Raw genomic sequence first — 72,089 nt, 5'->3', positions numbered from 1 at the left:
GCCCTCCTGTGTTTCTGTCTCTCTGTGTCTCCCTGTGTCTCCCTGTCTCGTCTCCCTGGCCCCCTGTCTCTGTGTCTCTCCCTGTGTCTCCTGTCTCCCCTGTGTCTCCCTTGTCTGTGTCTCCCGTGTCTCCCCCTTGTCTCTGTGTCTCTCCCATGTCCCCTGTCTCTCCCTGTGTCTCCTGTCTGTCTCCCTGTCTCCTTCTCTCCTGTGTCTCCCTGTCTGTGTCTCCCTGTGTCCCCTGTCTGTGTCTCTCCTGTGTCTCCCTGTCTGTGTTCCCCCTGTGTCTCCCTGTCTGTGTCTCCCTGTCTCCTGTGTGTCTCCCTGTGTCCTGTCTCTGTGTCTCTCCCTGTGTTTCCCTGTCTCTGTGTCTCTCCCTGTGTCTCCCTGTCTCTGTGTCTCCCTCCCTGTGTCTCCTTGTCTCTGTGTCTCTCCTGTGCCCTGTCTCTGTGTCTCTCCCGTGTCCCTGTCTCTCGTTCTCCCCTGGTCCCCTGTCTCTGTGTCTCTTCCCCGTGTCTCCTGTCTCTGTGTCTCCCCAGTCTGTCTCCCTGTCTCCCTGTCTCTGTGTGTCTCTCCCCTGTGTCTCCCTGTCTCTGTGTCTCCCCTGTGTCTCCCTGTCTCTGTGTCTCTCCCTGTGCTTCCCCTGTCTCTGTGTCTCTCCCTGTGTCTCCCTGTCTCTGTGTCTCCCTGTGTCTCCCTGTCTCTGTGTCTCCCCTGTCTCCCTGTCTCTGTGTCTCTCCCTGTGTCTCCCTGTCTCTGTGTGTCTCTCCTGTGTCTCCTGTCCTGTGTCTCCTAGTCTCCTGTCTCTGTGTCTCCCTGTGTCTCTGTCTCTGTCTCCCTTTCCTGTCTCTCCCTGTGTCCTCCTGTCTCTGTGTTCCTCCCTGTGTCTCCCCTGTCTCTGTGTCTCTCCCTTGTCTCTCCCTGTCTCTGTGTGTCTCTCCCTGTGTTTCCCTGTCTCTGTGTCTCTCCTCTGTGTCTCCCTGTCTCTGTGTGTCCCTGTGTCCCTGTCTCTGTGTCTCCTGGGTCTCTCTCTTTTCTCTTGTCTCTGTGTCTCTCGTTCCTGTCTCTCCGTTGTCTTTCCGGTTCTTGTCTCTGTTTCTGTGTTCCTTCTCCCTGTGTCCCTGTCTCTGTCTCTTCCTGTGTGTCCCTTGTCTCTGTGTCTCTCCCTGTGTGTCCTTGTCTCTGTGGTCTCCCCTGGCTCCTCTTGTGTCTCTTCCGGTGTCTGTTCCCATGTCTCCCCTGTGTGTCCTTGTCTCTGTGTCTCCCTGGTTCCTGTCTCTGTGTCTTTCCTGTGTTTCTTGTCTGTTTCTTCCCTGGTTCCTTGTTCTGTGTCCTCCCTGTGTGTCCTTGTCTCTGTGTTCCTCCCTGTGTCTCCTGTCTCTGTGTCTCCCTGGTCTCCTTGTCTCTGTTCTCCCTGTGTCTTGTCTCTGTGTCTCCCCTGTGTCCCTTGTCTTGTGTTCCTCCCTGGGTCTCTCCCTGTGTTTCCTTGTCTCTGTGTCTCTCCCTGGTCTCCCTGTTCCTGTGTGTTCCCAGTGGTCCCTGTCTCTGTGTCTCTCCCAGGTTCTCCCTGTGTCTCCCTGTCTGTGTTTCTCCCGGTTTCCCTGTCTGGTCTCCATGTGTCTCTTGTCTCTGTGTCTCCCCGGTGTCCTTGTCTCTGGGTCTCCCCTGGTCTCCCTGGTCTCTGGTTCTTCGTGTGTCCCTTGTCTCTGTCCCCCTGTGGTCCTGGTCTCTGTTCTCCCCTGGTCTCCCTGTCTCTGTGTCTCTTCGTGTGTGTCCCTTGTCTGCCTCCATGTGTTCTTGTCTCTGTGTCTCCCTGTGTCTCTCCCTGTGTCTCCCTGTCTCTGTGTTCCCTTCGTGTGTCCCTTGTCTCTGTGTCTCTCCCTGTGTGTCCTTGTCTCTGTGTCTCCCTGTGTGTCCTGTTCTGTGTTCTCCCTGTGTCTCCTCCTGTGTCTCCTGTGTCTCTCCCCTGTGTCTCCCTGTCTCTGTCTCTTCTGTGTCCCTTGTCTCTGTTCTCCCGTCTCCTTGTCTCTCTGGTTCTTCGTGTGTCCTGTTCTGTGTCTCTCCCTGTTCCCCTGTCTCTGTGTCCCTTCGTGTGTGTCCCTGTCTCTGTGTTCTCCCTGTGTCTCCCTGTCTCTGTGTTCTCCCTGTGTCCCTGTCTCTGTTCTCCCTGTGTGTCTCCTGTTCTTCCTGTGTCTCCCTTGTCTCTGTGCTCCTCCTGTGTCCTTGTCTCTGTGTCTCCCTGTGTTCCCCTTGTCTCTGTGTCTACAGGCCCTGTCGTAAGCTCCCCAATTGAGGGTAACCAACTGAACTGGGGCCCGTTAGGTCTGGGCCCTGATCTAGTCTGATGGCCTGGCCCATGATCTGGGCCCATTAGTCTGTCTAGCCCATAGGCCTGAGCCCATAGGTCTTAGCCCATTAAATCTTAGGTCTAGGCCCATGGGTTTTAGCCCATTAGGTCTAGGGCCCATTAGATCTGGGGCCCATTAGTACTAGCCCATTAGGTCTAGGGCCCATTAGATCTGGGGCCCATTAGTACTGGGGCCCATTTAACACATCACAACCTTGAACATAAAAGTCAGGCAGGTGTTTATTCAATTAGTGGAGCTGACAAATAAAAGGCCTCGTTCTACTTTTTTTTTTAATATCGTAAATACTGTACTCGTGTGTTTGGGATCTTCTAATTTATTGTTTTAACTTAAGTGTTTTAATTTGTTTTGGTGTTTTTTAATTTAGGTGTTTTAATTTGCTTGTTTTTTATTGTTTTATTTATTTTTTTATTTAGGTGTTTTGATTTGTCTGTTTTTCCGTGTTTTTCATTTTTTTTCATTTTTATTTTTATCTTTAACTCAGGTGTTTTAATTTTTTTTTTATTTATTTTTTTTGTTAAATCTTAAGTGTTTTAATTTGTCTGTTTTTTTCGTGTGTTTTGTTCAATCTTAGGTGTTTTAATTTGTCTGTTTTCGTGTGTTTTATTGTTTTTATTATGTTTTTCTTATACACGGTGTTTTAATTTAGGACTGTGGGGCCTTAAAGCAGCCAGTCCTTTACTTAATGCTTAGACTAGGCAAGAGTGTGGGTGAGGTAGGGTGTGGGTGAGGGTGGGATGTGGGTGTGTGGATGGGATGTGTGGATGGGGTGTGGGTGTGTGGATGGGATGTGTGGATGGGGGAAGTGGGTGTGTGGATGGGGCTTGTCAGGACTGGTAACCCTTTGATTATCACGATGAAAGACAAAAGGTATTGACTCTTACAAAACAGGTAGGAGATATGACGTCATCGAGGATAAACTCTTGTAAACAGACTCGTGAAGGAAGGAAGGAAAGAAGGAAGGAAGGAAAGGAAGGTTATCTTGGGATTGTTCATTCTTCTTCCTTCTCATAAAACACATCCAGTGTCTGAATAATAGTGATTACTGCTTTCCGTAAGGCGTCTCTCTCTCTCTCTCTCTCTCTCTCTCTCTCTCTCTCTCTCTCTCTCTCTCTCTCTCTCTCTCTCTCTCACACTTAACCTTCCGTGAGACATCTTCAATCCCTCTTCTGGTGACCTCTGGCAACCCGCCCAGGTCAGACCAGGTCCAGAGATAGACAGAGACGAGAACAGACGAAGACAATTGAACCAGGCAGAAGAGAGAAACAGACAAGGTAAACAAGGAAACAGAGACAGACAGACGAACAAACGGACGGACGTTATCATTAAGGAAAAAAGAGAACAAAATGAAGAATATTGTTTATTTTCTTATCTATTTATATCTGTCTGTCTGTCTGTGTCTCTGTATATCTGTCTGTCTATATCTGTATTTCTGTTTGTCTATCTGTCTATTATTCAATCTATGTATGTATTGTATTGAGCTGTACACGGGATGGCACTACATAAGAATGGAGGAAACTAAAGCCAGCCATACTAGGTAGTCCCATTTACACCCTAACCCCTATTGCTCATATATCCACCTTACCTATGTGTTTGAACCTATCCAGAGTAGTCGAGTTAATGATGATATTTGGTAACTTGTTCCACTCATCCACTACTCTATTTCCAAAGTAATGTTTACTAAAGGGTGGGGAGGGGAGTGTTCAGTGTGCAGCCCTTCAGGACAAGGCCATGTCCCCGTCAGGTAGACACGAAAAACTAGGATATGTATGACCAAGTCCTTCAACAGCTTCCACTCTGTGTTTTTGTGTTTCTCGACTGAACTAAAGAGTACAGACCGACCTGGTGTTCCCTCTCATACCTGGGGTCAGATATCTGTACCTAGCCGCACTGGGGATTAGCTAGTCTAACCTAACCTAACCTTACCTAACCTGGCTTGACCTGACCTAACCTGACTTGGCCTGTCCTAACCTAAGCTATCCCAATCTAACCTAACCTAACCTTACCTAACCTGGCTTGACCTGACCTAACCTGACCTGGCCTGTCCTAACCTAAGCTATCCCAATCTAAGCTAACCTAACCTGTCCTGACCTAACCTGGCTTGACCTGACCTAACCTGACCTGGCCTGACCTAAACTAAGCTAACCTAATCTAGCTTAACCTAACCTACGCCCATCATGGTAGAGTCTGAGTGCAGTTTGGGTACCGTGTTTGTGAGGCAGAGCTAAAGTGAGCCAATTAGATGTGATATTACGACTCCACTTACAAGAGGAAAGGTCAACGTTTGACCTTTTGTGGATGTGGGGTCTCTCTCTCTCTCTCTCTCTCTCTCTCTCTCTCTCTCTCTCTCTCTGCCATCTCATATATCGTGTTCCAGCATGTACTAGTCCTGTCTCTAACATGTTCTGGACACGTCTTAAACACTGACGAGAGAACAACAAGTGAACAAGAGAACGAGTGAACAGGAAGAGACAAGAGAACCGGAAGTGAACAAGATAACAACTAAAGAAGATAACATTGAACAAGTGTTAAGAAACATGAACGGACAGGAAGGCAGCGAGAACTGACCCGGGATGAGTCTTGTTGTTGTGGTGGTGGTGGTAGTTGTTGTAGTTGTTGATGTGGTGGTGGTGGTGGTGGTTGTTGTTGGTGGTGGTGGTGGTGGTAGTTGTTGTTGTTGATGGTGGTGGTGGTGGTGGTGTTGATGGTGATGGTTGTCGATGGTGGTTGTTGTTGTTGTTGTGGTGGTGGTGGTGGTGGTGTCGATGGTTGTTGTTTTGGTGGTGGTGGTGGTGGTAGTTGTTGATGGTGGTGGTGGTGGTTGTCGATGGTGGTTGTTGTTGTTGGTGTTGATGGTGGTGGTGGTTGTCGATGGTTGTTGTTGTTGTTGTTGTTGTTATTGTTGGTGGTGGTGGTTGTTTGTTGGTGGTGATGGTGGTTTGTTGTTATTGGTGGTGATGGTTGTCGATGGTGGTTGTTGTTGTTGTTGTTGGTGGTGGTGGTTGTTGTTGTTGGTGGTGGTGGTTGTTGATGGTGGTTGTTGTTGTTGTGGTGGTGGTGGTGGTTGTCGATGGTGGTTGTTGTTGTTGTTGGTGGTGGTGGTGGTGGTTTGTCGATGGTGGTTGTGTGGTGGTGGTGGTGGTTGTCGATGGTGGTTGTTGTTGTTGGTGGTGGTGGTGGTTGTCGATGGTGGTTTTTGTTGTTGTTGTTGGTGTGGTGGTGGTGGTGGTGGTGGTTGTCGATGGGTGTTTGTTTGTTGTTGTTGTTGTTGGTGGTGGTGGTTTGTCGATGGTGGTTGTTGTTGTTGTTGTTGTTGTTGTTGGTGGTGGTTTGTCGATGGTGGTTTGTTGTTGTTGTTGGTGGTGGTGGTGGTTGTCGATGGTGGTTTGTTGTTGGTGGTGGTGGTGGTTGTCGATGGTGGTTGTTGTTGTTGTTGGTGGTGGTGGTGGTGGTGGTGGTGGTTGTCGATGGTGGTTGTTGTTGTTGTTGGTGGTGGTGGTGGTTGTCGATGGTGGTTGTTGTTTGTGGTGGTGGTGGTGGTTTGTCGATGGTGGTTGTTGTTGTTGGTGGTGGTGGTTGTTGTTGTTGGTGGTGGTTGTCGATGGTGGTTGTTGTTGGTGGTGGTGGTTGTCGATGGTGGTTGTTGTTGTTGTCGTTGTTGTTGGTGGTGGTGGTGGTTGTCGATGGTGGTTGTTGTTGTTGTTGGTGGTGGTGGTGGTGGTTGTCGATGGTGGTTGTTGTTGTTGTTGTTGGTGGTGGTGGTGGTTGTCGATGGTGGTTGTTGTTGTTGTTGGTGGTGGTGGTGGTGGTTGTCGATGGTGGTTGTTGTTGTTGTTGGTGGTGGTGGTGGTGGTTGTCGATGGTGGTTTTGTTGTTGTTGTTGGTGTGGTGGTGGTGGTGGTGGTTGTCGATGGTGGTTGTTGTTGTTGTTGTTGGTGGTGGTGGTGGTTGTCGATGGTGGTTGTTGTTGTTGTTGTTGGTGGTGGTGGTGGTTGTCGATGGTGGTTGTTGTTGTTGTTGGTGGAGGTAGTGGTGGTTGTCGATGGTGGTTGTTGTTTTGTTGTTGGTGGTGGTGGTGGTGGTGGTTGCTGCGTACAGAAAAACAGAATGTAATTAAGAAGATGAAGAAGTAACTAAAGAAGAAGAAGGGAAGAATAAAGAGACATGGGTGGAGGGGTAATAAAGAGGGAAGGAGGAAGTGAATGGGTGAGGGGAATAATAGCCGAGAGATAGTGATAAGGAAGAGGCGGTGAGCGTCAGCAGATTGTGAGAGGGAGGAGAGGGAGGGAGGAGGGGAGAGGGGAGGAGAGGGTGAGAGGGGGAGGGGGAGAGGAGGAGAGGGTGAGAGGAGGGGGAGAGAGAGGGCGAAGAAGAGAAGCAGAGGAGTACGGATACTCTCCTCTCTCTCTCTCTCTCTCTCACAGAACCAAGTTATACCACGCCTCTTACGCCCCTCTTACCCTGAACCCCCACCGGCCAATCAGAGATGAGATCCAATTGATTCTTTTCTTATTTCCGGTTTGTTTCTTTCTTTCTCTTCTTTATTGTATCGTTCGTAATTAATCATTGTGTTTTATCATATTTTCTTCTTAACTAATTATTGGTTTATTAATTATTATTGTGTTCTGTTTTTTTTTCTTATTCTTTATTAGTTTTCCTTAATTAATTAGTTTATTCTAGAACAACAATAATAATAATAATAATAATAACAACAATAATAATAATAATAATAATAATAATAATAATAATAATAATAATAATAATATAATACCTCGCTCCTTCATCCCTCCTTCCTTCCTTCATCATTCCTTCCTTCCTCCCTCCCTATCCTTCCTTCCCTTTCCTCCCTCCTCCTTCCTTCCCTCTCCTTCCTTCCTTCCTTCCCTCCTTCCTTCCTTCCTTCCTTCCTTCCTTCCTCCCTCCTCCTCCTTCCTTTCTTCCTTCCTCCCTCCCTCCTTCCTTCCTCCTTCCTTCCTTCCTCCCTCCCTCCTTCCTTCTTCCTTCCTCCTTCCTTCCTTCCTTCCTTCCTCCTTCCTTCCTTCCCTCCTCCTTCCTTCCCTCCTTCCTTCCTTCCTTCCTTCTCCCTCCTTCTTTCCTTCCCTCCTCCTTCCTTCCCTCCTTCCTTCCTTCCTTCCTTCCTTCCTCCTTCCTTCCCTCCTCCCTTCCTTCCCTTCCTTCCTTCCTTCTTCCTTCCCTCCTTCCTTCCTTCCCTCCCTCCTTCCTTCCCTCCTTCCTTCCTTCCTTCCTTCCTTCCCTCCTTCCTTCCTTCCCTCCCTCCTTCCTTCCCTCCTTCCTTCCTTCCTTCCTCCTTCCTTCCTTCCTTCCTTCTTCCTTCCTCCTCCTTCCTTCCCTCCTTCCTTCCTTCCTTCCTTCCTTCCTCCTCCTTCCTTCCCTCCTTCCTTCCTTCCTTCCTTCCTTCCCTTCCTTCCTCCTTCCTCCCTCCTCCCTCCTTCTTCCCTCCTTCCTTCCTTCCTCCTCCTCCTTCCTTCCTCCTCCCTCCTTCCTTCCCTCCTTCCTTCCTTCCTCCCTCCTCCTTCCTTCCTTCCTCCCTTCCTTCCTCTTAAAATTAATTATAAATCCCAAACAGGACATGTTTTTCTTTGTTTGTTTGAGCAGTCAATACAGTCACTGAGCGGAAGTAAACACGATACGTACACAGAGGTGAGTGGATGACTGGGGAGGTGAGGTGGATGACTGATAGAGGTGAGGTGGATGACTGGAGGAGGAGGTGAGGTGGATGACTGGTGGAGGAGGTGAGGTGGATGACTGGTGGAGGTGAGGTGGATGACTGGTGGAGGTGGGGTGGATGACTGGTGGAGGAGGTGGAGGGGATGACTGGTGGAGGAGGTGGGATGACTGGTGGAGGTGAGGTGGATGACTGGAGGAGGAGGTGAGGTGGATGACTGGAGGAGGTGAGGTGGATGACTGGAGGAGGAGGAGGTGGATGACTGGTGGAGGAGGTGGGGGTGGATGACTGGTGGAGGTGAGGTGGATGACTGTGGTGGTGAGGTGGATGACTGGTGGAGGAGGTGGGGTGGATGACTGGTGGAGTGAGGTGGATGACTGGTGGTGGTGGTGGATGACTGGTGGAGGAGGTGAGGTGGATGACTGGTGGAGGAGGTGGGATGACTGGTGGGGGGTGAGGGTGGATGACTGGAGGAGGAGGTGAGGTGGATGACTGGAGGAGGTGAGGTGGATGACTGGAGGGAGGAGGTGGGGTGGATGACTGGTGGAGGGGTGAGGTGGATGACTGGTGGAGGTGAGGTGGATGACTGGTGGTGGTGGTGGATGACTGGTGGAGGAGGAGGTGAGGTGGATGACTGGTGGAGGAGGTGGGGTGGATGACTGGTGGAGGTGAAGGGTGGATGACTGGAGGAGGAGGTGAGGTGGATGACTGGAGGTGGTGGGGTGGATGACTGGAGGAGGAGGTGAGGTGGATGACTGGTGGAGGAGGTGAGGTGGATGACTGGTGGAGGGAGGTAGGGTGGATGACTGATGGAGGAGGTGAGGTGGATGACTGGTGGAGGAGGTGAGGTGGATGACTGGTGGAGGATGTAAGGTGGATGACTGGTGGAGGTGAGGTGGATGACTGATGGAGGAGGTGAGGTGGATGACTGGTGGGTGGGGTGGATGATGACTGGGTGGAGGTGGGGTGGATGACTGATGGGGTGAGGTGGATGACTGATAGAGGTGAGGTGGATGACTGGTGGAGGAGGAAGAAGAGTTGGGTGAAGACTAAACCTCGGAGCTGATGGGGAGTGGGAGGAAGGAGGAGGAGGAGGGTGGGAGGGAGGAGGGAGGAGGAGGGAGGGGGTGGGAGGAAGGGAGGAGGGAGGAGGGGGGTGGGAGGAAGGAAGGGAGGAGGAGGGGGGGTGGGAGGAAGGGAGGAGGAGGAGGGGGTGGGAGGAAGAGGAGGGTGGGGTGGGAGGGAAGGGAGGAGGAGGAGGGTGGGAGGAAGAAGGAGGAGGAGGGGGTGAGGAGGAAGAAGGAGGAGGAGGAGGAGGGTGGGAGGAAGAAGGAGGAGGAGGGTGGGAGGAAGAGAAGGAGGAGGAGGGTAGGAGGAAGAAGGGAGGAGGGGGTGTAGGAGGAAGGAAGAGGTGGAGAACGAGAAGAGGAGGGAGGGGTATTAGGGAGGGAGTGACAGGAGGGTTGATGGACAATGACAACAAGGAATATAAGAGAACGAATGAGAGAGAGAGAGAGAGAGAATGAGAGAGAGAGAGAGAGAGAGAGAGACTGGTGATGGACAACCTCCACTCCCAAATATTGTTTTGAAGAGCGGTTCTCTGAGGGGAGGGAAGAGGTCTCTAGAAAGGAAGGGAAGGGGAGTCTCAGGGGGAGGGAAGAGGTCTCTAGAGGAAAGGGAAGGGAAGGGGATCTCATGGGGGAGGGGGCAGATGCAGGTTGTGGTCCAATATTTCGGTGTTTTTTCTTCTTCTCAACATTGTAAACTAATAAACTTCCTGCTGAGTCAACTTGGTAAACTGATCAATTCTACAATAAACTAAACTAATAAATTCTTGCTGTAAACTAATAAATTCTTCCTGTAAACTATAATAAACTTACATAGAACTGAGTTTATGTGTGTGTGTGTGTGTGTGTGTGTGTGTGTGTGTGTACGTGTGTGTGTGTGTGTGTACATTAGATACGCACAAGGAGCGTAAACCTGATAACCTCCCCGAAGGTCAGAGGTGAGGCCGGGAGGTAGTGTAGGTCAAGAGGCCGTCTGCACCCATCTCTTACCAGACTTACCCTGACCTCAAGACGTGTATGTAGGTCACGCGTTATTATTATTGTTATTATTGTTATTGTTATTATTATTATTATTATTATTATTATTATTATTATTGTTATTATTATTATTATTGTTATTATTATTATTATTATTATTATTATTATTATTATTATTATTATTATTATTGTTATTGTTATTATTGGTGTTGTTGTTGTTGTTGTTGTTATTATTGTTGTTATTGCTGTTGTTATTATTATTATTATTATTATTATTGTTATTGTTATTATTGGTGTTGTTGTTGTTGTTGTTATTATTGTTATTATTGTTATTATTGGTGTTGCGTTTTTTGTTGTTGTTGTTGTTGTTGGTTGGTCGACTACAGAGGCGGAAATAATAGGGAATTTATATTCTTTGCACACACACACACACACACACACACACACACACACACACACACACACACACACACACACACACACACACACACACACACACAGACAGACGAACAGACAGAAACAAGAAGACAGACACAAACACACACAGACAGAAACAAGAAGACAGACACACACAGACACACACACACAGACAGAAACACGAAGACAGACACACACACACAGACAGAAACAAGAAGACAGACACACAGACACACACACACAGACAGACAGAAACAAGAAGACAGACACACACAGACAGAAACAGAAGACACACACACACACACAGACAGAAACAAGAAGACACACACACACAGACAGACGACAGACAGAAACAAGAAGACAGACACACACACACAGACAGACAGACAGAAACAAGAAGACACACACACACACAGACGACAGAAACAAGAAGACGAACACACACAGACAGACAGACAGACAGAAACAAGAAGACACACACACACACACAGACAGACAGACGACAGAAACAAGAAGACAGACACACACACACACACACACACAGACAGACAGAAACAAAGAAGACAGACAGAAACAAGAAGACAGACACACACAGACAGACAGACAGACAGAAACAAGAAGACAACACACACACACACACACAGACAGACAGAAACAAGAAGACAGACACAGACACACACAGACAGACAGACAGAAACAAGAAGACAGACACACACACACACACACACGAACAGACAGAAACAAGAAGACGACAGAAACAAGAAGACAGACACACACAGACAGACAGACAGACAAACAAGAAGACAAACACAGACACACACAGACAGACAGACAGACAGAAACAAGAAGACAGACACACACACACACACACACACAGACAGACAGACAGAAACAAGAAGACAGACACACACACACACACACACACACAGACGAACAGACAGAAACAAGAAGACAGACACAGACACACACAGACAGACAGACAGACAGAAACAGAAGAAACACACACACACACACACACACAGACAGACAGACAGAAACAAGAAGACAGACACACACACACACACACACACACAGACAGACGACAGAAACAAGAAGACAGACACACACACACACACACACACACAGACAGACAGAAACAAGAAGACAGACACAGACACACACAGACAGACAGACAGACAAACAAGAAGAAACACACACACACACACACACACAGACAGACAGACAGAAACAAGAGCACACACACACACAGACAGACAGACAGAAACAAGAAGACACACACACACACACACAGACAGACGAACCAGAAACAAGAAAGACACACACACACACACACAGACAGACAGACAGAAACAAGAAGACAAACACACACACACACACAGACAGACAGACAAGAAACAAGAAGACAGACACACACACACACACACACAGACAGACAAAACAAGAAGACACACACACACACACACACACACAGACAGACAGACAGAAACAAGAAGACACACACACACACACAGACAGACAGACAGAAACAAGAAGACAGACACACACACACACACACAGACAGACAGACAGAAACAAGAAGACACACACACACACACACACAGACCAGACAGAAACAAAAGACAGACACACACACACACACACACACACGAACAGACAGACAGAAACAAGAAGACACACACACACACACACACACACAGACAGACAGCAGAAACAAGAAGACAGACACACACACACACACACACAGAGACAGACAGACAGAAACAAGAGAACACACACACACACACACACACACAGACAGACAGACAGAAACAAGAAGACACACACACACACACACACACAGACAGACAGACAGAAACAAGAGACACACACACACACACACACAGACAGACAGACAGAAACAAGAAGACAGACACACACACACACACACACACACACCAAGTAAACTTTATACAAAAAACACCATTCGCTTTACCTCAATTTTATCTTCTTTTTACATTCACTTTTTTCTGGCATTTATTTTGTATTTACTATTTCAACTTTCACTATTTTCTCTCTGCGTCTGTCTGTGTGTCCGTCCATGAAGGAGTTTATTATTATTTTCTCTCTCTCTCTTTCTCTCTTTCTCTTTTTTCTTTTCTCTCTCTCTCTCTCTCTCTCTCTCTCTCTCTCTCTCTCTCTCTGTTACATCACATAAACCCCTGTATCAAAACACGTGAGAGATACACTTTGTTACGTTACAGAGTGAATCACCCTCGTTACAGCCATTACAGTATCGTGCTAAGTGGGACAACTAGGCACGTCCGTTCACAGCGCCTTAGTGGTGCGTTGTAGAGGCGTCGTGTACTACCATCTGGGGGTAACTGGTCTCTCTCTCTCTCTCTCTCTCTCTCTCTCTCGGATAGTGTGTCTGTGTCTTTGTGTGTGTGTGTTTGTCTGTGTGTCTGTTTTTATCTCTCTCTCTCTCTCTCTCTCTTTTTTGTGGCCCCATCTAATATAGCCAGTTCAAGTTCAGGTCCTGTGTGTGTGTGTGTGTGTGTGTGTGTGTTGTGTGTGTGTGTGTGTGTGTGCGTGTGTGTGTGTGTGTGTGTGTGTGTTATCTGAGAGTATGATGCGGCATCGTCCTCTGTGGCGTATAAGTAGGTCATGTGTGTGTGTGTGTGTGTGTGTGTGTATATTTGTGTTGTCTTGTGTGCGTGTGTGTATCTCTTTTTCTCTGTATGTAATGTGTGAGTATGTGGGTGTAGTAAATATTAACGCCACACACACACACACACACACACACGACCTACATACGCCGGACAGACAAACAGACCCGTACAAGCCAGACTCTTCTTACTGCTGTCAACACATATGACTTATAACATCCGTGTGTTAGTCAGAGTTATGCCCGACCAAGGTATGTGTGTGTGCGTGTGTGTGTGTGTGTGTGTGTGTGTGTGTGTGTGTGTGTGTGATGCATTAAGAGATAGTGTTATCTTATTTATCTCTCATGTCAATAAGGAAATAACACGTTTCTCATTACTGTTGGTGTAGAGAGAGAGAGAGAGAGAGAGAACCTTGAGAGACACTTGACCTCGACCGCTACATTACATTACTCTGCTCCTGCCTTGTTATGCCCCCCACCCTGCTGTTACTGTTGCATTCTTCCTGCTTTTATCTGCTGTTTGTTCCCTGCTTTAATAAGACACCCTCCTCCTATATCAACTTTAGGACATCCTTCACGACTATAGATTCCTGGACATCCTGTTCCTCACACGCACACACACACACACACACACACACACACATACACACACACACACACACACACACTCACACACACACTGACCCTTTCGACTCTCACTGACCATCACCACGGCCTCATCTGCAAATTTGGTAAAAAGCTTCTACACCATCCCCGACACCGGCCCCTACTACCACCTGAGATCCCCTGTCCGAGAATTGCTGTTCGACACCACAACCGCATCCAGCCCATACGTGCACGAACTGATCGCTATAAGAACAGCCCAGTCCCAACCATTGTAAAAATTATCAATAACATGTAATAAATCAGTGTATTCACTCCCAGTAAACACTGCTCCCTACACTGTCACTATGTTGAAATGAACTGTAGTTTGAGCTGATCCCCATCTAAGTTACTATATGTCTTATTTGTGTCACTTATGTCACTTGTATATTATTTGTAATTCGTAACCCATTCCCCAAATATGTAACTGTATATTTTCAGCCTTCTGGCTGCCAAGCTCTTTCAATAAACCGTTAATTATTATTATTATTATTATTATTATTACGCTATGTGAGAGATAGAGGTGGGAGAAGAGACCTGTGTAGGAGAGCTAGAGAAAGAGAAGGCAGGAGGAAGGTGGAGGGAGAGAAGGAAGATGGGACGGGGAAGAGAGAATGACAGAAGAGATGAAAATTTTGACGGAGGAACAAATTCAATATACACTTTGATCACCCTTCTCTTCCTCACGGTACCGACACAGCGACACACGGGCCTCCGCTTACACTGAACAAAACTCAATTTCATCTATACACGTTAAAACCCCTCCCAGCACCATGTTACTCTTCAGGTAAGCTGGGAACTGCGTCAGGTATGTTATGAATAAATTAGCCTCACTGTGATAAGCTCTTTAGTATTTAGATCATGTTTTAGAATAGTCAAAAAATTCTGTGGAAAGAAATTAGTGTTTTGTTTTGGTTCATGCTAAGCTAGTCAACGAGCCAAGAGAAAAACGAGTCTACTGTATGTCTAATTTTTTTATATCCGGTTAAAATAATTATTCAAGGTTTATTTCAACAGATAACTTATTGTTTTAAAGATATTTCTGTATAATTAAATGTAGTTAAGGTTACCATTACCGTGGGCTTATAAAACGAGTCTATTGTTCGCCGATATTAAACTAGCCAGCGAGCTTACGGAGAAGGAAGAAATGGCAGCAAAAACCGAGTCTATAAATTATATAAATGGTTTGTTATTATCTGTCCATATAGGGCTATCCCGGGTTCATAGAGATAGATAGATAGAGAGTGTGAAAAAGAAATAGAGAGGCAGAGAAAGTGAGATAGAGAGAACAAAAAATAACCCATATTGTTGTGTGGTTCGCGGGAGGGAAAACTTTTTAGTATATATTTTTATTTTTTTATTTGGTGGAGAGAGAAAACGATAGAAGGTAAAATAAAAAAAATAAAAAGATTTCAGAATGGCAGCAATTTCCTCCCCTTTTAGTCGACCACACAACAGCTGAGAGGAAAGAGAACTAACCCTATCCTTTTATCAGCCTATATAGAGGGAGGGAGAAGCTTGTTTTTATATATTGAGTTCATAGTCGCCATTTCATTTATCATTTTTTTTTTTCTGTTTTAGTATTTGTTTACCATTTGACACTGACGAGTTTTATGTGATTATATGTTATTGTTTTTGTTGTTGTTAAGTTTTAGGTTAAATAAGGTTAAAATATATATACTGTACTTGTTGATTTATTATATATTAGTGTTACCAACCTTTCCTTTCCTCGTTAATAGAAGCCAAGTCAATTATCTTATTGTGAGTGAGGTGATGTTTAGGTAAATCTGCCACGGTTATTATCCCTGCCTGGCTTTATCCGTGTCCCTGTCTGGCTTTATCCGTGTCCCTGCCTGGCTTTATCCGTGTCCCTGCCTGGCTTTATCCGTGTCCCTGCCTGGCTTTGTGATGTCTCGTTCTGGCTATTTTCGTGTCCTTACCACCCTTTCTCTTGCTCCTCCCTACACGCACACACACACACACACACACACACTATCGTACAGTTGGTAACAGGAGGACACTAATGAAATCAAACTTTTATTTTTGTTCATTCGCTGGAGAATTGGAGTGTCCCTTTGTGTGTGTGTGTGTGTGTGGGGCTCTCAATTAGCTGCCCAATATATGGTAAAAGCGAGGTGGATATTATAGTTTCAGTCGTGTGTGTGTGTGTGTGTGTGTGTATGTGTGTGTGATCCTCTGTAGCGAAGAAACAAGACATAACATAATTTAGTTTACTTTAATATTACGTTACAAACCATTATTATTATTATCATACGTTTGGCAACCCAGCGAAGAAGATATCGTACCGTATATCAACACAAACATCGTAACCCTCCCCCTTCCCCTGCTCTTGACCCCCCCCCTTCCCCCTGCTCTTGAGTCCTTAATTACTCGTACGCCTGGCAGCACGGGAGTGGAAAGGATGAAGGGAGGTTATCGTACGAATAACAACGCGTCCAGTAATCCTTTGCAATCCTCTTTTAGTTCAGTTTGCAACATTACGTAGCCGTCATGCAGAGCTGCCGAGGGTAAATGGGTCAGGCATATTTTATAGGTGAGGATGGAGGATTTAGGAGAGAGAGAGAGAGATAGAATGTAAACTAAAAAGACAAATAATTTAGGTCAGAGAAAGAGGTAAGAGTGGAGGGATGAGAGGGAGAGGTGAGGAGAGTGGGATGAGGTGAGGTGAAGTGAGAGGGGAGAGGCAGAATTCAGTTTGAACAGCGAGCCTTAATTTACATGTTTATTAATCCGATGATGGTAATAATAATCCAATATTCTGTATCTCTCTTTATCTGTCTCTCTCTTTCTCTATGTTTGTATATCTTTCTCTCTATCTCTTTCCTTATCTGTTTGTATCTCTCTCTCTCTCTCTCTCTCTCTCTCTCTCTCTCAGAGGTATATACAACACGAGTGCTAATTTAAAGACGACGCCTGATGGTCCATTGATCAATACACTACACCCTTATTGCTGTTACCTGTGTGTGTGTGTGTGTGTGTGTGTGTGTGTGTGTGTGTGTGTGTGTGTGTGTGTGTGTGTGTGAACCCCCTGACCTGGCTTCGTAACAGATATCGTTAGCATGTCAAAGGGCACCGTGGCCACGTTTTTCACTCACCCAAATTATAGGTGAGAGAGTGGCTTTTAATGTGGTTGCTGGCGTGAGTAATGAAGTGCCTAGGACTCTATTAGGCCCCTGATCTAATGGGCCCCAGTTCTAATAAGTTTACGTTCTAGTGGGGCCCAGTACTCATGGGCCTCAGTTCTCATAGACCCAAGTTCTAATGTGGCCCAATATTACAGGTTTCAGTTCTAATGGGCCACAGTTCTCTCTCTCTCTCTCTCTCTCTCTCTCTCTCTCTCTCTCTCTCTCTCTCTCTCTCTCTCTCTCTCTCTCTCTCTCTCTCGTATCAGTCATCGATGTGTGGTGACTGAGGAAGGTCCTTGAAGCCTTCACTTGACTGTGTTCTGCAGAAACTATCGACCAACACACACACACAGGGGGACAAACAGAGAGAAAGAGAGAAAGTGAGAGAAAGTGAATGAGAGATAGAGAGAGTAATAAGATCTTAATGTGTTTAATAGAGGTCATGTCTCCCCCTTCACCCCCTTTCCGTACTCCCCCCTCCTCCTTCTGACCTCCCCCCCTTCCTCCTCTTGTCCTCCCTTACCCATTTTCCATTCCCCCTATTACCTACCTACCTACCCTTATCGTTTTTCCTCCCCTTCTTCTTCCCCATTACTCTCTTACCTCCCCCGTCTCCTCACACCCTCCTTCCACCTCCAAACTCCCAAAGACACTTAAGGATAATCATTCTTCCCTGTACGATACTTTTTTTTTACCGTACGATAATTATTTTTTTTGGGGGGTACGATATTTTGTTGACGTATGATAATTCTTTCTCGTACGATAATTTATATAGACTCGATGAAACGTGACGTTATTTACGGTAATAAAGTAAAACAAGAGACGACTTAGAGGGAACATTGTTGTCAGGTTGGCAGAGCACGGTGGAGGGAGGAAGGCGGTGCGTGAAGGGAAGGCAGGGAAGGCAGGGAAGGGAGGGAGGGAGGGAGACAGACAGCCGGGTGGTCGGAGACAGAAGTGAACGAAGACTGACAGCCTTAAAGACACAGCGAAACACGCCAAGACAGTCAGTATAAAGATGTATCCTGACACACACACACACACAGTATTGGAACCTTTTAAGAAGACTTCCTCGTGTTGTTATAGAGTATTGGAACCTTTGTGAAGAATATTGTTTGTTGTTCTTATTTAGGACGAAATGATTGGCAGCAGTGTTGGAACATTTTGAGATATCCAATTAGGGGGAATTAAGACTACAGTACACAGATTGTGGTTAGGTTAGGACTAGGTGATGGTTGATTAACTTAGCTTAGGTTTGGTTAGGTTCCGAGTCTGGGTACGAATCCGGAAATTGCAGAGTCCTTCCCTCTTCTCTAACCCTCTTCTGTCACCCCCTCCTCTCTTCCTCTTCCCTCCCTCTCACCCCTCCTCAGTTTCCCCCTCTCGATCTTCCCCCCTCTCCCCTCCCCCACCTCGCCAGCTGAGCACAAAGAAACCCTCACTCAAACTGCAGTGCATAAAATATTACAGTTGGATTCTTGGCCTTAAAGTGTTACGTTCTCGTGTTGATGAGTTCCCGTCACGCAACCACCTCGTCACGTCACCACACCTCGTCACGCCACCACACCTCGTCACGTCACCACACCTCGTCACGCCACCACACCTCGTCACGCCACCACACCTCGTCACGCCACCACACCTCGTCACGTCACCACACCTCGTCACGTCACCACACCTCATTAGCAATGTCGAGGTAGGGAACGAACTTGCAAACAGCGATCACAAAGAAATTAGATTCCAGTTAGATTTTCAGGGCAGACATAAGGAAAATTCCACTAAAGTACCAGATTTCAGAAGGACAAACTTTGACAGTTTAAAGAGGCAGCTGAGAGAGAGGGTGTCGCGCTTGGCCGTGAACCTGACAGATGACACCGACCTGATAACGAGATCTGAGATTGCCGAGTTCCACGACAATTTAAATAGTGAGTTACTTAATACACAAAGGCAGAACATACCATACAATAAACTCAGATCAGACAACAATGACCCTAAATGGATAAATAATTATTTAAAGAACATCATTGGCCAAAGGAAGGCTATAGGTAGAAGGATAAATCGTGGCGAAATTTACCTCCGGGATTATTATAGGGTATTGGCGAGTAGGGTTAAAACCGAGATAAGGAAAGCCAAGAGGAATAATGAGGTAAGGATAGCAAGGGAGGCGAAGACAAACCCCAAAGGATTATACCGAAAATTTAAACATGATACCTGGGGCACCGACTCTATTCAGAGTAGCGAAGAAAACAAATTAAGCGAGATAGTAGTGACTAGTAACGATGTTAGTAAGCAAATAGACAAACTAAGCCTAATAAGTCACCTGGTCCCGATGAGATATTTGCCAGAGTATTAAAGGAATGTAAGGAAGAGCTTAGTATGCCCTTAGCAAAGTTGTTTAACATGTCCTTAAAAACAGGTGTAGTACCAGAATCCTGGAGGATAGCGAATGTAATACCGATTTTCAAGAAGGGGGATAGATCACTATCCTCTAACTACCGCCCAATCAGTCTAACATCAATAGTAGGCAAATTACTGGAAGCAATCATTTCAAACTCTATTCGAAATCACCTGGAGAAGCACCGATTGATCAATGATTCCCAGCATGGCTTCACAAGCGGACGTTCATGTCTAACTAATCTATTAACATTCTTTTCATCAGTTTTCGAATCGGTGGACGAGGGGCACAATTATGATGTGGTATATCTCGACTTTAGCAAAGCCTTCGACAGAGTCCCCCACGAAAGACTAATTAGAAAGGTAGAAGCACATGGCATCAAAGGTAATATCCTTAAATGGATTAGGGCATGGTTACAGGACAGGAAACAGCGAGTGAGCATTAACGGCACTAAGTCCCATTGGAGCAACGTCACAGTGGAGTTCCCCAAGGCTCAGTACTTGGACCATTATTATTTATTATATACATAAACGACATAGATATCGGCAGACAGCAACATAAGTAAATTTGCTGATGACACTAAAATAGGACGTGTTATTAAATCTGACGAGACTCAGCAAAACTACAGGAAGATCTAAACAAATTTTTCGAATGGTCTGAAAAATGGCAGATGAAATTCAACGTGGACAAATGTAAAGTACTCAGTATAGGAGATGTAAACAGGGAAACCAGATAACCAGATGATGATAGAAATCCGACTGCGAGATTTAGGAGTAATGATAAGTAGGAACCTTAAGCCAAGTAAACAATGTGTTTTTGCTCGTAACAAGGCTAATAAAGTACTTGGGTTCATACAAAGGAGTGTTAGTTACAAGACTAGCGAGGTCATCCTAAAACTATCTTGCTCTTGTGAGACCACACCTGGATTACGCAGTTCAGTTCTGGTCACCGTATTACAGAATGGATATAGAATCCTTGGAAAGAATTCAGAGGAGAATGACAAGACTAATCCCGGGCATTAGGAACCTTGAGTATAGAGACAGGTTAAAGCATCTTAATTTGCACTCCTCGAGACGTAGAGCGAGGGCGACCTGATAGAGGTGTATAAGTGGAAGTCAGGGCTAAACAAAGGGGACATTACAAAAGTACTCAAACTATCCAACCAGGAGCGAACTCGTAACAATGGTTTTAAATTAGACAAATTAAGATTTAGGCGTGAAATAGGTAAACACTGGTTTGGAAACAGAGTAGTGGATGAATGGAACAAGTTACCAAGTATCATCATTAACTCGAATACGCTGAATAGCTTGAAATATAGGTTGGATGAGTATATGAGCAATAGGGGTTGGGTGTAAACGGGACTGCCCAGTATGGGCCAATAGGCCCGCTGCAGTTTCCTCCATTCTTATGTTCTTATGTTCTTACCTCGTCACGAAGCTACACCTGGTCACGTACCTACACCTGGTCACCTATAGCCACTCAGGTTGTCTTGTTTAAGTGTTTTTTTATTGAAATCGATTCGTGTAAAATGTCCCTTTGTTTTCATTTTTACATTATAACTGAAAATTCATCACCAGTTCTATATATGGCTAAGGAAAAATTTACATTGTACCATTTTGACATTGTAACTTGGAATATACCATCACGTCTACACACACACATTGAATGGCATAAGATTGTTCCATTGTATACCATTTTACATTGTAGCATTTTCACATTGTGTCTTGAGAAGAATTCATCCGGTTTACCAATATTGGCTGAGTGTTGCCAGAGTCTCGACCTAACGCTTCTATTATTGAAGTAAGATTCATGGTGTGTGTGTGTGTGTGTGTGTGTAGGGGGATCCCGAATATAAATGGATTCCTGGTATGTAGAGGTTAGATTAAGTTAGGTTAGATTAAGTTAGGTTAGATTAACTTAGGTTAGATTAACTTAGGTTAGATGAGAGAAAAAAACGGACGGACACTGAGGAAAAAATATTCCTGAAACACAGAGCAGGAAAGATCAAAGGGGGATCCTCATCAACCTTGTGACGTCAACCTCAACAAGCTGGTCCTTCACTCCACCTCTTCCTCGTGACGTCACTTCCTCATCCTGACGTCACTTCCTCCCCCTAACGTCAACTCTCATAACACACGACAACAACAACGACACACAGGACAAAGCCATACACACACACACACACGAGGCCCAGACGATGATGGCACACAAGGCAGGGATGCGACAAGTTGTGCGGGGTGAGAGGAACACTGTAGTTACCCCTCCCAGCCTTCCTCCTCCTGCTGCCTCAAGTACTAAGCCATTGTTTTCCTCGCCGTGTGTGTGTGTGTGTGTGTGTGTGTGTGTGTGTGTGTGTGTGTGTGTGTGTGTGTGTGTGTAGCGTCACCAAGCACAAGTTCCCTTCTACCTTAATGTAGTGTGTATAGTGCATGTATGGTGTATGTATTATGTATGATGGAAGTATATGTATGGTGTATGTATAATGTGTGTATAAGTATATGTATGGTGTATGTATAATGTGTGTATAAGTATATGTATGGTGTATGTATAATGTGTGTATAAGTATATGTATGGTGTATGTATAATGTGTATAAGTAATATGTATGGTGTATGTATAATGTGTGTATCAGTATATGTATGGTGTATGTATAATGTGTGTATAAGTATATGTATGGTGTATGTATAATGTGTGTATAAGTATATGTATGGTGTATGTATAATGTGTGTATAAGTATATGTATGGTGTATGTGTAATGTGTGTATAAGTATATGTATGGTGTATGTATAATGTGTGTATAAGTATATGTATGGTGTATGTATAATGTGTGTATAAGTATATGTATGGTGTATGTATAATGTGTGTATAAGTATATGTATGGTGTATGTGTAATGTGTGTATAAGTATATGTATGGTGTATGTATAATGTGTGTATAAGTATATGTATGGTGTATGTATAATGTGTGTATCAGTATATGTATGGTGTATGTATAATGTGTGTATAAGTATATGTATGGTGTATGTATAATGTGTGTATAAGTATATGTATGGTGTATGTATAATGTGTGTATAAGTATATGTATGGTGTATGTATAATGTGTGTATAAGTATATGTATGGTGTATGTATAATGTGTGTATAAGTATATGTATGGTGTATGTATAATGTGTGTGTATAAGTATATGTATGGTGTATGTATAATGTGTGTATAAGTATATGTATGGTGTATGTATAATGTGTGTATAAGTATATGTATGGTGTATGTATAATGTGTGTATCAGTATATGTATGGTGTATGTATAATGTGTATAAGTAATATGTATGGTGTATGTATAATGTGTGTATAAGTATATGTATGGTGTATGTATAATGTGTGTATAAGTATATGTATGGTGTATGTATAATGTGTGTATAAGTATATGTATGGTGTATGTATAATGGGATCAACTGAAGATTAGACACCTCGGCTTATTTCACCTGATGAATAAACACCCTAACAGGACTTGGGGGGGGGATTAGGTTAGGTTAGCCTTAGATTAGGTTAAGTTAGATTCAGGTTAGGGTTGGTTAGGTTAGGTTAGGTTAGGGTTGGTTAGGTTAGGGTTGGTTAGGTTAGGGTTGGTTAGGTTAGGGTTGGTTAGGTTAGGTTAGGTTAGGTTAGGTTAGGTTAGGGTTGGTAGGTTAGGGTTGGTTAGGTTAGGGTTGGTTGGAGTTAGGTTAGGGTTGGTTGGGGTTAGGTTAGGGGTTGGTTAGGTTGGGTTGGGGTTAGTTGGGTTGGTTAGGGTTGGTTAGGTTAGGGTTGGTTAGGTTAGGTTAGGGTTGGTTAGGTTAGGTTAGGGTTGGTTAGGTTAGGGTTGGTTAGGTTAGGTTAGGGTTGGTTAATCTAAAAGTTTAATATGCTAAAGGTGTTTAATCTTCAGGTGACCCGTATAATGTAATGGCATCTCTTTTAGCCAGTCAGCCTTAAGAAACTCGTAATCCATGACTTAACCCGAATACTATAAATTAAGAAGGAGTTTTACAGCAGCTTGGAACTAAACTCAGGGTCACATTGTAGAGAGATCGCTTTAGTGTATAGTTCAGGGTCACATAAGAGTGTTTTTAGTATACAGGGTCATAGTTCAGGGTCATATAAGTGTTTTGTGTACAGGTCATAGTTCAGGGTCACCTAAGACTGACCTTTACGAACGAAAAATCTTTATTATTTTTATTTGACCCGGCGACTGCTGGTAAGAGTAACACGCATTGTGATTGGTTAAGACAATAACCAATGATTTCTTCCGGGTTTAACTTTCGCTTATTTCTGATTAGTCGACCGTGATGATTATTTCCTCACCTCTGTAACGATAAAACTCCTTCCTCACTGATAAACAATATAAAATACTAAAGAAATATTAAATACGATATATCATTTATCTTATTAAGTGTTCATAAAAGTTATATTATCAGCGTAAAGAAATGATAACGTATTTGTTTACTTGACTGTGATAACGTGACCAATGGCGTTCTTGAACAAGGTGGTCATGTTTATAGGCGGGATATTTTAATTTTTGTTTTTAAATGAGAGTTTCGTTATGACTCCAATATTATACACGTTGGGTTTTATTGAATTACGTCGAGGTTCATGATTGAATTTTAAAATTGGGTTCTTTGACGGGACGTGGTAAGCCGAATTGGTAACCTGCCTCTTTTTATTTCGTTATATTTTATTGTGTTGGTGTGCGGTTGGCGGTGACCTCTGGTGACCTCAGGGACCTCTGTGTGACCCCTCTTAACCTCCGGAAGCTGTGTGACCTCTCTTGACCTTAGGGAGCTGTATGAACTCTCTTGACCTCCAGGATTTTATGATTTTCATACGTCAGAATAGTTTTGGTACCTTTGGAGGCCATAGGAGTATCACATTGCCTTTGGAGGGAGAGAGGAGAGGAGGTGTGTCTACCTTCCTTTAAAAATTCCAGAAGATCCAGTGGTCTTTAAAAACACTATAACACACACACAACACCACAGCCCTCCCCCCCTCCCTCTCACCCCATCCACCCTCCTCACCCCACCCCCCTCCTCCCCTCACCCCCCACACCACCTTTCCGACCAATCACTTACGGTAAAAATAAAACACCACCATCACAGGTATCCCCCTCCCCCTCCTGTGTACACAATCTACACCAAGAATCCAGTTTACCTGAGCGTCTGAAGGGGACCTTCTGAACACCTGGTGGTGATTGTTTGCTTCCATCTTCTCACCTGATACCTGGCGAGTTTTACCTTCGGTGTGTGTGTGAACGGCAACATCAGGGGGGGTGGGGGAGGGGGAGGGGGGGGTTGGAAGTGAGAGGAAGAGAAACAGGAGGAGAGGGGTGGGAGGAAGAGTGAAAGGAGGAGGAGGAGGAGGAAGGGAACTGATAGAAAATGGGAAAAGAGGAAGAGAGGGGAAAGGGCAAAAGGAGGAAGAGAAGATATGGAAGGAAAGGTGTGGAAGGAGATGGAAGAGGGAGGAGGAAAATGAAGAGAAGGGAGAAAACGAGGAGGAGGAGGAAATATAGGAAGATAAGAGCTAATGGTCCAGTAAACAATATATAAACTCACTTTACGGACCCTAAGCATCATATCAATAATCATCAAGCTAATGTTTATTCACCATTTATACAACAACAAATAAAAAAACAATATCCACCGTATAATAAATTCATGCATTACGTTCGGATAAAGCTGGGATCTGAGTGGCTCAATTTAGCACGGTCGTCCAATCACAGCTATGCAATTCCGTGACGTCAGAACGCCTGGAGGTTTGTGTTGTCCAATCACATCGTTAATACAGATCGGTTACATACTTATGCAGGTGTTTCCAATGTTATGGTAAACTCGTTAATACTAACTGCAAATGGGACTGACAGCGTTATTATCCATCCAGATCATTTATGTATGTATGTATGTATGTATACTGTATATGTATTGTATAATATGTATATTGTTTAGATAGCGCGAGAGAGATTGAGGACATACGAGTTTGTTATGTGTTACTGAGCGTCTGTTAGAACTGGGACCTATTAGAACTGGGACCTATTAACACTGGGACCTATTAGAACTGGGACCTATTAACACTGGGACCTATTAGAACTGGGACCTATTAACACTGGGACCTGTTAGAACTGGGACCTATTAACACTGGGACCTATTAACACTGGGACCTATTAGAACTGGGACCTATTAGAACTGGTACCTATTAACACTGGGACCTATTAGAACTGGGACCTATTAGAACTGGGGACCTATTAGGAACTGGGACCCTATTAACACTGGGACCTATTAACACTGGGACCTATTAGAACTGGGACCTATTAGAACTGGTACCTATTAACACTGGGACCTATTAGAACTGGGACCTATTAGAACTGGTACCTATTAACACTGGGACCTATTAACACTGGGACCTATTAGAACTGGGACCTATTAACACTGGGACCTATTAGAACTGGGACCTATTAACACTGGGACCTATTAGAACTTGGACCTATTAACACTGGGACCTATTAGAACTGGGACCTATTAACACTGGGACCTATTAACACTGGGACCTATTAGCACTGGGACCTATTAGAACTGGGACCTATTAACACTGGGACTTATTAGGACCAACCCCATAACACTGGGACCCATAGGAACTGGGACCTATTAACACCAAATCTATTAGAACTGGGACCCCTTACACCACAGCTCACCAGACTGGGGACCAATAAAAGACTGGTCTCCACACAACACAAGTTGGCGCTGGACACATAATATGCTCCAGCATGAACTCCCCCCCCTCACACACACATCCTGCCTACACACACACACACCCCCCCCTCCCCCCACACACACACACCCCCACATTCCACTGCCACACCACACACGCCTTCACCTCCCCCACATACCTTCACCCCCTCCCCCTCCCACATACCCCTCACCCCCCCACACACACACCCTCACCCCCACACACACCCCCCACACACATGCTGGCCCCTTCCCCCACACACCCTCACCCCCCACACACAGGCACCCCTTCACCCCCACACACACCCCTCTTCACCCCACACACATACACCTTTCACCCCCACACATACACCCTCACCCCCACACACACACCCCTTCCCCCACACACCCTTCACCCCCCCCACACACATTCCCCTTCTCACCCCCCACACACCCCTTCACCCCCCACACACACCCCTTCACCCCCCACATGAGCCCCCTTCACCCCACACACACACACCCCTTCCCCACACACACCCCTTCATACCCCCACACACACCTCCCCCTTCACCCCCAAGCACCCCCTTCACTCCCCACACACCCCCTTCACCCCCCACACACACACTCCTTCCCCCACACACATTCTCACCCCACACACACACCTCTTCACCCCACACACACCCCCTTCACCCCCACACACCCCCTTCACCCCACACACACCCCTTCACCCCCCACATACACATAACACTTTATTGATCATTGAACAGAGTTTTATAAGTCTCCTTGTGATGTGTTGGTTACACTCGCTTCCAGAGCACGGGGCTGGGTGATAGGGTAGGTTAGGTAGGTTAGGGTAGGTTAGGATAGGTTAGGTAGGGTAGGGTAGAGCAGGGTAGGGTAGGTTAGGTAGGTTAGGGCAGGGACAGGTTAGGGGTAGGGGTAGAGCAGGTAGGTAGGTTGTGTAGGTTAGGTAGGTTAGGGGTAGGGTAGGGGTAGGGATAGGTGTAGGGGTAGGTAGAGCAGGGTAGGGTAAAGTAGGTAGGTAGGGTAGGGTAGGGCAGGTAGGTAGGTAGGGTAGGATAGGTTAGGTAGGGTAGGTAGGGTTAGGTTAGGTAGGGTAGGGTAGGGTAGGGTTAGGTCAGGTAGGGTAGGGTAGGATAGGGTAGGGTAGGGTAGGGTTAGGTCAGGTAGGGTAACAGACAATAGTAATATATTAAATAATTCAGTTAAGTGATATGTTAAGTATTTACCAGTACCAACACACCTAACTTAATCTAACCTAACACAATCTGACCTAAAACAACCTAACCTAACACAGTTTAAACTAATCTAACCTAACAAATTACACTAACCAAACAGACTTAACACAACCTAACCTAACCTAACCTAACCTAACCTAGCCAAACCTAACCTAACCCACCATCCGTAATGATGGCTTGATCACTAGTACACGCCATCAGCTCCCTAGGTTAAGTCAGTCATTAAACACAAGAACAAAACAAGATCCAAACAGCCACTTACCTTAGCCATACAAGCAGACAGTCTTCAAAACACGGCAAACAAAACACTAATAATAATAAATAATAAATAATAATAATAATAAATCCGTCTCCTTGTCACCGTTTTTTTTCTTCAGCAAATCCGGATTCGAGTTTGTTGACAAATAGCGAGTGTTTCTATACTCCCCTGGGGGATTATGTTCTACGTTCTTCTGTTCTTCACTTGTGTAGAGGCGTACGATGAGGGAGTGAGAGGGATGGTGAGAGTAAATTAACCAGTAATGTCTTGAGTGAGTGGGAGAGTGAGAGTGGGAGAGGGACGTTGTGTGTAGGTCCGCGTCTCGCCACGGCTGGACACAGACTGTTGCTGGTGGTGAAGTGAGAGATGCTTCTCCTGGCTTGCCTCCCTCCCTTCTCCTCTCCTCCTCCGCTTATCTTCTCCTCCCCCCCCCCCAAAACCCTCCACCTTCCTTCTGGCCCTCTTATGTATACACACACACACATACACACTCCACACACACACACACGAGAATGTAATACACTAATACAGTTAACATGCACCACCACACAATAGCACGCACACACACACACACACACACACACACACACACACACACACACACACACACACCCCACACGAGAATGTAATACACACTAATACAAGTTAACGTACACCACCACACACATAATACACACGCACATTAACAGACATACGCAAACACGCTTATTCATACGCTCATACACGCACATGGATACGTGCACAGGATTAAACACTAAACGACACACACACACACACTTAATATATCACACACACATGCACAATATATCCACACACACACACACACACACACACACACACTCAATATATCCACACACACACACACACACAATATATCCACACACACACACACACACACACACACACACACACACACACACACACACACACACACACACACACACTCAATATATCCACACGTCAACCAAATCCTCTTCAATCCCGGGTGTGTTGTTTGTGTACCCAATTGAACACAGTAAACTAGGCAATTAGGGGGTGGGATCGAACCAGGGGACGCCAGGAACAAGAGGGGCGGGGTCGTTAAGTTTCACCCTCCCAGTAGACCATTGGCGTTATGGCCGCGATTTGTGGGTTGATTGTGCTGGTGTGGGGGGTGGGGAGAGGAGTGTGGGGGTGGTGGGGAATGAAGAAATGGAGGGTGAGGGTGGGGGTGAGGGAGTGGGAGGGAGGAGTGAGGGGAGTGGGGAGAAGGGTGAGGGGAGTGGGGAGAAGGGTGAGGGGAGTGGGGAGAAGGGTGAGGGGAGTGGGAAGGAGGGTGAAGAGTAGGTGAGAGGTTGTGGGGGGGGGAAGGTAGGAGGAAGGGTGAGGAAAGAGAGGGGAGGGAATATGAAGAGGATGGGGGAAAGGAGGAGCCTACTGTAACCTACCTCTGTAACCTACCTCTGTAACCTACCTCTGACCTCCACGATGTAGGTTGATGTAAGGAACCCCCAATTGACCTCCAAAACACATGAAGGTCGAGAGGAAGTTTATGTCGTCACTAAACTACGCCACAACTACGAGGGTGACTGTAGTAGTAGTAGTAGTAGTAGTAGTAGTGGCAGTAGTGGCAGTAGTAGTTGTAGTGGTAGTAGTGGTAACAGGTGTTGTTCTCACGGTGTCTCTGAGGGAGAACTTATGATGGGAAGCTGTGAGAACTTCATCCTTCCCTTGTGTCGTAACTCAGGTATAAAAGGTTCCTACAGTATATCTCTACGTAGGAGGGGGGAGAGTGTGGGGTTAGGTTAGGTTAGGTTTTCCTTTATGAGAACCAATGGCGAAGCTGATTATAGTAAATAAGACAAACTAACCTTTTCCCTTATTGGTCGTTAGTTATTCCTGGAGTGTTGTGATTGGTCGAGACACAGTAGGGGGGGGGCTTACCTGACTGATGGATGATTTTCTTACCTATTTGGGAGGGAGGATTTTTTTTCTCGAGGACGACTTATAACAGCCAAGGAGGACCTGTGTCAACCTTCATGATGTTGGCCTTATCTTATGAGGGGGTGGAGAGATAGGAGGTTCAAGTGTTTATTATCTAGGATTATTAGGAGGGTTAGGTTATCTCTCTCTCTCTCTCTGGTAGGTGTGAGGTGGGGGATTTACTACACACTTTTCTTCTAATTAATCGTCGCCCAAGGCTTCTTCAGTTGACCTCCTCCTCTCTCCACCACTCCACCACTCCACCACTCCAGTACAGGCACCAACTCCACCTCAGGCGTCTTAAGTTTTAATGGTTCCTCCACCAAAGACAAATTCTGGATAAGTTTTTCGATTTCATTCTTTTTTTTCTTTCTCTCTCTCTCTCTCTCTTCATCCTCCTCTCCACCTTAGACTAAATCTTTATATTTACGCTTCGACTAACGCCCACACACGCTGACTCTGTGGGCGTGTGGGAGTGGGCGTCGGAAGGGATGTTGAGGGGTGGTGGTGGGCGTGTGGGGAGGGGGTAGGGACTGTGGATGTAGGAAGGGGTGTTGAGGGGTGTGTCTGTGGGCGTGGGAAGAGGTGTTGAGGCGGTGTGTCTGTGGGCGTGTGGGGAGGGGGTGGGGTGGGATTATGGTTCTGTGTGTGTGAGAGAGAGATACACTCCCTCCCTTCCACCCATCTCTTCCTTCCCTCCTTCCTTCCTTCCTCCCTCCTTCTTGCAGTATAAGTGTGACCATCAGAAGTTTTACGACACGAGGAGCTCTTGGTTGGCCCACTGCCTGTCTTAGTGCTACTACCCCCCCCCCTCCCTGTCTCTCTCTCTCTCTCTCTCCCTTGTTTGATTGCTTGTAATTCTTCTCTCCAGTCTCCCCCTCTTTACTCACCCCTTATTCAACTCCCCTCACCTCTCCTCCCCTCACCCCCCTTAATAGGTCATAATTACTCCCCACGCAACACTCAAGTCAAATTCTGGGTTATTTAAACGTTGACAATTTTCGTATAGGAGTAATGGCTTTAGTGCTTGGCTTACCGGATGAGAGAGAGTCATGTAGTGGTGTCAGTAGTAGGAGTGGTGGTGTCAGTGATAGTAGTGGTGGCGTTTGTGGTGGTAGTGGTGGTGTTTGTGGTGGTAGTGGTGTCAATAGTAGGAGTGGTGGTGTCAGTGATAGTAGTGGTGGTGTTTGTGGTGGTAGTGGTGTCAGTAGTAGTAGTTGTGGTGTCAGTTGCGGTGTGTTGCTGTCATTACCCCCACTAGTGTGTGTGTGTGTGTGTTTGTGGTTGGTGGTCTTGTTGTATGTCCTAGTCACTGACGTCGCTACTACCACCACCACTACTACTATTACTACTACCACCACCATCACTACTACTACTACCACCACCACCTCCTCCTAAACCTTAATATTATGAAGGAAAATTAAACCCTGATGAGGAGTTAAGGCCCCGGGGTCGAGAGTACCGTCACCCTCCACCTGACTCCAGCTAGACACTGAAGGCCGCCACACAAGCACTACACTGATAAGAAAAAAAATCGTGGCGGACAATTCTACGGGGAATGTATCCGAAACCCTGAAATCTTAATATATTTGATTTTTGCTTTATTTCTCGTTTTTTTACTTTTGTTTCGTTATCTTCAACTTCGTACGGTGTGTATGATGTGAATTATTTATTTTTGTTATTTATGAAGTGGTTGTGTGTGATGTATGGATATGGCAGTCGTGTGGTTGATGAAGGTGAAGTCGTAGCCGCGTCGACCACTCGGGACGTGGATTCCAGGAATGACGTCATTATTTGGCTGCCATTCAAAAGGAGCCGTCCAGCTATAAACCCCCTCCCCTACACCCCCAGCCCCTACATCACCCCTCCCCCTACACCCCCACACCCCAGCCCTACATCACCCCTCCCCAGCCCCTACATCACCCCCAGCCCCCACCCCAGCCCCATCACCCCTCCCCACACCCCCAGCCCCTACATCACCCCCTACACACCCAGCCCCTACATCACCCCTCCCCACACCCCAGCCCCTACATCACCCCTCCCCACCCCCAGCCCCTACATCACCCTCCCTACACCCCCACCCCATCACCCCCTCCCCTACACCCCAGCCCCTCACATCACCCCTCCCCTACACCCCCAGCCCCTACATCACCCCTCCCCCACACCCCCAGCCCCTACATCACCCCTCCACCCACCCCCAGCCCCTACATCACCCCTCCCCTACACCCCAGCCCCTACATCACCCCTCCCTCACCCCCAGCCCCTACATCACCCCCCCCCTACCCCAGCCCCTCACCCCACACCCCCCAGCCCCTACACATCACCCCCCACCCCCTCCCCCTCCCCACACCCCCAGCCCCACATCACCCCTCCCACACCCCCAGCACCCCCCTCCCCTACACCCCCCCCCCATCACCCCCCCCCCCCCCACCCATCACCCTCCCCACACCCCAGCCCCTACACCCCCAGCCCCTACACCCCCAGCCCCTACATCACCCCAGCCCCCACACACCCCCAGCCCCTACATCCCCCAGCCCCTACACCCCCCCAGCCCCTACATCACCCCTCCCACACACCCCCCCCCCACCCCCAGCCCCTACACCCCCCAGCCCCTACATCAGCCCCCTCACCTCCCCTCCCAGCCCCACACATCACCCCCCCATCCCCCCCCCCTAGCCCCTACATCACCCCCTCCCTACCCCAGCCCCCAGCCCCTACACCCCACACCCCCCAGCCCCTACATCACCCTCCCCACACCCCCCAGCCCCTACATCACCCCTCCCCTACACCCCCAGCCCCTACATCACCCCTCACCCTACACTCAGTCCCCCTCCCGTGTCCAGATAAGCTACTGTAATGATTCGTAAGTCACTCTCTTTCATCATTAGCTCAACACAAGAGTCTCAGTGTAATTCTGATGTCATTCTCGTGCAGGATCACCTGAAGATTAACCACCCTAACGATAACCCAACCTAACGCTAACCTAACCTAACCAAACGTAATCTAACCCTTCCTGGAATAGTGTGAGTTTGATTAATCTTCGAGTTAGACAAACTAGGGGTGTGTTATCTTCAGGTGAACTCTCGTACTGTTAAAATAACCGCTTGGTGTTGTTATATCATCATGTACACACTCACGCTGGTTCAACTTTCTACACCAGCCAAGCACTGTCTCCTGATATTGGCGTCACATGTTTGTTATGGTGTTGTGTTGTTGGCGCCGGACCAGACGAGAGGGGCTGTTGTCAGTCAGTGAAAGTGTTGAGGGAGGGGGGTAGCGGTAGGGAGAGAGTGAATCACATACGGTGTTGTTCAGTAGATGATAGTGTGATCAGGGAACACATCTGGAAGGTGTTGTGTTCCCGGCGACAGTTGAGAGCCAGTCATTGTGTTTATTTACATTACGTCACACTCTCCCGGAGGCTGACGACCAATCATTTACCGTATATATCTTGTGGTGGAAGTGCGTTACGTCACTCCCGGAGGCTGGAGACCAATCGTGGGGGGAGGAAGTGCATTACGTCACTCCCGGAGACTGAAGACCAATCGTGGGGGAGGAAATGCATTACGTCACTAGTAAGCTGATGGCCAATCGCATGAAGACATAAGCATTACGTCACTACCTTGTATAGTACTTTACTAACCAATATGGTCACGGTAGACTCATCACTTAACCTGTTATTAGGGAGTTTATGTTACGTGGCTAGTAATGATGTGGTTTGGGGATGACGTCACTTGTTTGTCGACCAATTACAGCCATTCAGACCTACAATACGTCATACCTCCAAAATTTATTTCTAGATTACATCAGAGTATCAAGTCATTATATATTATGTCAATTCACTAGAAGCTTATTACTAACGATGATAAGTGTATTACGTCACAGCGACAGTGTATTAAGTAGCCAATCATGACTCGACATAGGAATACCGTTTCACCTGCATCGTTCACTCTCATCTTTAGTGGTCATATCGGTCAGTAACTTCCTGGTGTGTGTGTGTGTGTGTGTGTGTATGTCGCTAAAGCTTGAGAGATACAAGGAATACAAGGAAACAGCTTAATTCCCCTAAAGTTTAACAACCCTAACCTAACCTAAGAGGAAGCAGAAGAGAGATACACTGTTATTCTACTATAGTTACTTCTATATTTACCTTTTGATAGTGAACGTCACCAGAGAGTAAGAAAAGTGAACTGAATAAGTGGGTAAGTAAGTGGGCGAGTGGGTGAGTGAGTGGGCGAGTGGGTGAGTAAGTGGGCGAGTGGATGGGTAAGTGAGTGAGTAAGGCACAACACACAGAAGGGGAGGAACGTGCCCACCCTTGGGTACTCCATTAGACTGGGAACCGTCATGTTGTAATGCTAAATTCTGTGCATCACCTTTTGAAAGTCCACTGTCGGTAAGCTGCTGGCGCTAACAATACCAAGAGTAGACACATTCTCTCTATTTACCGCCAATCATTCACACATGTTGCTGTAACACTCACTCTCCCTGCTGTAACACTCACCCTCCTTCCTGTAACACCCATTCCCCCTACTGTAACACTCACCCTTCTTGCTGTAACACACCCTTCTTGCTGTAACACCCATCCTCCCTGCTGTAACACTCATACTCCCTGCTGTAACACTCACCCTCCCTGCTCCTCATACTCCCTGCTAACACCCATTCCCCCTACTGTAACACTCACCCTTCTTGCTGTAACACACCCTTCTTGCTGTAACACCCATCCTCCCTGCTGTAACACTCACTACTCCCTGCTGTAACACCCCATCTCCCTACCACTCACCCTCTTGCTGCACACCCTTCCTGTAATACCCACCTCACCCCTCTCCCTCCTGCCACTGTAACACTCACCCCTGCTGTAACACACCCTTCTTGCTGTAACACCCATCCTCCCTGCTGTAACACCCCTCTCCCTCCTGTAACACCCATTCCCCTACTGTAACACTCACCCTTCTTGCTGTAACACACCCTTCTTGCTGTAACACTCACCCTCCTGCTGTAACCTCCTCCCTGCTTGTAACACCCATTCCTCCCTACTGTAACACTCACCCTTCTTGTTGTAACACACCCTTTTTGCTGTAACACCCTCCTGCTGTAACACCCATCCTCCCTGCTGTAACACTCACCCTCCCTGCTGCAACACACCCTCCCTGCCCTCTCCCTCCTGTAACACCCATTCTCCCCTACTGTAACACTCACCCTTCTTCTGTAACACCCATCCTCCCTGCTGTTCTCCTGCTGTCACCCATCCTCCTGCTGTATAACCTCACCCATTCCTGCTGTAACCTCACCCTCCCTGCTGTAACACCCACTCTCCTCCTGTAACACCCATTCTCCCTACTGTAACCTCACCCTTCTTGCTGTACCCTTCTTGCTGTAACACCCATCCTCCCTGCTGTAACACCCATCCTCCCTACTGTAACACTCACCTTCTTTGTACACACCCTTCTTGCTGTAACACCCATCCTCCCTGCTGTAACACCCATTCTCCCTACTGTAACACCCATCCTCCTGCTGTAACACATCCTCCTGCTGTAACACTCCTTACTCCCTGCTGTAACACCTCCACCCTTCCTGCTGTAACACTCACCCTCCCTGCTGTAACACCCTCTCCCTCCTGTAACACCCATTCTCCCTACTGTAACACTCACCCTTCTTGCTGTAACACACCGTTCTTGCTGTAACACTCACCCTCCCTGCTGTAACACTCACCCTCCCTGCTGTAACACTCACCCTCCCTGCTGTAACACCCATTCTCCCTACTGTAACACTCACCCTTCTTGTAACACCCACTCTCCCTCCTGTAACACCCATTCTCCCTACTGTAACACTCACCCTTCTTGCTGTAACACACCAACACCCATCCTCCCTGCTGTAACACCCATCCTCCCTACTGTAACACTCACCCTTCTTGCTGTAACACACCCTTCTTGCTGTAACACTCCTCCCTGCTGTAACACCCATTCTCCCTACTGTAACACTCAACCCCATCACTCATACTCCCTGCTGTAACACCTAATCTCCCTCTTGTAACACCCATTCTCCCTACTGTAACACTCACCCTTCTTGCTGTAACACACCGTTCTTGCTGTAACACTCACCCTCCCTGCTGTAACACTCACCCTCCCTGCTGTAACACTCACCCTCCCTGCTGTAACACCCATTCTCCCTACTGTAACACTCACCCTTCTTGCTGTAGCACACCCTTCTTGCTGTAACACCCATCCTCCCTGCTGTAACACCCATCCTCCCTGCTGTAACACCCACCCTCCCTGCTGTAACACTCACATCTGGGACTAGTGTCAGCCATAATATATCATCCAAAATAGAATCAGGAAGCACTAAACTACAGCAGCAATAGGTAACGTCAGGCGAATGGCACACACACCCACTCACCTCGCACAGCTGAAAGTATACAGTAGTGCAGTAATGACCAACATACGGTGCACACTACGCGGCTTTAAATGGACCATTGGTGGAAGTTTTGATGAGCTTAATAGATTTTTGTTCAATGCAGCTCAGATAGATAGATAGATAGATAGATTTAGATACTTCCTCGTCACCATTATCTATCTCTCAAACTTACTTAATAATGTATATACACTTTCTTTAATTAAATTTATATAACGTTTGTATCTTTTAATGCATTTTCAGATAATATATATATATGTGGGAAGTGGGAACCCATTAAAACACGATCCCATTAAACTGGTAACCATTATTTGCAGAATATCCCAGAATAAACATTTACTAAAGTCTCCCAATCATCGACAAGTTCTTCCACAAAAAATTGAAACAAGAGAAAACTGTATCTTGGCGAGGTAGAACTATGCTAGTGAGTTAATACGTGGTTTATCGTTGAATTTATCGGTGTGTGTGTGTGGTGGGGGTGGTTGAGGCCCACAGTAACGCGACAGATACCCGGAGGTGGTGAGGTGTGTAACAACAGTTCAGGTATACAAACAATAGTAAACACTCAGCCGACTCGAACAAGGACAGACAACAAAGCCAGTATATATTGGATTATATATACCAATGAAGTGAATTAATTAAGAACGTAATGAAAATGAAACTAGAGTTACACTGAAATAATAACATTTATTTAACTTCTTGTACAACTCCCAGTGCTATGTATGATGTTACTGCTGTATGCTATAATGTATTCACTAAACCTGAAGAAAAAAATCATTGTAGCATTTAGAAATTATTATATTTATGAAAGAATATTATCAATAACATACGACTTAATTGCATTATTTTTCCTCTCAATATATGATCTACTTTGGTAACTGTTTACACTCACAAACCTACTAATAAAACTTAACATTTCAGATGATTTACAATATCATCAAACTTCAAAATATCTTCAGTAATAATAATACGTTACAACTTCAAATGGTTAAAATTATCTCATCATAAATAAGCTTATAGGAATGATCTAGAGACTTCACACCCTCTAAGAATGTTATACCATCTAACTTTTGTACACAGTCTAAGTGGCGCTCGTACTCTGGCCAGACACACAGGTCAAAATACCCGGCCGGATCTGGCGGGTCGTACTGCCGGCATTGACGACGCTCCCAACACACTTCCTTAGGTAGAGTTAAGAAATACCTCAAGTCACATAATTCCCACAGCTCTTTATGTGTAAAGAGTAAGAACCCATCTACTATAAGTACTGCTGTAGAGGATAGTGGTTTGTTTATATCTAGAGGAGGCGGAGGAGAATTCATGTACTGTAATGGCGAGGATCCTATGACAGTTTTAATATCCTTCATCATTCTCTCCATATCTATACACGTTATGACATCCCAGTTGTGATAATTGGTACATCCAGGTGCTGGAATATGGTGAGAGGAGTCCCTTGGGTAAAAGTAGTTGTCTTGTGTGATGTGGTGGGAAGGTATGTTACGGTGGAGACGGTTGGCTAGGCTAGACTTGCCCCCACCCGTCACCCCTGAGATGCCCACCACCAGCCATCGCGCCATCTGCCTCAGTGCTTCCTCGTGTTGTTTAAGCTCACTCACTGTAATAACCAAAACGCACATAGATAAGGAAGGTTTGCTTTAGGGTACTTGGTGTTTTATCTACAATCTTAGCAGTTATTTGATAATATGAATATTGTCTATATACCTGTATTATCTACAGTATATACCTGTAATATCTATATACTTGTATTGTTTATATACCTGCATTGTCTACACCAGTGATGCTTAAACTGGGGGGACGCGCCCGATGATTCAAGGGTGGCGCGAGCGGTCCGTGAGAAGTGTAGTCAGGAACTGAACGCGTGTTGTACACAATTGCTCATCCCTCCCACTCTATAATAACCAAGGGGGGGGGGGGAGACAAACAAGTTTAAGAACCACTGGTCTATACTGTATACATGCTGGATGAATGTAAACTTGTAAAACGATTTTAATACAGTATTTATCTTATCAATCCAAATAAATAAATATAACTAAACTATCGCTGGATATTGTCGTTAAATTCAGTATGGTTCAGGGTGTTAGCCCAGCCAGCCACCATGAGAACACCAAATTTCTTTTGACAATATTGTATTGGTCCGTTTATATATATATATATATATATATATATATATATATATATATATATATATATATATATATATATATATATATATATATATATATATATATATATATATATATCAAAGCACAAAGCAGGGATAGGACACACACTTGTAGTTTCTCTCATTTATTTACTCTAGAAATCACCCGAGAAGGAAAAGGCTGGGACCTAGATCAGACATAACTAGTTATTATACATTATTACGTTATACTTACAAAACAAGCATCAACTGTTGTCATATTCACATATTGGTACCACACAGTAGTAGGAATTAAACAATAAATAATAAACCCAACCCACCAGCATAACACAGGGGAGTGGCTGTTGTTGTCGACTCACTCCAGGGTGAATGTCTGTAGAGCAAAGCTAGAATTAGCCTTATTCTGGCTTATAGACTACCTCCACGAGATCATCACATTCTTCATATAACATTTATTATGCTCAATCTATCAAACACACCCTATCAGAGCAAGAAATACGTGGGACACACCTGTTACTGGGCCCACCCGACGCGTCTTTGTTATGTAAACAACGCCGTAGCGTCTCTCCACCCTGGGCTGGGATGCATTCGCTCCTGGCGCAAATTCCATTTCAAACCCACAAAATATATTTAGGTTTTCCTCCTCGGAGCTTACAAAAATACATATCCATATCAATAATATTCTAAATCACAAAATAGTTGTCTCTGAGTTCCTCATACCACACATATCTCTCTATATATATATATATATATATATATATATATATATATATATATATGTATATATATATATATATATATATATATATATATATATATATGTATATATATATATATATATATATATATATATATATGTATATATATATATATATATATATATATATATATATATATATATATATATATATATATATATATATATATATATATATATATATATATATATATATATATATATTATATATATATATATATATATATATATATATATATATATATATATATATATATATATATATTAGTTCTGGAGCTAATTAGTGGCTTGGCTGAAGTGAACACTGCAGGTACTGAGTTAAGTTGAGAGTATATTGTACCTTCTCTGCTTAAGGAAGTGTCTTAGTGCACTTATATAGAACACTTAAGTGTTTACTGGGTAACTAAGTGATATGAGTCTGCCCGCTCTCTCCTGCTCAGGCGTGAGACACAAGGAGGAGCAGGCGAGCTATTTGCAAAATCAGCTTGACCTGTGGCTCAACCTCTGATGAGTACAGACCTCAGCCGTTACCAACAACAACTGAGTCATGATCGAATAACTTAGTGAATAATTGGGTATTATACATTTGGGTGAATATTTATATAATGCAAATGATGCTGTTACAATATCACTCAACAATATAATTAGGATAACTTGGATAAATATATACAGGGTCATTTATTGATTCAACAACCCCAAATAAATACCATATTCTAGGACGTGTAATAAACAGCCTTCTTAGTAAATATGACAAATTTTGTGACAGGAGGTACCGGTATGGCCAGCATAAGGACAGAACCAGACAATGTGATGTAGTCGTGGCCAGAATTAGGCTAGGATACAGACACATCTGGCAAGTTAGTAACGCTGTACCCATACCGGAACATTCAGCATGTAAACTTTGTGATAAACCTTTAAAGCATACACTTGAACACTATATTACTGAATGTGACACTGTCAAAGACTTCAGGCCACCTGACTTATTGTATCTTGAACTATGTAATTACTACATTGAATCAGGGGTGCTTCAGGACATTCTTGCTGTTTATCCCAAATTTGCTAGCCCACACTGATTAGTCTTCAATTAGAATATGACTCCAATGTATGTGATCCACTGACCTATATATGCTGCTGGTGAATGTGATGTATTTCCTTCTTTGTGTACGAACCTCTGTCCTGCGTGGCAGTGAACAGTGGCACTACCCACATGAATCTGACCTATATATAGTGTCAATGAATATGATGCCTTCTTTGTGTACGAACCTCTGTCCTGTATGGCAGCGAAGAGTGACATTACCCACATGAATCTGACACACACACATATATATATATATATATATATATATATATATATATATATATATATATATATATATATATATATATATATATATATATATATATATATACACTGTCAATGAATATGATGCATCTCTTTGTGTATGAACCTTTGTCCTGCGTGGCAGTGAGAAGTGATAACACCCTCAGTGTCAAAACCTGACTGAATTACTCAGAATAGGCAATCTGTACTACAAGCTTTGCCAATAAATTTGTTAAACTTAAAATTGAAGCCTCCTCGATTAATACAAAAATAACCATTGACCCTGTGTAATTAACTCCACTTACCTTGAGCTATAGACAGGATATAACCTCGCCTTCTCACCCCTGTTATCTTACTGCCGCGCCCCGCTTAGTGCCCTTACTTTTTAAACATTAATAGATAACACGCAGTTGCCAGTGAGGGATAACAGTGTATTAGTGTATTCTACCGCAAATAAACACATAAATGATTAATATAAACTAAGAATAATGATAATTTAATTTAAAAGTATTGTTAAATAATAAATACGGTATTTTAAGTATATCGAGTCATGACATAATTGACGAGGCTTTCTGTTATTGTTGTGGTAATCTAGAGACATGTGTTGTGTCTCCTTCTTTCACTTTTATCTATTAAGTTTCATTCATTTTTCAGTAGATTATAGATTATTGATATACTATATGTGGGTGGATAGTTATAATAGTCATAATAGTAGTGGGAGTGTAATAGTACAGTGATAAATGGTTAATCTCGTAAGTCTCAGTCAAAATGGCCGCCCTGATACTTCCTAGTGATGGACGTTTCTGCTCTTAGCTACAGATATTTGTGAGAAAATTGACAATATTGATTTAAATTTTCATAATCCTTTTGTTTTTTCATAGTTTTTGTGGAAATGCGAAATATTTTAATCCTTCTTTCTTTATCCTACGTAAACTTACCAGTGTCGTTCACAAACTCTGTTTTAAAATTATCGATCAAATATTTTTTTAATTTCTGAAAACGATAATGAAAATGACTTTATTTTCTATTTTTTTCAGAAGAGGTAAGTTGTCAGTCATACACAAAGGTCCATTACTCTTAACTCGCCGTCACTCCTCAGGTAAGGATTGTCTCTCCTCTTGTGATTCTTAAATAGATGGATAAATGATTCTGGTTTTTATTGAGTACTGGATGAAGTATTATTATTATTTGTATTACTATTGTTATTGTTGTTATTATTAGTTGAGGACTCCAGCGAGAGACAGCAAATGGCCCCCAAAAAAAATAAACAAAAAACAATCTTAATAACGAAGGAAAACAAAAACACTGGTAATACTTAACGAGAAGGACACATTAAACATCTGTTAATATATCAAGTACTTTATTATTATCTATATCTTAGCTCATATATACAATCAAATATATATGTAAGCTTATTAATTTAGATATATAGACAGATATATAGCCTAATATATGGACAGCTTGATATTACTAAAACAGTACAGGGATAATTAGTCGTCTTGGTGTATGACATTATATTTCGTGAGTTTAATTATTTCAAGATGTACTTTTAGGAGGAGGAAGTTGTTTGATTTGATTTTTGTCTTGTGCAACAAAGTGATTTATTTTTTTCTTATGCAACAACGTGATTTATTTTTTTAATGCTTCTACTTTGTGATTTTACTTCTGCAACATGTGATTGGGTAAGGCTGAAGTTGGGAGATGTTGGTCGGTTTTCCATAACACATTCTCAAGACACACAAACTCCCGTAAGGTTCTGGGGTAAAGGACTTGGGTGTTTACCTATTATCTGTCTGGAAAGAGAGCGTCTCATAGGACCTGTTGGTTTTTTTTATGTCAGTTTGTCAGGTTATGAGAAGCAATTCCACCGTCGTCATAGTTTAGTAGTTATGCCACATTTCTTCGGTATGTTGGAGGACGACCAGGAGGACTCGAGGAGCAGTGTTGTGGGACAGCGTTGATAGGAGGAACCTTAATCCTTGTCGGAGTGTTGTATGTGAGGACTCAGGATGACTTTTGACGATCTTATAGAGACGTGACCTTAGCCAAACACACTACGTACTGCACCTTCTTCCTGAAAACAGTATATTCATTAGTTTATCTGGACAAGAGAGAAATGTTGGGATTCTTGATAACTTAACTGGAGGCATCAATGGGCTGGCCAACACACAAGGGACCGTGTTTAGTGGATTACTTTGCACCGCCGCGTCAGTACTCGACACCTGTGACATGAGTATTGTGGGATTTTCATTAAGTTAAATATAGCTAAAACAAAAATCTTCCTTCACGGAGATTTATTATCGTTTAGTAGGTGATGACAGATTGGTATTTGAGTATGTGGCGGCCTAGTGGTTGTATCACTTGCCTCAACGATCGGTGATTCTGTTCTCGAGGCCGGCTACTGTGTAGGTACCCCTAGTCGACCCAGTTGCAGAATGTATACCTGACTCTATATAGTAGTTGGGAAGTAAATGGCGAGGCGTGTGGTATGGGCCTCGCTGTTTTCGTGTGTAACATTGACAGTTTATATATTACCTATTACATGTTTGTTGGGATGTTGTTGTTGATGGTGGCTGGCGGGGAAGGAGGGCAGTAGGGCTGTACGACAACTTCAAACACTTCCTGCTTCTTCTTCTTGTACTCTGCCAGCCGCACGATGCCATACCTGGGGGTCCCGGGAGAATTTTAGTTTAGTTACCCATTCAACGTTTTCTGTATATAGACCCGTTTTCTATATTTAGACCTTGCGAGTAATTCATTATAATATTTTGACTATTTACGTCCTCATATGTACACACACCATCAATTGGATTTTCTTTTTATTTAGCATTTCAAACTTGTCAGTGTAATGTTCTTGTTATTACTTTCATTGTCTAGTGTTAAGAGAAGTTATCAATACGCAAAACTGCCTTATGTTTTTGGAGGAAGAGTTTTGAAGTGTTGTAATCACCCGCTAGAAGATGTTGTGTGTTGTGACGAGAGTCTAGACCAACACTGACCGCCACATGTTCAGGGTACTGTTGAGGACATCACCACTCTTTACCCGCTCTCCGTGGAAATTTCCCCAACTGTACACGTAAGAGCCCGTACATTCCTAGTACTTGTCAATGATATATAACAGAGAAGAGACCGACCGGGTAGTGAGGTTGTAGACTAACACTTACTGTATATAGTCGAAGTCTATGGAGGAGTGACAAGCCTGGAGGAAAGCCCACATAACCCAGAAGAGATGAGAAGCCAGGGTGAACTTGGTGACCCAGCCTAACCACATCTCCACCTCCTGGGACGTGACCTGATCTTCTGGCAGCCCGTGGTAATGCGCCAAGTAGCTCTTTAGCCACGCCCTCTGTACAGCAAGACTCGGGAACAGGCTGTAATCTTGCTCCTCGACCCCTGTAACACCAACCCTTCGTCAGTAGAATTATTGTTGTTTGCTAGGTCTTAGTTTTAGCATCGTTCACTGGGTCTTAGAGTAGCCAGAAGGGCGAGAGAAGTGGTATGATGATGATGATGATGATGAAGGAGTTGTGAGGGAGTGAGGAAGAGACGAGGTAACGGGAGGAAGGGAATAGAGAGATGAGAAGGATTAGAAGGGTGCGCATGTGTGTGTGTGTGTGTGTCTGTAAAAGTTAACTTGAGTACAAACGTGCAGAAATGTTGTTGTGGGATGGTGACACTGCCCGACTCCTCCTCTACTACTACTACGGTGTTTTACATAGCCAAATAAACAAAATGATCACATGAAGATTAGGCACCCCAGTTTATTTCACCTGAAGATTAATCCTCTAATTCTCACCACACACACACACACACACACACACACACACACACACACACACACACACACACACACACACAAAAGACCTCCTCACCAGAATATTCATTAAAATGGTTAGCGATATCATAAGGTTGGTAGTTGTGAGAAGCGTATTCATAGTCGATGAAGGTGGCTGAGGCAGAGTCCTGGTCCCAGATGATGTTCCTCATGACCAAGTCGTTGTGGCAGAAGACGACGGGGCAGGAGAGGGGCACAAGGTGGTCCTCCAACTCCTCTGTCATCCTCACGAGTTGTTCCCTGGTGCAGCCTTCAGCCTCCACCCTGGATCAAACACAACACGGTGAAAATAGTGGTAATGGGACTAATACCCGTGACTAATCGATAACTAGGCCAGTTATGTGACGCACTTGGCCAGGTTATGTGACGCACTTGGCCAGGTTATGTGACGCACTAGGACAGGTTATGTGACGCACTAGGACAGGTTATGTGACGCACTTGGCCAGGTTATGTGACGCACTTGGCCAGGTTATGTGACGCACTTGGCCAGGTTATGTGACGCACTCAGGACAGGTTGGTGACGCACTAGGACAGGTTATGTGACGCACTAGGACAGGTTATGTGACGCACTAGGACAGGTTATGTGACGCACTAGGACAGGTTATGTGACGCACTAGGACAGGTTTGTGACGCACTAGGACAGGTTTGTGACGTACCTGTGTTGCATCTTAGGGTCGGTGAAAGTGTCAGGAAGCAGAGCGAGCAATTGGCGAAGCTTCGGAAAGAGTATGGCCTTCTGCTTATCACCAGCCTACAGGATACAACAACACACCTCAGTAACACAACAACACACCTCAGTAACACAACAACACACCTCAGTAACACACCAACACACCTCAGTAACACACCAACACACCTCAGTAACACACCAACACACCTCAGTAACACACCAACACACCTCAGTAACACAACAACACACCCTGCAACACAAACAACACACCTCAGTAACACAACAACACACCCAGTAACACACCAACACACCCTCAGTAACACAACACACCAGTAACACAACAACACACCAGTAACACACCAACACACCTCAGTAACACAACAACACACCCCAGTAACAACACACCAACACACCCCAGTAACACAACAACACACCCTTGCAACACACACCAACACACCCCAGTAACACACCAGTAACACAACAACACACCTCAGTAACACTCCTCAGTAACACACCAACACACCTCAGTAACACACCAACACACCTCAGTAACACACCAACACACCTCAGTAATACACCAACACACCTCAGTAATACAACAACACACCTCAGTAACACAACAACACACCTCAGTAACACTCCTCAGTAACACACCAACACACCTCAGTAACACAACAACACACCTCAGTAACACTCACAGTAAGGTTACATACACACACCTCATCATTTTTTTTGTATTTCTAGTCATATATCCATCACTGTATTAATTATCATACATAGAGAGGTTACCTGTCTACCTCTCATTAACGGCTTCCTCACCTGTATCTTGTGGAACCTGGCTGCCTGTCTGGTCACTCCACGCCACACGGGTTCCTTGGTGACGTCCCTGAAGGTTAGAGGAACCCCGGGGGTATAGGCGTAACAGAGGCCGTTGGTGAAGGCAGCGAATACTTCTGGCCCACAACCCGCCTTATGCACTACCTGTACCCACGAGAACAAGGTTAGTGACTTCTCTCCCCTAGTTGTTATGGAGCTATTTAGTGCACGTGCTGAGAGACCCTAGTTGTTGTGTTGTGGAGCTATTTGGAGTACTAGCTTAGAGACTAGTGTTGTGTTGTGCTTCGTCGTTGTTAGACATGAATATATGGCAAACAACAACAACACTAAAAACATTAACAAAACTCCTGGATCACATTGATGGTATGATGTGATGTGTCTATGGTGTGGTGCAGTGTGTATGGTGTGTTGTGGTATGGTATGGTGTGCTGTAGTGTAGAGAGTGTGGTGTTGTGTAGTGTGGTGTTGTGTAGTGTGGTGTTGTGTAGTGTGGTGTAGTATGTATGGTGTTCTAGTATGATGTGTCTGGGAATGTTTTAAGCGGTACAGTCACATAGTTCTGTAATGAGATTAGTAAGATAAGAGTACAAACGGGTACAGTACCTCCCTCCTGTAACCAACCAGCCATAACTCATTTATCTTGATTTAATTAAGAACTTTACCTTTAAACACCACAAATATAATTTTGTAAAGAATGTGTCTAGAACAAAATAAAGTCCTTCTTTAAGCCACTACATACCTACATACATACATACATACATACATACATACATACATACATACCTTCATACATACCTACCTACCTACCTACATCCATACATACATACCTTGAGGGTGTTGATCTCCTGCACTCTGTCGATGAACAGGTGTGTATTGTGGCCGTAGACTCTGACCAGTACCTGCTCGCCCTCCCGGCCGTACGACACCCCCACCAGGGTATTGGTCACCCCCGACGTGTAGGTCTGTTCACGACACAGCAGGTTAGGTTAATCTCTCTCTCTCTCTCTCTCTCTCTCTCTGATCATGCTTCTTGTTAATAAATATACACACACAAAAAGTTAAATCATGCTTTAAAGTTGGTCACACACACACACACACGTAATACCAGTGTTAGTGTAGTCTGATAATTAAGCTTACCTTGAAGTGTAGGTTGTGGTGTTGCCAGTGTGGACGAAGATACGCCAGTACCCTCGTGGCACCGGCCTGTAGTCCCGCCTCCGTAGTGCCATCCACCACCACTGCCAGTGTCCTCACCATCTGTAGTGCCAATAGTGCCAGGAGTAGTTAGTGTAGGTTTGGGGTAGGTCAGGTCAGGTCAAGTCAACTTTGGTTTGGTTAGTGTAGGTTGGGTTGGGTTAGGTTGAGTGTGGTGTATGTATGTATGTACAGTATGTATGTATGTATGTATGTATGTATGTATGTATGAATGTATGTATGTATGTATGAATATAAATATGTTTGTATACGTGTGTGTGTTTAACTGTGTGTATGGGTATATATGTATGTATGTTTGTACGTCTATATATGTGTGTGTGTGTGGCCCCTCGGACAGGACAGAACGGCAGGATGGAGGCGCGTGACGTCTCCAACAGGACGGTAACAATTATGGAACTCCGGACAGGGACAAGACATGATATGTGTTTATTATGTGGAGCACCTGAAGAATAGCCCCCTTCCCCAGCTTATGTCAAATGATAAGTTAACATCCTCTACTAAACCTAATCTAACCTAATCTAATCTAACCTAACCTAATCTAACCTAACATAATACTAACCTAGTACTAACCTAATCTAACCTAACATAATACTAACCTAATCTAACCTAATACTAACCTAATCTAACCTAACATAATACTAACCTAATACTAACCTAATCTAACCTAATACTAACCAAGCCTAACCTAATCTAACCTAACACTAATCTAACCTAACACTAATCTAACCTAACACTAATCTAACCTAACATAATACTAACCTAATACTAACCAAACCTAATCTAACGTAATACTAACCTAATCTAACCAAACCTAACCTAACCTAACCCAATCTAACCTAATCTAATCTAACCCAACATAATACTAACCAAACCTAATCTAACCCAATACTAACCTAATCTAACCAAACCTAACCTAACCTAATCTAACCTAACCTGGTCTAATCTTAATCTAATCACAGTTCGAGGTCATTTTTCGTGTCTCTTCCAACCTAGAGCTGGACGTATGTGTGTGTGCAGGGAAGATAGTGGTGGAGGAAGATTGGTGGTGATGGAGGAGGGAGGGAGTGTTGGAGGAGGAAGGTGGTGAGGGGCCGAGCTTCCTGTAACATTATGAACAGCTCGGCAGGTCTGGTGGTGAAGAGGGAGCTGCCCACTCGCTGAGGCTCCCACACAACAAGTTGGTATAGCCGGGTCACGTCCTCTCTCTATCTCTTTCTTTCTTTCTTTTACCTCTCTCTCTCTCATTCTTCCTTATCTCTCTCTCTTTTCTTCTCTCTCTCTCTCTCTCTTTCTTTTGCCTCTCTCTCTCGTATGCACTCAGAGGGACGTAGATCGACAAGGTCAGTGATAAATCGAACGTGACTGACTAATGGTTGATGTAGTACGTGTCTGTCTGTCTGTCTGTCTGCCTGTCTGTCTGTCTGTCTGTCTGTCTGTTCGTGTGTCCGCGGTGTATCAGAACATTAGAGTTACAGTAGTCGTTTTAGTTAATAATTTCTTTAGTGTTATTTATCCTTACTAACTGGTTACCTCACTAAATAACTCATAATTTACTAACTCAGCTCTCTCTCTCTCTCTCTCTCTCTCTCTCTTCAGGTGTGTGATATACTGGGGTGGCAAATCTTCAGGTTATGCAAATATTCATTCAATCGTCACTTATATAAGACAACAGCGATTCCATGCACTCATGTCCTTCCTGTCATCATGAGGGGTCAGGTAAATGTTGTCGTCACGGAACAAATTAGATGGATCCTCAGGTGTCCGAGTCAGGTAGCAACTTAACAATGTGTTCAAGTTTTCTGTCTAAACGTATACTAGTAACGTGAATGATCTGAAGATTAGGCACCCTCTGTGTGTGTGTGTGTGTGTGTGTGTGTAAAAGGGCTTTCATAATGTGTTGAGGTGACAAAATATTGGTCATACCAGTTGTTAACCCGCAACATCACACACACACACACACAAGGACCCTCGTGTACTGACATAATTCATCCGTCTTACCAAGGTAGAGAGAGAGAGAGAGAGAGAGAGAGAGAGAGAGAGAGAGAGAGAGCTGAGTTAGTAAATTATGAGTTATTTAGTGAGGTAACCAGTTAGTAAGGATAAATAACACTAAAGAAATTATTAACTAAAACGACTACTGTAACTCTAATGTTCTGATACACCGCGGACACACGAACAGACAGACAGAGAGACAGACAGACAGGCAGGCAGGCAGGCAGACAGACAGACAGACAAACACGTACTACATCAACCATTAGTCAGTCACTCCTCTTATTATTTGACCAATACGTAATAAGTTCGTCGAATTTATAATATATTTTTTTTAAATTTCAGTAATAGAATAAGATAAAACTCTATACACAAATGGAAAGTCTTGACATTAAGGAACAACTGTAAGGTTTCAGTCAGACATTTACACTAACGCTCTATTTCCTCTCCTTCCCCCTCTCCTCCTCTCCTTCCCCCTCTCCTCCTCTCCTTCCCCCTCTCCTCCTCTCCTTCCCCCTCTTCTGCTCTCCTTACCCCTCTCCTCCCACTTTTCCCTTAAAAACGACACCAAGATAAATGCAATAGACAATATACAGAATTAAGGAACATTTACAAGGAATTTGTTTTCATTATTCTCAGCAACATTGCCTAAGTTACATCATGGTTCACAGTTCAACGTTGACTGGCAAAACAAAGTGTCAGTGTATGTGATCTTTGACGGGCGGCGGTGTTCCTATTTTATCCTCTCGCCTGGGTTATTTCCTCGTGTACGGTGTATCAGTTCAATAGAGGAAGGTGGGATTGTGTTTTTCTGTGAGCACTGTTGCTGGGGCGGATCCAGGAATATAAAAAGCGGAGGGGGGAGTCCAAGAAGTTGTGGGTGAGGGAACATGGCGAGCACACGGAGCTGGGGGGTTGAAATCTGACCAATATCATGGGCATTTTGAGGTCATTTTGAAGCCATGTACACTTGATATTAGGAGATACTCTAAGGTCAATAGTAATTACTTTTCACTATACAAAAATGCTTGAGTTCAATATTGTATTACAGAAAAATTATTGGAAATTTCTGATGAAAAGGAGGGTCCGGACCCCCTGTGTTGGTGCTTACGATAAGATACGAATTTTATCCAATTTAAGTTAACCTAACATAATCTGGTCTAATTTAACCTAACACTAACCTAAATCAAGCTAACACTACCTTAACCTAACGTAACAATAAATTTAATTATTAAATTACACAATATTATCCCCCAAATAAATCGTTGACATAATTATTATTAGAGTTTTAAGCTCTCGTTGTGGGCCAGATTAAAATATTCATCACCACTGTTCTTAAGAGACCCATGTTTGTCTAAGTGGTGAACCGCAGAACGAAATATATAAATTTTGGACAGTAAACAATACCTGTATGATGACCGTAGGTAAACAATATGATGGTCGTATGTAAACCTTATCACATGTCCCAACAGGACGAAGAAACTGCATTAATAGAGACCTGGGTGGGTACAGTACAGTATGTTGACAATAAACTGAAGTTGTCGAGTCATCGTGAGAAGAAGGTGAATCATGCAACTAAAATATTAGGTCTTATAAGAAGGTCGTTCAGATATCTAGACGGTCAGTCCCTCTTAACGGTATTCAAGAGTGGGGTGCTTCCTCACCTGGAGAACTGTCACCCCGTCTGGTCCCCGAGATATGCTAGGAACTGTCAGTTGCTTGAAAATGTCTAAAGGAAGCATGCACTTCGGCACCTCAGTTATCCAGAGAGATTAGAGCGCCTGCAACTGCCTAGCTTCTACTACAGAAAGGCAAGGGGCGACCTAATTGAGGTGTATAAGCATCTCAGAGGGCACTACTCAGTCGAGTGTCCTTACTTGGAGCCGTAAGTCCAGAAAACTGTGAGGGCAAACTTTTTCGGAGTGAGAGTTGTGAACTCTTGGAACAATCTGCCAGAGAGTGTGAGCTGTTTGAAGACCAGACTTGACCAGCACTGGAGCAGGTTCAGATATATTCAGGAGCCAGTGCATTCCGAGTACTTGTCAACAGTGTATAACAGAGACGCGACCGACCGCCCACGAGGATAAAAGTAATATGAAAGCCGTATGTAAACAATAGGTGAGGGTGACCATACATAAACTATAAATAAGGGGGCCGTGCGGTACATAAACAAAATCACATCATTATCGGAAGAAAAAATGACTAATAAAATTATAAAAACCTGGACGATGTTGTGGAGGTAAAGGTGGTACGTATACACAGCTTCAGGGGTAGGGTAGGTGACGGAGCGGCGGTGTTTGGTGGCAGTGGAGAGGGTCAGACGCGACTGGCAGCAACTTCCTCCCTTGACGGACGCCCTGACTAAGCCACCCAGCCCAACCCTGACACACACACACTCTCAATCACTGTTGCCATATGTCCCTGGCTGTCTCTCGCTGCTCTCTCTAACTCTCACTAGATAAATAGCTAGATAGATACAGAGAGTTGCATACATACACCAGGGCACAAGTCACCTGGGGGCGAAAATTGCACCATAAATAAATTCAGAAATGAAAAAAAAAATAGGACAAATGAAGAGTGAGAAACGATATATGTTTGTTGTGTTGTCACAGTAAGAGACACACTTGACTCTGTAATTGTGTGAAAATGAGGCAGAAACTCAGATCAGCAACCTGGGACTTGGTCACATAATAATAATGGTTGCCCCTCGTGTAACGAGGATGGCCGGTTAAAGGGCCACCTAGGCGTAAATTAGTTTAACATAAGAACATAAGGAGTCTGCAATAGGCCGGTTGGCCTGCGCCTGGCAGCTCCTGTCGAGAGTTACTACCACACTCTATCATCCATGAATCTATCTAGCCTCCTTTTGAAACTTTCCAGAGTTCCCGCACTTACTACAAAGTTGCTAAGCTTGTTCCACTCGTCCACCACCCTATTTGTGAACCAGTTTCTTCCTATCCCCTTCCTAAACCTAAACTTATCCAACTTGAATCCGTTGCTCCGAGTCCTACCCTGCTCGGATATTATAAGAACTTTATCTATATCCCCTTTATTGATTCCTTTCACCCACTTAAATACTTCTATCATATCTCCCCGCACTCTTCGTCTTTCTAGGGAATGCAAGTTAAGTTTCTTTAACCTATCCTGATATGGAAGGTTTCTAAGTCCAGGAATCTTTTTTGTCATTCTTCGCTGCACCGACTCTAGTGAATTTATATCCATTCTATAATAGGGCACCAGAACTGAACCGCATAATCGAGGTGGCCTGGACTAGCGCAAGATATAAAGGCAATACATTCTGCACTCTTGTTACTTACACTTCTAGATATAAAACCCAATACTCTGTTTGCCTTATTTCGAACATTAACGCACTGTTTTCTAGGCCGTAGGTCCGGGCTTACAAGTACCCCTAGGTCTCTTTCACAAGTCGACTTCTCCAGGTTGATGTTGTTAAGGCTGTATATATTATAAGTATTTGTTCTTCCAATATTAAGTACGCTGCACTTGCTGGTGTTGAAGCTGTTGAAGGTGTAGAAGCTGTCGCCAACACAACAACCACACCCTAAATTAACGAGCTGCATGACCCAGTGTCAAGGAATAGTCCGAGAACACCGGACAACTCGCCAACTGCACTGGCTCACCATTACCCCAGAATACGATCCGCAAGTCGATTAACATCCAGGTCTCCAATTACTGCTGGGTAGACAGAGACAAATGTAAAAAAACTTGCCCATAGTTTCACCCTGCCCGGGGATGGAACCCGGGTCACATAAGGCAACAGTGTATACCATTAGACAACACATTATGCTTCCAATATCTTCCCAGGCGGTAGTACCTTCCCGTTTGGTAGCTGCCTACTATCTATCTATCTATCTTTCTATGACTATGCAGTAATAACATTGAAATAGTTCCCGGGTGACGTCATACACCAACAATGGATGTAGTTTGTAAACATCGTCTCTGATTGGTCAATTAGATCTCTCTTCATTAACAATCCCAAGAAAGTAAGTGACGAGATGAAGTAGATCACCTGAAGATTAACCCACCAGCTTATTTTACCTCATGATTCAACATCCTAATCCTACCCTGGGGGGGGGGGTTAGGTTAGGTTAGCTTCGGATGGGTTACATTACAGTAGGTTAGGTTAAGTTACGTGATATTAAATTTGCTTAGCTTAGCTTGGGTTAGGTTATGCTAGGTTAGGTTAGGTTATGGGATATTATATTAGCTTAGATTAGATTAGATGATGTAAAGTTAGTTTAATTTAGGTCAGATAAATTTTAGGGTTTTTACTCATCAGTTGGAATAATCTGGGGTGCCTAAATAGATCTTCAGGTGACCCCAATATCTCTGGCCTTCACTTAATCTGACAACACCTCACCTTTGGATGTTGGAGGTGACCGACGATATTGCTGCCTCACATAACGGCAAGTCTTTCCTAACCCCAACCTCAGACCTCAAACACACACTCACCAAAACAATATTGATTGTAAGGGCGGAAACGATCCTCCGGCTGGTTACCGCTGCTAACTCGCTCGTTTGCTGGTGCAGACGACACTTGGGGTGGTTGGACGGAGGTGTGAACGGCAGCGACTATCTGCGCCACCAGGCGATTCAACCCAGCCGCCATACCGTCAGTATCTAGCTACCCTGCTGTCCGTCAAATTCTGGCTGTGATCTCATCATAGGTCCTGGACTCGTGGGCTGTGTTCCCAGACCTTCACCTATCAACTGCCAACTCTCTGGTCATCTACCACTACCGCATACCCCGACCGTCAGTTCCTTACATTCCGTCTGTGTCCCGGTGTTCTGCCTTTTCAAGACGTCGCTGAGTGTGGAGTGAATGGACGCTTCTCTACCCTGAGTGTGCATCACCGTGTTCCAGAACCTTCCCCCAGGGCCACTGCCGTAGGAAATATTTGTTCATGGTTTGATTCTATAATTGTTTGATTCCATTAATTGCTGACTCCCCTTTATTGTTCGATTCTATCAATTGTTGACTCCATTTAATTGTTTGAATCCATTAATTGCTGACTCCCATTATTTGTTTGATTCCTTTAATTGTTTGCTTCCTTTAATTGTTTGACTCCATTAACTGTTGACTGCCTTATTTGTTTGACTCCCGTAATTATTTGAGGTTTGTTGAGTGGTGTCAGAGTTTTGTTATATTTTTTATAGTAAAGAGATGCCAATCTCAAACGGTTGTTTGTTATTCCTCAGAAAACCATGGTCCTTGACTTTCCTTTATTAAGATCCTGATTAGCCTGGTAAGGGATTTCTATCCCTAAGTCCCAGGCCTTTACAAGTGGCGACCTTGCCAGGATTGTCTCTGACCTTTGGTTTCTGAGGTTTAACATTCGTTCCGGTGTTGTTGTAAGTCGCCGTGAGCGCGCCACCTTGCTGTCTGTGGCCCGGAAGCAAGTGTTGTTCAGTGGTTATCCCTTCCTTCTGTGTGCTAATTTTGTTGCTCTCCCTTGTACTTGGGGAAGTTAATTAGTGTTGGTTGGGGTGCACTGTGGATGCTGTCATAGCATTTTTGTTTTCACCTGGTGCGGTTTCGTTACCCTGAGGTGATTCAGCTGGGCTGGGTGCGGAACAGGTTCCCTCCAGTCGGATCAAATCATTTACTGGTCTGATTGAGCCACTAGGCGAGTTACTTTTGGCTATTTGCGGGGTAAGTTGTTTGTTTTTTCCTTTGTTCTTGGCCTTTCGGATCATTATGTCTGCTTTTGAGGTGTGGAAAGGTCAAGCGGTGGCCCTGGGTGTGACAGGTAATGACATTGGTCAGTATGTGGTCACCCAACAGAATGCCGAGAGAGGAAGAAAGAGTTGGAGGAACGCCGAAAGAGGTTGGAGGCAGAGAGAGAGAGTTCGAATTAGCTATAGTGCGACAGAAAGACCTAGAACTGGCTGGATTAATGCTTAAACCAGACTCATCTCCATCACAAAACAATGTGATAAAACTGCTCCTGTACGTGAAGAACATCGCCTCCTCATAGGTTTGAGCGGGTGCCGAGCTTTGGCGGTGTTAGCTATGCTGTAAGGTTGGGTAGCCTACTGGTAGCCATTACACTTCCTTGTCTGCATCACAGATTCTTCTTGTTGAAGCAAGCTCTCTTGCGAGGATTTTGCAAGACTTCGGCGGTTATCGTGCTGATTTCCGGAACGAAGATTAGAGCAGGAGAAACGTACCAGCAGTTTTCGTTTCCCTGGGTCGTTTATTTCAACAATGGCTGGGACATAAGGGTTGAAGAAACTTCTCCATGACTTCTATCATATTACGTATTCAGTTTTGTCTTTACCTAGACTTGAAATTTTCATTAAAGAACACCAGCCAGCTGCCATATTGCCGACAACTGGGCGTCTGCTTCTAGTCTTCCTGGTGAAGATTGAAGCCTCCGTCCTCCGAGGGCATCCCCAGGAATACATAAAGGTTCATCAGCCGTGCGGTGTCACAGCTGCGGGGAAGGGCACATTAGTTCTCGCTGTCCCAGGAATCCCTTGCTTTAAACTGCTGACATCCTCACCAGCAACAAGGTAGGGCTGTTTGGAGGACAGAGACCCCCCGTTGTGTCAGTGGAACAATCAATGGGTCTAGGGCATCTACTTTCATCAGTTTGCTCGTGCATTGTCTCTGAAGCTGCCTGGCATCCAGCTGCCCGAAGGTTAGTGTGAATTATTTCTGGTTGACCAGTTCTGTGTTGGTGCCCTATTTCACTGGTTGGTCTAATGTGGTAAAATACCATTGCTGGTGTCCTCTGGTAATGTTCCGTGTTCTGTGTGACCCAGGCTGTTAAACCTCCTGCACCAGTCCTCCGCCTGCTGACGACGACGCACCGCCACCTGCCGAGGTCGCCTGCCGCCAAGGTCCAAGCTGTAGGGACACGGACGGCGAAGGTGAAACGACCGCATCCCCTGATTCTGCCGAATTTGTTGCCACTGACTGTGACGCCCAAGGAGTTCGCCAAGCTTCAAGACTCGTGTGCCACTCTGAAGCGGGTAAGGGAGAAGGTGACTTCTGGGGAGGAGGATCAGGTGAGAGATGGGTCGGTTTATAAGTTTGTTTCTATTAATGGGGTGTTACACAGGTCTTGTGTTTCATCCAAGCGACCAGCTAAAGTAGGTCGGTTTTTACTTGTTGTCCCTGCTGTTTGTCGTAGTAACATTCTCTCTGTAGCTCACAAGAGCCCTCTAGTAAGTCCCTGTTCTCGTAGGAAAACTTATAGGAAGGTTGCTGATCAGTTTTACTGGCCAGGTATGGGAGCGGATATTAGAGCTTTTTGTAGTTGTGATCAGTGCCCACGTATGTCCGCCAAGGGTAGAGTCCGTCCTGTTCCACTTGAACCCTTACCCGTCATTGCAGAACCATCTTCTCGGGTAGCCATAGATTTTGTTGGACGATTCTCACCCCCATCCTCTAAGCCTAAATTACATCAAGCTAATTTGTTAAAGCAATATAATTGCAGGACCCACATTGCTCGTGTCCTTGACGACGTCCCCCAAGCTGGAGTTAGTCGAGGCACTACCCTGCTAGAGTTCCTGGGAAGTTCTGACGCCAGAGTCTTGATCTCGGTTGCCAGTTGCTGCCAACACCTGACGAGATAGAAGAATCCTGTACGACTGGAATTGGGCCCAAACTTAAACTTGGATTGAAGTGGACCCCACGTGCAGTTCCTTGATACGGCCTTACGTTTTGGACATCAAGTTACCACCTATTCCTTTCTATGACCCTTCTTTATTGTGCAATGTGTATTTAAGCATTTGTTGTAAGATGATTATGCTTTGTGTACTAATCTTAAGTTTTAATCTACATTACAGTAGATTTTTGTTGGGGGAGCAGTGTAAGGGCGGAAACGATCCTCCGGCTGGTTACCGCTGCTAACTCGCTCGTTTGGTGTAGACGACACTTGGGGTGGTTAGACGGAGGTGAGAACGGCAGCGACTATCTGCGCCACCGGGAGATTCAACCCAGCCGCCATACCGTCAGTATCTAGCTACCCTGCTGTCCGTCAAATTCTGGCTGTGATCTCATCATAGGTCCTGGACTCGTGGGCTGTGTTCCCAGACCTTCACCTATCAACTGCCGACTCTGGTCATCTACCACTACCGCATGCCCCGACCGTCAGTTCCTCACATTCCGTCTGTGCCCCGGTGTTCTGCCTTTTCAAGACGTCGCTGAGTGTGGAGTGAATGGACGCTTCCCTACCCTGAGTGTGCATCACCGTGTTCCAGAACCTTCCCCCAGGGCCACTGCTATAGGAAATATTTTTTCATGGTTTGATTCTATAATTGTTTGATTCCATTAATTGCCGACTCCCTTTTATTGTTCGATTCTATCAATTGTTGACTCCATTTAATTGTTTGAATCCATTAATTGCTGACTCCCATTATTTGTTTGATTCCTTTAATTGTTTGACTCCATTAACTGTTGACTACCTTATTTGTTTGACTCCCGTAATTATTTGATGTTTGTTGAGTGGTGTCAGAGTTTTGTTATATTTTTATAGTAAAGAGATGCCAATCTCAAACGGTTGTTTGTTGTTCCTCGGAAAACCATGGTCCTTGACTTTCCTTTATTAAGATCCTGATTAGCCTGGTAAGGGATTTCTATCCCCCAAGTCCCAGGCCTTTACATTGATACTGTGTAGAAATTCTAATCTGTAGATTAGCCATTGTCCCACCACCTGTCCGTGTGTTTCACCTGATAACACTACCTCAGGGTTAGGTTGTATTATTAAACATCAAAATTAAATTAAATGAAGGTTATATATGGCAAATAAACCCCGGCCATATTCCCTCATGTGGGCGTGTAATTGGCTAGTTGATGCTCGTCGATCACACAGACGTCAGGAAGGTTTCATACTGCTCAGGGTCTGAACACACCAGACTCTAGAAGTGTTTATGAAGAACAATTACACAAAATAAGTGGTGACGTAACATAACGCCATCGTGTAGGACCTGTACCCGATGGGCCGAACACAACACTCGTCAAGCTTCATCGTGTACAGTATGTCTTGTTCTTCATCTAAAACCAACTGTTGACATTATTATTGATATTGGAACTCCAGTTTTCTCTTATTAGAATAAAAGACACAGAACATTCATGGCTGACCAATGTTGCTGTAGAGTAAATATTTTAAATATAACTGAGTGAACTTGCAACATTTTGGTTTACATCTTCGGATATTTTTTTAAACATTCCGAGTAGCAAATCCGAAGAGCAATTCCATATGTTAAATATCACAGTGGTAGCACATGTTAAATACCACATGTGGTAGCACATGTTAAATACCACATGTTAAATACCACATGTGGTAGCACATGTTAAATACCACATGTGGTAGCACATGTTAAATACCACATGGGGTAGCACATGTTAAATACCACATGGGGTAGCACATGTTAAATACCGCTTGGGGTAGCACATGGTAAATACCGCTTGGGGTAGCACATGTTAAATACCGCTTGGGGTAGCACATGTTAAATACCGCTTGGGGTAGCACGTGTTAAATACCGCTTGGGGTAGCACGTGTTAAATACCGCTTGGGGTAGCACGTGTTAAATACCGCTTGGGGTAGCACGTGTTAAATACAGCTTGGGGTAGCACGTGTTTAAATTACTTCATTATGGGGTGGTACGTTAACACCACTTGGGTAGTACGTGTTAAATACTTGGGGTAGCACGTTAAATAATTAATTGGGGTAGCACGTTAAATAATTACATGGGGTAGCACGTTAAATAATTAATATGGGTATATCGTTAAATACCACACGTAGCACGTTAAATATCATCGGGTAGCACGTTAAATACCACACGGGTAGCACGTGTTAAATATCACACGGGGTAGCACGTGTTAAATACCACACGGGGTAGTACAAATAAATATCAATACTGCAGCGCGTTAAATTACCACGGGGTATAATATGTTAAATACCACACGGGTAGCACATGTTAAATAACACACGTGTACATAAGCAATACCACACGGGTAGCACATGTTACACCATATAGGTAGCACATGTTAAATACCACACGGTAGCATATGTTAAATAACACACGGGGTAGCACATGCTAAATACCACACGGGGTAGCACATGCTAACAATAACACACGGGGTAGCACATGTTAAATACCACACGTGGTAGCATTATGCTAACATGTAGCACATATAACATCACGGTAGCACATACAGCGTAAAGTTTGGTGTGTGTGTGTGTGTGTCAGGACCAAGTTGCTGCAGATTTATGAGCTCATTGCACAATAATGCCAGTTGTATAATTCCCTGATCAGTCTGCCAGGCACTAAATGACGATATATTATTCTTAATAAAGTCCACAACCTTGACGTTTGTGCACCAAATTATCCTCGTGAGCAGAAATATAAATGGTACATTGTATACATTCTGCTTTGTTTGTCTTGTTTCAGTGAAGATTGTTTTATTCTCTTAAGGTTTATCCACCTGCAGTACTAAGAAAAGATCAAGGGAAAGAATACATTACAGGACACTCTTAAGATAAGTGCAGTAGGGTTGATTAGTACACTACATTACATGAAAGCCCAGGTAAGCTGAACCAAAGTACGTAAAGTGTACCGCATCCAGGTAGGAATTTAATTGATTTTATCACTGATGTACAGTTGCCTGCACTTATACCTACGTTGCCAACTATCACAAAGTTTAAAGTTTATCTCCCCAATCGTAGTAGGAAGTGTTAGCAAGCTGTATGCTGTCTTAAATTTAAAGAAATTATAGTGTGTGTGTGTGACTCTTATCAGAACATTCAAACATGTAATGTGTTAAGGCCTTATCAACCCTGAATTACATATTTTCAAGACTGAAAGTTGAAACTTAGTCTTTTTATTACTGCTTTCTACTTTTTGTGGATATCAGGAAGATTGGGTCTACCTGCCCGCTTCCTTTTGATGTTTTCTTAACTTATATTTATCTACCACCTAAGTCCCTTACTTATGTTATTTCATGTTTGCACAACATGGTATTGCCTCTTCTTTTATTTAAGGAACATCATTGTTCGTGAATAAATCAATTTTCGATGTATAAGATGACAATCACGTATATTTAAGCAATGGCTGCTAGGAATAAAAATGTATATGACTTATGACAAGAGTCTACTCTAAAGACAAGCTCGTCCTCTAGACAACAACACGTTTTCTATGATGACCTTAAATATTTAGAGTAAATTTAAATCAAGAGATGGCGCAGTAGTCAGGGGTTGGACGTTAATTGAATGTAGTACAAGTTTCTCTTTATATTCCTTCCTTGGTATAACACACCATTGTGACGTCACTATCAATGCGTTTGTCTGAGTGACGCCGTGAGGGAAGGACGTGTCGTGACTGGCTGTTATGTGGTGATTAAGTTATAGTTATTTAAACACAAGCTTATGTATCTACTGTGGTGAGTAAATTGTTGGTATTTTTATTTTAATAATTAAGTTACATGTGATGTTAGAGAGTTGGTTAACTACCGCCATGGTAGTTTGTCAACCCAACAAGTAGTTACTGAGAGTTTTATTCCGTCATTAAATGGAAATTTGTGTGAAGATATTTTATGAAAAGGTAATTGCAAAGATAAACTCCGCCAATTTATATATTATGCTGCCTTGGTGTTAGTGTAGTTTATATTGGTGTTTGTAGTAAGAAATAATTAGTTGCCGTCGACGATTTGGTGAATTGACAAAAATTAATAGGGTTAATATTCGTTTTTGTCCCAATAGATATTTTAGATTTTGATTAATATATAGGACTAACCCGCCAGGGCTGCATAGTGCAGAGGCGGCCGTATCATCTCACGTCCAGAAAATGCCTCAAATTTCACCATATCATAGTAAGTTCTTTCTGTTTAATATACCGAGAAGTTAGGTAAGGTTAGGTAGGTTTGTTGGTTAGGTCTGTTCTTCATGCCCACAAATGTTAAGTAGCGTTTATTTTAAAAATATATTTTTTTAACATTTCTATAAACGACAACAGTGTCCATTATAATATAACAATGAAAATATGTTTAGAATCGACTAAAAAACACATAAATTCACCCTAAAATTATTTATCATGCCAAAATAGGCTAACCTATTACCATGTACCTACTACCCTAACCTAACCAAAGTACACCATTAATAGTGAGCTGAGTGAAGGTTTATACCAGAAATAATTTATGGAATTGAACCAAAACTTATGGAGATAATATTTATATGATACCGAACACGAAAATGGAAATGAGAATGCACAGAACCTATTAAAACCTAACATAACCTAACTTTCAAACCTGTACATTGTCGTTTAAATTTCCGGTAATACTGCAGCAAGCGGGTAACACCAGAAGGAGTTGTTCGGTTATGTTCGTTATTTTCTATAGAAGATCTTTGGATGATAGTAAGTAATAAATCCATACAAGAACTTTTATGGTGTTTCTATAGTGTGCCGTCTACAAAGTTATCGAGTCTAATCTTACCCGACCCAACTTAACCTAACCCAACACGACCTATTCTAACCCTACCTAACCTAAACATCTTGTAACCTGCATGCTATAGTAGTACCCTTTTTATTTTAATTATAAGTACACCTTGAGCTGTGACCCATGTCGGGTGGATGTTATTTTTACCTTTGAGGGTCTTAGCTCTGCACTTTTAAAGATCTGTGGAACTTTAACCAACCAACACTTAACCAAATTGTTGTAAATTAGGTTCAGTAGTTTTGGTTGGGTTGGTATATTTTGTCTGTTTTCAAGAACTGCTTGATACCACAGCTATCATCAAGGAAAAGACCCATGATGATGACTATCAATTATCAAATACTGTGATGTTTTGACCACCACTTTCTTCACAGTATCAACTTCATGTGAATCACCAGACAACAGAGAGCAGCTGTGACCCTTGTACTGCTGTCACAATTACCGCTCAGCGTCCTGAAGAGAATGTGGTGCTGGTAGACCCAACAAGAACCTTCTTGCACGCTACAGTAGGGTCTTCAGTGGCACTGGTCTTGAATTCAAAATGTAAGTATAGTAGAGTACCTTCCTAAAACAAATTGTTCTTAACAAAAAGTAAAGAATGCAAATTGAGTAGAGTACAGTACATACTTAACCCTTTGACCGCGCCGTCCGATTTCAAGGTTGTTCCCGGAGTGTCATTAAGTCTCCAAAAAATGAAAGTGCTGTTTTGAGCTTTTTTATTGCTTTTCTATAATGAAAAAAATTTGGTCTTTCCATATATGGCATTTATATTCCTTAGAAATGTTGTTATCTAGTGGAAAATCATGTTTTTACGGAAAAAAAGGTAAAAAAAAAAATATATATATATCTCGGGTTTTCTTCAGGTAAAGTGGTTTGAGGAACTCAGATGTTGCCAAAATTGCCTCCAGAATGATAGATCATGACCCAAAACTATGGTAATAATTAATGTAAAGTGATGTTTCATGGAAATTATAACCCGGTTTTTATGTGCAATATTGGTACCTCACCTGGAAACATTGTTGGTGAAATAACTAAACAGATAATGCAAAAATATTTTATTTCAATCAAATATATATAACACGGTCTTTATTCATATTTTAACACTGGACTATACCAAAAATGCTTGGGTTATGCTGAAACAGCGGTAAATGATAATGGAAAGTGACTGACAAACAGCGAAAATTTTTCTTATCACAAACATCGCAATTTTTGTCTATATACTGACTATTTCATTATAAAATAACTATTCTCAAATATATATAACACGGTCTTTATTCATATTTTGACACCGGACTATGCCAAAAATGCCTGGGTTATGCAGAAACAATATTATAGCAAATCTTTATACAGGCAAATAGACGGAAAACAGCGATCATATTATGAGATATAACCACCACTATTTGCTTATCTATATCAGTCTTTATATATATTCTCATGCTTGAAACACTTACACTGTCTATCACCATAATAACAGATTAAAAATTACCTTTATGTGGATTATGAACAGATATATGCCGCTGAAACAATTTTCTGGCACTTTATACCGACAAACTGACGAAAAATAGCGATCATATTTTTACATATAACCACCACTATTTGCTTATCTATATCGGTCTGTTATATATATTCACATGCTTGAAACACTTACACTGCCTATCACCATAATAAAAGAATAAAAAATACCTTATTTATGTGGCTTATGAACAAATATATGACGCATGTGGCTTATGAACAAATATATGACACTACGCTGGATCTGGAAATCTGTGAGTCATGTGGTTGCGTCAGCTAATGCGTTCTTGGGATATGTTTTGCCTAGCGGATACCAGATGGCAGCACAAACGGGGTGCACTTTTAACCCCAGGACGATCTTAGCCGCGCGCCGGAAATTCAGAATTTTCCCTTGTGGTCGTGGAGTAAAGTCGCTTTGCCGGGTGAAATGTTTCGTTCTGTCGGGCGACTAAAGTCGCTTTGCGCGGTCAAAGGGTTAAGGATATATTCTAACTTCTTTGGTGGATGTGTTATTTTATGGTACGTGTTCCCCTCCCTGGATATTAGATCATAAACATTAAGTGTTTAGCTCATGTTATGTTTAATTATTTTTATTTAATACTGTATAAGAATCCTAGAGTTTAATTTAAGTAATTTAAGTTAAAATTTCACCACTTATCAGCGTGCAGTAATGTCTCCGTTAGCCGGAATCCCTCAAACCCGGAACTCTCCGATAGCCGGAATTTAAATTTTCTTGGAAAATCATTCCCAAAGCCATAATTTTCCAGAAAATTGTGGCTTTGGGAATGATTTTCGAGGGACATTTACTGGAAAATTCCCAGAAATTATTCCCGTTGCCCGGAAAATTCCGAGAAAGGGGAATTTTTTCCGGGTTTGAGAGTCGTCTCATTATGCGGAAATCTCTCATTCCCGGAAGTGTTCTGCACCAATTGTTCCGGCTAATGAAGATATCACTTTACTAGTCATTCAGGCAGTTGGTCTGTTCTTTATTAGTACTGTACTCTGTTATGACATTGTCCAGTGTTGGTACTGGAGGAAATCAGAGTATCCGGAAAAACCTGCCATGTTTGGTAGTGTCACACTGGAAAACACCCTTCCCACGTATGTCCGAGGTCAGGACTCACACCCAGGACACAGTGGGTGAGAGATACGTGTGTAATCACTGTAGGTAAATTGAGTTTTGTTCAGGGGATGAAATAGTAGGTCTGAAGCCTTTGATTGAAATAACTAAAGCTTTTAATTAAAATGACTTAACCTCAGGAGTAAAATGACTTAGCTCCTTGAGTTAAGACATAAATCATCATACTCAAGGGGGTTAATTCATCATACTCGAGAGAATAAGTTGGCATACTCAAGGGGTAAAGTCATCATTCTTTAGGGTTTAAATTATCATACTCAAGGTGTTTAATCATCATATTCAAGGTGTAAAATCATCATGCTCAAGATGTACAGTCATCATACTCAAGGGATTAAATCATCATATTCAAAGGATTAAGTTCTACTCGAGGGATTAAATCAATACACTCCCAGGGCTGTACTCTAGTGGTCAGCATCATACTTGCATCAACACAAAATCAGTAAACATAAGAACATATTTAAGTACAGTACATTATGCCTTTTATTTCAGGTATGGACTGTAGTATCCCTGAAGAGGCTGAACAAGGGTCCCTTATGCTGGTGGACGATTCTGCAGCCCAAGGAGGTAAGGTAAGTGTGTGTGTGTGTGTACACGGGAGGTCCTCCCACACTTCCTCCCATCCTCACACCCTCCTCCCATCCACACACACCCTTCCTCCCATCCACACACACCCTTCCTCCCATCCACACCCTTCCTCCCATCCACACACACCCTTCCTCCCATCCACACACCTTCCTCCCATCCACACACACCCTTCCTCCCATCCACACACACCCTTCCTCCCATCCACACACACCCTTCCTTCCATCCACACACACCCTCCCTCTCATTCACACGCCCTGAGGGTCTCTTTAAATCTTTCAGATTGTGTGGCTGCCTGAGGTGAACGGCTGGTTGGCTCAGGTGGATGGCTGGCTGGCTCTGGTGAACGCCTGTCAGGCTGACACTGGTGAACGGCTGGCTGGCTCAGGTGAATGGTTGACTGGCTGAGGTGAACGTCTGGCAGGACAAGAACCCCACCCAACAGGTAAAGTACTTGTGACAATGTGATGTCTATATGTAAGGTATTTATGAACATTGTCTAAAACTTTTTATATTCCAGGTTTGTGCGGCTGACAGTGGACCCACAAGGTGCTTCCTGGAGGTGGTAAAGGTAGAACTTATTTTTGTAATAGTAACAGCACCATAGTTAGAAGTAGACACAGTAGTAACTCCGCCTTGTTCAACTGAACATGCCGGTCCCCAGCCCGGATAAAGGAGGAGGGCTACTGCAGTGTTCCATGATCACCACTTCATAAAGTCTTTCTTTTCAAACCAATTTATAATACAAAGTACAGTAGCTTATATTTTATCAATTAGACCTTGTTTACTGTATACCTGTATTTAGGTACCAAGACAATCAATGTAGTATTTTAGCTTTTTATAGATGGTATCGAAAAATGAGATTTACATATACTCACTCCTACTTAATGGTTTCTTCATGTTTCGAGACCACGTAGTACACAGTATATTAAGTTTTGTAGACAGGAGATATTGAAAAATAAAAATTGTATTTACGGGTAGCTTATTTTCATTTGTATTACACACCACATGTTAGTTTGTGATAATACTCCAGAAGTTTGATACAGAATGATTACAAAAGAACTGGTCAAATTGCCTTATTGTTCTGTGTTATACCTCTGTCTAGGTACTTAACATAAGACTACCTGAACGTCTAGTAAACGGTTATCTATTATTAAAACCTTCATTATCTAGTATTAGTGTAGATCACAACTAGCAATGGTTGGTTACGTCACACTAGATAACATTTTTCTCTTATCTCGTGATAAACACATTACCACCATTATTTCTTCTCGGCAGATACATTGAGTATTTCCCGATTCAACGTTCACAATGGACTCTGCTTATGGTTAGTTTATTACACTAGACCTTAATGATTTTGTCTATCTTATGACAGGTTTTGGTCCTACTCAAGATTTAGTTTGATCTAATAAAGGAAGTCTTGTACTTTGTGAATAATTTTAACCAGGTACAGTACAGTACAGTACAGACCCGTATGGGGGTATTACGAAATTTATCCAATTGACCAAGTCTGATTTAGTATTCACTTGTTAATTTACTACCCTTTGGGCAGGTGTGTGGGCAGGTAGGTAGGGGTGTGGTATTTGCTAGGTTTACACCGTTCATCACCCTTCTCACAACTGTCCCAGGCTGGAGTTTGGGCCCCACGACAGTTTGGCGAGATACACACTGTACAACCAACACCCACTGTACTTCAGGTCAAAATATCAAATTATTTCATTTCAAAACGTTACAACTTTACACATGACCATTGGATTTCAAAGTCTTTAGCTTTTTGTACAACTAAGTTAATTTACATTGTGTTGCACATTATAGTAAATTTATAATTTTCAAAGATTTTTTTCTAAATTTTAGACAAAACCGACTTCCATTCAACAATTGGTGTGCAGTGTCCAGTTTGTCAACATTCCGTAAGTAAAATCCCTACTGTACTTTACTTTCATGTACTATGTATACATTGCTTTCAAAATAATAGTATGTATACAGAATCAAAAACGTATCTTTACGGACATGGCCGATGAATTTCAAAATGAACACAACTGTTGTCTCTTAGGTTGTCAAAATCCTTCGTCCGAGGTGTCATTGTCTAACACCACCATAAAGATGCATTTTTGGTGATGTACAGCTTGTTATAACTACACCGAAATGATGTATTACAATGCCATCTGTAGGTACAGTCCTGTGGTCATCCGTTTAGTTTTGATTTTGCACACCCAATAGGTCACTACATGGGCATTAGTTTGTAACCTTTCTACATAGGCTGGCACTTGGATGTCAATTAGTGATAAATATACATAGGCTATCATGTTGGCACCACAGGATCCACACTTTACACTTCACCTTCAGGTTTCAAGTTCAGTATACAAGATTATTATTCTACTTTTCCAAAATCGGAGTATAAAAGATGTCAAATTTATTCACTGTTTATTTTTATTATGAACACATATTGTATAATGAGAGCCAACATTATATTATTTCTCGATACAAGTGCCAACCATTACACAATATATCCACCTTTTTTTAATCTGTGGCTTGCTTGCTCGTTCTTAAATATTACTTTACTGTACTTTTAAAGATTTTTTCTTAATTGTATAAATAAATTTGTGCTTAAGGTGGTAGTCATGAAGGTGTGGGATGGTTGACAGTACAGAACAGTCGCTGAGGTCATCTGGCCATCTTGCTTTCACATCTGGTACATCGATCTTGTACAACAACCTGTAATAAAATTTTGAATTTAGATCATTCTTAATTAACATTAATGTATCATTACCAATACACAACAGTTACCCCAAAATGTCTTGCATTCTATACTTGCACCCTTGTACTGTATACCCAGCCTTCCTGCTCTTATGGCTGCAGCAGTCTTCTCACAGGCACCATCCACAACATTCCTTCACATTACATACCATTTTACTCGGATAAATTTGTAACATTCACTATTAACCATTGTATGAGCACATCACCGCCGCCCGTGCACAGGCCTCCAGTGCCCAACGTACGAGCGGGCCCTTCACTGCCCAACGTACGAGCGCCCCTCCACTGCCCAACGTTCCTTCTTCCCAACCCTTCTCAAAAACAAGTCACTCGTTTTCATTCTTACATTCAGTGGTTTTTAGGTTAACCATACAAGACATAGTTAACTTAACTGGGGAGGCTGAATTAACATGTGTTACATCTTGCTCAAGGTTGGTTCTGTCACTTCCTCTATGTTGGCCTTCAAGTACATCATCTGTCACCTGCAATATATTTAGAGTTATTTATGTCGAATAAAGGTTAGACATACAATATCCTTCTACCACTAGACCACCTGTACTTAAACCGACTCCAACTGTACACAAGTCATCAAATTTTAATAATTTACAGTCAATTTTATCTAACTTTAAAAGTAACTTTCTGTATTGATCAGTAAACTTAAGTGGTTCATAAAATAGCTTGAATTAATGTTCTTTAAACATATTAGATACAAAATAGGGTTTTGTGTAACAGACACCTTATTACTGATTTGGTTCAGTCTAAGTTAGTTATGTTTAATCTAAGTTAGGATAGTTAAGTTAGTTGAAACCCACCCACAACAACTTGCTTTACTTGCTACATTTACTACTACTACTTTTCACTAATAACCAATAGGCATGTAGTCCTGAATATTTATAGTCACTACAACTAATATTAATTTTACTAGAAGATCAGTCGCTACAGTCAGTCCACACAGTCCTCCAGAGCCCCTCAACAAACACCCCTCCAGAGCCCTACACACACACTCCACCAGAGCTCTACAACGCACACGCTCCTCCAGAGCCCTCCAACACCACACACACACAGGCCTCCAGAGCCCTCCATCACACACAGTCCAGGCCCTCCATCACACACAGGCCCCCAGAGCCCCCCATCACACACAGATCCTCCAGAGCCCCTCCATCACACACAGGCCCCCAAGGCCCCCATCACACACAATCCTCCAGAGCCCCCCATCACACACACAGTCCTCCAGAGCCCTCCACATCCACACACACAGTCCTCCAGAGCCCTCCATCACACAGTCCTCCAGAGCCCTCCATCACACACAGTCTCCTAGAGCCCTCCATCACACACAGTCCTCCAGAGCCCTCCATCACACACACAGTCCTCCAGAGCCCTCCATCACACACAGTCCTCCAGAGCCCTCCAACACCCACAGTCCTCCAGAGCCTCCATCACCCACAGTCCTCCAGAGCCCTCCATCACCCACAGTCCTCCAGAGCCCTCCATCCCCAGACCTCCAGGGCCCTCCATCACCCACAGTCCTCCAGAGCCCTCCATCACCCCAGTCCTCCAGAGCCTCCATCACCCACAGTCCTCAGAGCCCTCAGAGCCCTCCATCACCCACAGTCCTCCAGAGCCCTCCATCACCCACAGTCCTCCAGAGCCCTCCATCACCCACAGTCCTCCAGAGTCCTCCATCACCCACAGTCCTCCAGAGCCCTCCATCACCCACAGTCCTCCAGAGTCCTCCATCACACACAGTCCTCCAGAGCCCTCCATCACACACAATCCTCCAGAACCCTCCATCACACAGTGTCGAGTGGTTTATCGGATGACCATACTAGCTAAGATATAGAAGTAACTTAACTGATGAGGCTGAAGTAACGTGCTGCTTGTTAAGTCTTGCTCAAGGTTCTGTCACTTCTCCATTGGCCTTCACGTACATCAGCCGTCACCTGCAACATGTTTAAAGTAGCTATTTATGTAGAATGAATGTTAAACATACAATATCCATCTACCACTAAACCACATGTACTTGAACTGTCGTCAACTGCACACAAGTTATTACTTTTTAAAAATTTACACGTCACAATTTTATGTAACTTCAAAATTAACTTTCAGAATTCATGATCAGTTAACATGAGTGGCTAGATAAATACATTAATTTTTGTTCTTCAATAAATTTTTATTCAATATATATTTACTGTTTAATGGGTAACTTAATACTGATTTGGATCAGTGTAGGTTAGTTGCACTTAATCAGTTAGGCTGGTTAAGTTAGGTTAGTTGAAACCCACCCACAACAACTTGCTTTACCAGTTACATTCACAACTACACTTCTACTAATTTTCTTAAACCAATAGGCATGTAGTCCTGTATATTTATACGTAATGTCACTACAACTAATATTAATTTTACTAGAAGATCAGTCTCTACAGTCAGTCCACACAGTCCTCCAGAACCCTCAAACACAGTCCTCCACACACACACACACCTCCACTGCCCAGTGTAAGAATACAGTGTTGAGTGGTTTATGGGACGATACTAGCTAAGATACACATGTACAGTACTTAAGCTGTCCCTAACTGTACACAAGTTATATTTTTATAATTTACACGTCTCAATTTTATCTAAATTCAAAATAAACTTTTTCAGTTCATGATCAGTTAACTTAAGTGGATAATACAACAGTTTAAATTGATGTTCTTAAAATATTTTTTACCCAATATATTTACTGTATAATAGATACCTTGTTACTGATTTGGTCAAGTCTAGGTTAGTTATGTTTAATCTAAGTTAGGCTGGTTAAGTTAGGTTAGTAAAGTTATGTTAGTTGAAACCCACCTACAACAACTTGCTTTACTTGCTATATTTACTCCTATACTACTACTAATTTTCTCTGATAACCAATAGGCATGTAGTCCTGTATATATATACTGTCACTACAACTAATATTAATTTTACTCTAATATCAATGTCTACAGTCAGTCCACCACAGCCCTCCAATGCACTCCGTCAGCCCACCCACACACACCCTCCATTGCCCAGTGTAGGAGCACAGTGTTTAGTGGTTTATGGGATGACCATAATTTCTAAGATATACAAGTAACTTAACTGATGAGGCTGAAGTAACATGCTGCTTGTTAAATCTTGCTCAAAGTTCAGTCAGTTCTCCATTGGCTTTTTCGTACATCAGCTGTCACCTGCAACACGTTTAAGTTTCTATTTATGTAGAATGAATGTTAAGCATACAATATATACTTCTACCATTAGACCACATGGACCTAAACTGTCCCCAACATTTTACATAAATCATTACCTCCACATCGGTTTACTCAAATTACGTCTCACCAATACAGTACTGCTACACTATACTGTACTACACATCTCTACACTGTTTCATGCACTATACTGTACACACGGTTTACTACAGCTCACTTATTAGACCTTCCTTCCTTCTCTCCCTCCCTTATGCCCCCTTAAGTGTCCCCCTCGACAGCTAGATTACACTTGGTTTTAATGACAAACTTCACCACAACCACCTGCCCACCTCGTGTACAATTCCTTCTTATGTGAACGCACAACCCTATCCCAGACACCACCAGAGTCCTCCCCCCAACCAGGATACAACATCCCACATCCTCACAAAACGTTAAATGACCCCACAATAAGCCAATCCCACCCACAAAACATTAAACGACACCACAAGAAGCCACACCCCCTCACAAAGTTAAACGACCACCAACAAGCCACACCCACCCACACCCTTACAAAACATTAAATAACACCATAGTAGGCCACACCCACCCACACCTTCACACACAACATTAAAATTTACCCCAAGGAATATTGTTGTGTAGTATGAGAAGCGTCACTCGTGGTCTGTTGTCCCCACATACTGCACCACACTTCACTTATGACCTCATACTGCACCCCACAGACTGTACCACGCCAATATCAGAGCTTTGTACTGTAGTTGGATCTGTAGCCATTCCTTGATCTGAAAAGAAAAAGATTCACCAGCACATTGTAATACGTAGATTGACTAAGGTTTAGTTGATCTTCAGCTGAAATAAGCTGGGGATGAATCTTCAGGTGAGCCAAACATTAACATTTTCCAGATGTTAATTAGATGGCGAGCCTTATTTACCAATACATTTAAACTGTCTTTATATACATCTTAACATTTAGTTTATGAACCCGGGGTTTTTTTTTTTTACAAGTAGACAATCAGCGAACCTCTAGGTTAAGTTAGGTTACGTTACGTGATTAGGTTACGTTACGTTAGTTTTGGTTGTTGAGCAATGTTTTTTTCCGATGGTAAAATCCATGGTTGTCCACTTTTAAAATTACCAGGAACCCTTAACGTTACTTTATTTAATATACGATATAATGTATTCTGGAACACCTCGACCTTCTGTAACGTCTCGCCCTCCGCCGGCTCTCGCTTGGCTCCCTACCTCACCTCACCCGGCTGGCTGGCTGGCTCCCTACCTCACTTCACCCGGCTGGCTCGCTGGCTGGCTGGCTCCCTACCTCACCTCACCTCACCCGGCTGGCTCGCTCGCTCGCTCGCTCCGTACCTCGGCTGGCTGGCTGGCTCGCTCCCTACCTACCTCCCTCACCTCGCCCAGCTCCCTACCTCACCTCACCCTCGCCCAGCTCCCTACCTCACCTCACCTCGCCCAGCTCCTACCTCACCTCGCCTCGCCCGGCTCCCTACCTCCCTCACCTCGCCTCGCCCGGCTCCCTGCCTCGCCCGGCTAAAACCCGTAATAAATTCTGTTTCAACTCCCAGAAATGGTAGTTAAAGAGTAAACAAAGAACTAGCCAGTAAAAAAAGATAACTTAATTCCGTCAAAAATCGTTATATTTTTGTTAAACCTGATCATTGCGGCGCAGTTTTTAATGCTGA

General features: G+C 43.7%; 2 protein-coding genes and 1 long non-coding RNA gene across 5 annotated transcripts in view; all 3 read right to left on the bottom strand.

Annotated features, from left to right (window-relative positions):
- Positions 1–36,622: 36,622 nt before the first annotated feature.
- LOC121863469 (nicotinamide riboside kinase 2-like) lies at positions 36,623–40,584 on the bottom strand. Of its 3 annotated transcripts, XM_042362145.1 has the most exons (4): positions 40,500–40,556; positions 38,627–38,710; positions 38,437–38,489; positions 36,623–37,570 (listed from the first exon to the last, which is right to left on the bottom strand). In XM_042362145.1, the coding sequence occupies exon 4, from the start codon at positions 37,530–37,532 to the stop codon at positions 36,936–36,938; it is 597 nt and encodes a 198-aa protein (XP_042218079.1). In that variant the 5' UTR covers positions 37,533–37,570; positions 38,437–38,489; positions 38,627–38,710; positions 40,500–40,556; the 3' UTR covers positions 36,623–36,935. The 3 variants fall into 3 exon arrangements, with proteins under 3 accessions (XP_042218079.1, XP_042218077.1, XP_042218078.1); XM_042362143.1 differs by lacking the exons at positions 38,437–38,489; positions 38,627–38,710 and adding an exon at positions 37,734–37,865 and having other exon boundaries at positions 40,500–40,551; XM_042362144.1 differs by lacking the exons at positions 38,437–38,489; positions 38,627–38,710 and having other exon boundaries at positions 40,500–40,584.
- Positions 40,585–41,781: 1,197 nt separating this feature from the next.
- LOC121863466 (ethanolamine kinase 1-like) lies at positions 41,782–51,133 on the bottom strand. The gene is made up of 9 exons (XM_042362142.1): positions 50,962–51,133; positions 46,674–46,793; positions 46,364–46,498; positions 45,519–45,680; positions 44,686–44,780; positions 44,067–44,293; positions 43,359–43,587; positions 42,730–42,859; positions 41,782–42,268 (listed from the first exon to the last, which is right to left on the bottom strand). The coding sequence occupies exons 2-8, from the start codon at positions 46,791–46,793 to the stop codon at positions 42,733–42,735; spliced, it is 1,095 nt and encodes a 364-aa protein (XP_042218076.1). The 5' UTR covers positions 50,962–51,133; the 3' UTR covers positions 41,782–42,268; positions 42,730–42,732.
- Positions 51,134–69,046: 17,913 nt separating this feature from the next.
- LOC121863468 overlaps positions 69,047–72,089 on the bottom strand; it is a 3,910-nt gene continuing 867 nt past the window's right edge. Inside the window, exons 2-3 of the long non-coding RNA XR_006088401.1 lie at positions 71,013–71,174; positions 69,047–70,377 (exon numbers count right to left, since the gene is read on the bottom strand). This is a non-coding gene — a long non-coding RNA (uncharacterized LOC121863468). The remainder of the gene's footprint in view (positions 70,378–71,012; positions 71,175–72,089) is intronic.

This window comes from Homarus americanus, unplaced genomic scaffold (assembly GCF_018991925.1).
Source record: "Homarus americanus isolate GMGI-L3 unplaced genomic scaffold, GMGI_Hamer_2.0 scaffold54989, whole genome shotgun sequence".
Taxonomy (NCBI): Eukaryota; Metazoa; Arthropoda; class Malacostraca; order Decapoda; family Nephropidae; genus Homarus; species Homarus americanus.
Note: the sequence above shows the minus strand (reverse complement) of the source record. Positions and strands in the feature narration are given on the sequence as shown.

Excerpts from the sequence above, each read along its gene's own strand:
- LOC121863469 (XM_042362144.1), bottom strand. The coding sequence starts at position 37,532 with ATGGCGCGATGGCTGGTGGTGGGCATCTCAGGGGTGACGGGTGGGGGC.
- LOC121863466 (XM_042362142.1), bottom strand. The coding sequence starts at position 46,793 with ATGGTGAGGACACTGGCAGTGGTGGTGGATGGCACTACGGAGGCGGGA. Across the intron at positions 44,781-45,518 it reads CCAGGTTCCACAAGATACAG|GCTGGTGATAAGCAGAAGGC; the intron begins GTGAGGAAGCCG and ends TGTATCCTGTAG. Across the intron at positions 43,588-44,066 it reads CCATTTTAATGAATATTCTG|GGGTCGAGGAGCAAGATTAC; the intron begins GTGAGGAGGTCT and ends TTGGTGTTACAG.